We start from the raw sequence: 72089 nt of genomic DNA, 5'->3' as shown, positions 1-72089 counted from the left end.
ATAGTCAAAGTTATTCCTTGTGTGTTAAATTTTAGTTCCCATTGGGAGACGTGCTAATGATTTTTGTCTAAATTGATTCTTGCATTCTCTGTGTTTATTCTCCTTGAAAATAAAGATATTTCTGATTTAAAACTCACCTTGTCTCACCTGATCCATTTGTCTTCCGAGTCACAAGTTGGGCCACACATCAAGGTTGTCTGGCAATAAGCCCAGTGTCTAGAACCGGTGAGGGGGGAGCGCTTCGGAACCGCTCACGAGCAGTGCGAAATCAAAACCGATCTAGCACACCATAAGCTCGTTAAAACGACCCCTTACACTAGTACATATGGCAAATAAAATTGAATTGAATTGAATAGCTGTTTTGCATACTGTAAAGTCCCACAAAATGAGATAAATGACCAGTTAATTTGATTTTGGTGGTGGTTGAGGGAAACATTTTGCTCAGGACACCAGAAGAACACGCTATCCTTTTGATCGTGCCTTGGGATCTTCAATGTGAACTTCAACAGAGAGATAGGACCTATGTTTAACATTTATTCAAAAGAACAACTCATCTGCAGCCTTTCAAAGGTTAATATACAGCATTACTCATAACTTTTATGGATGTAATGTGTTTGTTTACACAACAGGAAATACCAGAGAAGATGGACCCATGTTAACAATCTGTAGTTCAAAGAAAATTATCAGATAATTGACGGTTTTAATCCAGGCAATGATCTTCCTGAGACATGAGAAATACACATTTCATTGAGAAGAAGCATTGTCCCTCAATCAACATTGTTTCACTGAGTTCAGTCAAATTGATGGACTTATTTTACATTAACACTTGCATTTTTATTCTCTCATTTATAATTATATGGCCGGGTTTGCTGAGGAGGCCACAATTGAGCGCAACAGTAGCGTTGTGTGCCAGAAGCGCGGTTATTGGGAAGCACTGCAAGAGTGCAGCAATTTGCTGACCTCCCCATGATTTGCATGAACTGGGTGTTCACTATGTGCCTTTGGCATGCAGCCTGTGGGTACATGTCCAGGAAATGGCAGTTTGTAGTGCAAGCCAGCAAGGCTTGGTTCACCTTACAAGGGCAGTGTTGACTTCACTGCCTGCTTCAGGCCTGCATTCATTACCTGAGTTACGGGCCCAAAATTTGCAGTCAGCAGCAAAGCGACAGCGCTCGCCACTGACCTTGAAGAAAGCTGCCCACAAAGATCTAGCGATCTCTGTGGTGTACATTTCAGCTCTCTCAATGTTAATTTGAATCTGGCGCCAAATCAAGTGAATCGCCAGTGTCCAGCAACAGTGATGTGATCAAGCAGCCAATCACATTGAAGAATTCTCACAGACAGCAAACCAGGAAATAAAATGCACAGATTATAATTTACTTTTTATAAATTTTACAGAGCGCGAAATAAAGATTGGGACATATACATGGGATTAAGGTAGAAGTTGAAATATCCGAAGGTGGATCAGGTGGGAAATTTGAAAAAAGTTGGAGCGGGTCGGGACCACGCCGTCATCCCGCCCCCAAGTGCCTTTCCCTTGCGTGCATTTGCCAGTGCAGCAGCGACCTGACCGGCAGAAACGGGCGACCTAATTGAAATCATTATAAGCTTGTTGTCAGCCTTTTCCTCCTACATTTCAAATTTCCCAGTGTGGCCACGGGATTCACGCAGCTCAGGAACCACATCTGTCAACCTGAGGTGGGAGTTGGGTGACCTTTGCTCCAGCTGATTACTTGACAGTATCAAATGTACTATAAAAGCTCCGACTTCACAGCTGATCACTTTCCTCAGGCAGACGCTGTTGTTGACTACATTGCCAGCACAGATTTAACTTTCTGCAGGCTGCAAGTGATTCCAGCAATGTCTCCATCCACTGTCACCTCATTGGAAGAACCTCTCTCACCATTGACAGATTGCTTCTGTCAACTCTACTTGACCTGCCATCTATTCCATCAGCATGGGTGCCATTTATATTGTCTCATCTTGGTCCTCAGAATTTGACCACGATTCGCCCCAACACCAGCAGCACCAGGCACACCAGCAGCACCAACAATAACACCACCAACCATCTCCGCAATCACCTGATGCTGCACAGGAGGCAGAGTACATTAATGCGAGAAGCACAGTGCATTATACTTGGCTGTAGAGTCAAAAGAAACTCAATGATCTTACATGGGGCGCAAGACAGGCAGACGTAAGGACACTTTTATTTATGATCTACCTGTAGGAACAGAGGTTCCTATCAAAAAGACTGAGTTCGACTCAGGCAATTAAAATAATGAACTTTAATGAAACAAAACGCGTTTAAACTGGAAACTGCTAGAACACATCAATAACAGGTCTACTCTCCTTGAGGGCTCCACGAGGACTGATCCTCTGGTCAGAAGACTGACGTCATGACGTCATCACGTTCTTCCCGCCATTGGGGCATCACGTGACTAACAGCATGACGGCATCACGTTGAAACCGCGCTGTAAAGGTAACTAGACATTGTACAGTCAAACAGTGTAATTAAAGGTACAGGCACAGACAGTAACTACATTGCTGTTAAAGGAATTATGTACAACCGCTCTGAGTCCTTTTGTGGCTCCGCCACATATCTATATTAGCAAAGGCATGTTGTAGCACTTTACCCCCATCATTTTCTTGTGACATTCTCCACCTTCCCATTATAGAACATCGTCTAATATGTGCACCATCCATCATGTCTCCCACCACACACTCCTTTCTTTATCACATGTGGGCAAATGATACCCTGCTTACATCCTTCCTGTCAGTCCTCCCTCATGCTCCAAATGCCTGACCTCGCAACCCTGCTAGTGTTCATCATCGCACACTGCGTAGTCGTATTCCTTGCCCACATGGTAATATGACTGAAAGAAAAGGCAGCGCACAATCAGAGGGAGAGAAATGTAACTGGAGGTGGCCCAGCAGGAATACGTGATCTCACCTCATTTGAAGAGAGAGCCCTGGAGTTTCAAGGACAAGCTGTCCTCCAGCAGGTTGGAGATGGTGAAGCATTCGAACATGTCTCTCTTGTATGAAGCTGATAGTCGTTACTCATCGTTCTGACCAGAGACAGTACCACACAAGCTGAGAACCGTTTGCTGCAGCATACCAGCTGTCTGCCCTGAGCAGATGTTTAAAGTCCAGAAGAATTCTTTCTGTTAACTAATGCTTTTTTATGTATTTGCAGGTTTGGCCCATGAAGAACCAATGGGTCCTTTGCATGAGGGAGAATTGAACAGAGGGACAGAGGGACATGGGGCAGGGCAGGAAGAGGTCATTAGAGTGGGAGGAAGCTTGTGTGGAATATAAATACCGGCATAAACTAATTGGGCCAAATGGTCTGTTTCTTGTGCTGTAGGTTCTAAGTAATAATCTTCTATATATATAAATCGGTACTTCTGTCATTCTGTCTATCTGTCATTCTCTCTGTCATTCTGTCTGTCATCGCCTGTGCGTCTGTCGGGCTATGCGCTCGAAAGTTACAGGGCGTACCTACGCGCGCGTTACCTCCAAAGAAAGCTTACGCTTCCGAGACGGTTTTAAGTGTATTTACTTTTCGGTCGGACGAAAATTGTTCGCGCCTTATGCAAAAAACCTTCAAAATTAAACTCATTATCTGCTAGCATTGATTGACTGACGTCAAGGTTCCACCAATCCTGTTCTGTCACGATTGACCAATCCTACAGTACGGTCCCCTGATGGTTGGCCAATCGGTGTGTGTGTGGGCGGGACTATTCGTTTTCATCTCGGGGATGTGGCAGCCATTGTTTCACTACCAACTCTGTTCAGCTTCCAGCTCAAATGACTTCAGCTTCCAGCTAAAACTACATTGAAAGTTAGTATCTCTTTTAAAAATAACATAAGATTTACCAAAAACGTTTTATAAGTACTTTCACTTTCATTTTTCAAGCTTTTAAAAGGTAGACAGACAGGGACACAGACAGGGCCCTAGACAGGGACACAGACAGGGCCCTAAAGCCTGGCACTCGATTTAAAATGTTGCCCAGCACCAGATTCACAAAGGGACACAGACAGGGCCCCAAAGCCTGGCACTCGATTTAAACCGCCTGCCCCAAAACAGCCCTGGCAACGCCGGGCTCTCCAGCTAGTTCTATATAAAGTTCTTTCTTCTTCTTCTCTAGTCTGTGCGGTTAGTTGATCTGAGCTGAGGAGGCATTAGAGTCACAAATATTGCTCACAGCATTCCTGGGTCAGGGAGGGGGAGATCATCTCAATCGCTATTTAATTAATCATGTAAATATTTACAAAATAAGACCTTTTGGCCCACTGTCATTTCCTTTCAAAATCCTAAAAACCACAATCAAATCAGCCCTTAACTTTCTATATTCCAGGAAGTGCAAGCCTAGTTTATAGAATCCCTCCTCATAATTTAACCCTTGGAGCACTGGTAACATTCTGGTAAACCTACACTGCACTCCTTCCAAGGCCAATATATCCTTTCTAAGATGTGGTGCCCAGAACTGTACACAGTACTCCAGATGTGATCTAACCAGTGTGATGAAATATGTCATTCATCAGACTCTGTATTTAACTACATATATTGTATTGCCTGCTCCTGTGTTTATATTGCCTGCTCCTGTGTTTTACCTTGTATTGTATATAGTGCACCGCCCCCTTTCTCCCCATTGGGTGTGTCAGCTCCGCCCATACCTGGCCCTACTTAAGACAAGCCCAGGCTTGTCTTGCAGCAGAACAGCAGAATGCTAGGTGAAGACACAGGCATCTTTCTTTGCTAATAAAAGCCTTGTTTTATCCAGTTAACTTTGAGCCTTGAAGTTGTTGAGGCGCATCAATTTTATTAGCAAACTTTCAACGATGGATCAACTTTTGAAACTGGAACGCTTGGATTTGGACCCGCATGCTTCGGATGCATCGGCACGGTTTGGACACTGGTTCCAGTGCTTGGAATTTTTATGGCCAACTCCGAAGCCGTCACAGCCTCTAAAGCCACCGGAGATGTGAAACTCGGGATCCTGCAGAATCAGGTAAGCCACCGGGTTTTTCCACTCATCCAAGGCGCTGCCACCTACCTGGATGCCTGCAACATTCTAAAGGCCCACTATCAGCGGCCTACCAATGAGGTGTACGCCAGGCATCTGCTTGCTACCTGCACACAGCGACCCGGAGAGTCGCTAGAGGACTTTCTAGTCACCCTAAAAGTGCTTGGCAAAGACTGCAAATGCAAAGACGTGAAAGCCACGGTATACACAGACGAGCTTATTCAGGATGCCTTTATCGCAGGCCTTAGCTCTAATTACATCCGGCAGAGACTGCTAGAGAAAACGGGCCTAGATCTGACACAGGCTGTGGACACAGCGCGATCGCTGGATGTGGCTCAGAAGAACTCTGACTCCTACTCTTCAGGCCGCGCGGCCCACGCCGCCTCGTACGCACCAAGGGCGCCGCCATATTGGAAGACATCTTCCCCGCCCAGTAGCCCAACACCGTTGGGGCCCTGCTCTCCCCCCAGAAGCCCTACGACCGCCGCGACGCATCGGGGCCCCAAATGCTACTGCTGCGGGCAGCCGAAGCACACCAGGAACCTGTGCCCGGCGAAAGGCACCACCTGCTATAAGTGCGGTAAGAAGGGGCACTTTGGGAAGGTGTGCAGAGGGAACTCCGCAGGCAAACCCGCCACCGCCGCGTGCGCGCCGTGGGAGCAGCCATCTGGGACGCCATCTTGTCTGACCTCGTGGGGTCCGCCATCTCGCGAGCAGACATCGTGGACGCCATCTTACCCGGCCTCGTGTGGCCCACCATCTTGTCCCGATCAGGGCCCTACAGTGGCGTCGATCACAGTGGACCAGTCCAGACCGCACCCACTATCCAAATCGATGGTGGACATCGAGGTAAACGGGTGCAAGGTTAAATGTTTAATTGACAGCGGGAGCACGGAGAGCTTCATTCACCCTGGTCTGGTACAACGACTCTCTCTAACTATAGTCCCTACTCAGGGCACGATCTCTATGGCCGACAAAACCCAGATATCGACTATTGTGGGTTACTGCGCGGTACGATTGTCCGTTAAAGGCACTGTATATAATAATTTTAAACTGTTAATTATGAAGGATTTATGTGTGAGCGTGATCTTGGGCCTGGATTTTCAGTGCCACCACCAAAGCATCACGCGCAATTCCGGTGGGACCCAGCCGCCCCTCACAGTGTGCGGTCTGGCTACCCTGAAGGTAAAGCCGCCTTCACTATTCGCGAACCTTACCCCTAACTGCCGGCCAATAGCGACCAAAAGCAGGAGGTACAGCTGGGAGAACAGGCGGTTTATCGCGACCGAGGTAGACAGGCTCCTGAGGGAGCGCATTATTGAACGCAGCAACAGCCCGTGGCGCGCCCAAGTGGTGGTGGTGAGGGGTAGCGAGAAGAAGCGGATGGTGATTGACTATAGTCAAACAGTCAACATCTATACCCAACTAGACGCCTACCCGCTACCCTGCATATCCGAGATGGTGAACCAAATCGCCCAATACTGGGTGTTCTCCACTATCGACCTCAAGTCAGCGTATCACCAGCTCCCTATCAGACCAGAGGACCGTTTGTACACCGCCTTCGAGGCAAACGGACGCCTCTACCAGTTCCTCAGAGTCCCCTTTGGGGTGACGAATGGGGTCTCGGTCTTTCAGAGGGAGATGGACCGCATGGTCGATGACCACCACTTGCAGGCAACCTTCCCCTATCTCGACAACGTCACCATCTGCGGCCACAACCAACAGGACCACGACTCAAACCTCGCGAGGTTTCCGAAAACCACACAAAAACTCAACCTCACTTACAACGAGGACAAGTGCGTTTTCAACACCACGCGCCTCTGCATACTAGGCAGCGTGGTGGAGAATGGGGAAATCGGACCAGACCCCGACTGATTGCGCCCCCTACGGGAGCTGCCCCTGCCCAACACTCCCAAAGCCCTGAAAAGGTGCCTGGGGTTATTCTCGTATTATGCCCAATGGGTCCCTAACTACTCCGATAAAGCCCGCCCCCTCTTGAAAGCATCCTCTTTCCCGCTCTCTGCTGAGGCCCATGCTGCCTTCAAAAGCATTAAGCAGGATATTGAGCGGGCCACGCTACAGGCAGTGGACGAGAACACTCCATTTCAAGTGGAAAGTGATGCGTCTGACTTTGCCTTGGCGGCCACCCTCAACCAGGCGGGGCGGCCCGTAGCTTTCTTCTCGAGGACCCTCCAGGGGCCCGAGATCAGACACTCCTCCATGGAAAAGGAGGCCCAAGCCATCGTGGAGGCAGTGCGCCACTGGCGGCAATACCTAGCCGGCAAACGCTTCACCCTACTTACCGACCAGCGGTCGGTAGCGTTTATGTTCAATAATAAACAGAGGGGGAAGATTAAAAATGATAAGATTCTTAGGTGGCGGATTGAGCTCTCCACCTTCGAGTACGACATCATATACCGGCCGGGGGCCCTTAACGAATCCCCCGACGCCCTCTCACGAGGGATGTGTGTCAACGCCACCGGGGATCGGCTACAGACCCTCCACAACGACCTCTGCCACCCAGGGGTCACACGGCTGTTCCACTTCATAAAGTCCCGCAACTTACCCTACTCGATTGAGGAAGTCCGGTCTCTGACCAGGAACTGCCGCACTTGCGCTGAGTGCAAGCCTCGGTTCTACCGCCCTGATAGAGCCCACCTAATCAAAGCTACACGGCCCTTTGAGCGGCTTAGCTTAGATTTCAAGGGCCCCCTCCCGTCCGTCGACCGCAATGTTTACTTCCTGAACATTGTGGACGAATACTCCCGTTTCCCATTCGCCTTCCCCTGCCCAGACATGACCAGCGCCACGGTCATTAAATGCCTCAACAGCCTGTTCTGCCTGTTTGGTATGCCAAGCTATATCCAGTGAAGAGCTACGCCAGTACATGCTGTCCAAGGGGATTGCCACAAGCCGTACCACCAGCTACAACCCCCGGGGTAACGGTCAGGTGGAGCGAGAGAACGGGACAGTATGGAGGGCAGTCACTCTAACTCTAAGGACCAAGGGCCTCCCTATCTTCCACTGGCAGGAAGTCCTCCCAGATGTGCTCCACTCAATACGGTCACCATTGTGTACCGCCACTAATGCCACGCCTCATGAGCTAATGTTTGTGTTTCCCCGGAAATCCACCTCAGGCGTATCCGTACCGTCATGGCTCTCCACCCCAGGTCCGGTACTTTTGCGGAAGCATGTGAGGGGCCACAAGACGGACCCTCTCGTGGAGCCAGTGCACCTGCTCCACGCCAACCCACAATATGCGTATGTCCGGCACGCCGACGGACGGGTGGACACTGTGTCCATAAAAGACCTCGCCCCAGCCGGTAACAACAGCAACAACGACAACGACTACAACAACAACAGCAACAACGACAACAACCACAACAACCATTACCCACCCACTCCACCCACTATTCTTTCATCACCCCCGGAAGAACACCAGCCAACGGTACCCCCACCACCTACTCCTTCAACAACCCCGGTGGCGCCCCCGGCAGAGACCCAGGAGGTCACCTGGGACACCCAGCCGGCACCTGCGGCACCGCAACCGTTACGTCGGTCACAGAGGACTATCACACCCCCGGACAGACTAAATCTGTAGAAGGGGTGAATGTGATGAAATATGTCATTCATCAGACTCTGTATTTAACTACATATATTGTATTGCCTGCTCCTGTGTTTGTATTGCCTGCTCCTGTGTTTTACCTTGTATTGTATATAGTGCACCGCCCCCTTTCTCCCCATTGGGTGTGTCAGCTCCGCCCATACCTGGCCCTACTTAAGACAAGCCCAGGCTTGTCTTGCAGCAGAACAGCAGAATGCTAGGTGAAGACACAGGCATCTTTCTTTGCTAATAAAAGCCTTGTTTTATCCAATTAACTTTGAGCCTTGAAGTTATTGAGGCGCATCAACCAGGGCTGTAGTAAAACTTCCTCCTCTTTATATTCTAGCCCACTAGTTCTAAAGGCTAACATTCCATTAGCCTTTTTGATTATTTTTGTTCCTGACTGCTACGTTTTACACAGACCCCTAAATCTCTTTGGACCTCCACTGTTCCTAGCCTTTCACTATTTAAATAATACTCAGATCTATCCCTTTTTGGTCCAAAATGGATGACCTCACACTTAACTCCGTTGAAATCCATCTGCCACTGTTTCGCCCACTTACTTAATCTATTGATGTCTCTTTGTAATTTTATCCTTCCGTCTACTTTATTTACTATACCACCAATCATTGTGTTATCAGCAAACTTGGATATATGGCTCTCTATTGTGTAATCTAAGTCATTAATAAATATAAAGAATAGTTGAGGCCCCTGCACAGATCCTTGTGGGACACCACTAGTCACTTCCTTCCAATTTGAGTATATACCCATTATCGCTACTCTCTGTCTTCTACTGCCTAACCAATCTCCAAACCAGGTCAATAATTTGCCTACAATTCCATGAGTTTTAATTTTAGCTAACAGTCTCTTATGTGGAACCTTATCGAATGCCTTCTGGAAGCCCATATAAACTACATCCATAGACATTCCCCTGTCTACCACTTTAGTTACTTCCTCAAAAAATTCAATTAGGTTCGTTAGACATGACCTACCTTTTACAAATCCATGCTGGCTCTCTCTAATCAGCTCAAGTTTCTCTAAATGCTCAGTCACTCTATCCTTAAATATAAATTCCAATAACTTCCCCACAACAGCTGTTCACAATATATATTAATGATCTGGGCAAGGGAATTGGATGTAAAATCTCCAAATTTGCAGACGACACAAAGCTGGGTGGGAGGGTATGCTGTGAGGAGGATGTCGTGAAACTCCAGTACGATTTGGACAGGTTGGGTGATTGGGCAGAAACATGGCAAATGCACTATAATGTGGATAAATGTGAGGTTATCCACTTTGGTGACAAAAACAGGAATGCAGACTATTATTTGAATGGCAATAGATTGGGAGAAGGGTAAGTGCAAAGAGACCTGGGTGTTCTTGTGCACCAGTCGCTGAAGGTAAGCATGCAGGTGCAGCAGGCGGTTGTGGTAAACCACTGTTACCGTTCACAACCTACAGTTACTATCTTAACTCGTCGCTTTTCATGGACTGAATTGATAGGTATATCAATTTTATTGGCAAAATTTTGAAATGAGTGGATCGGAGCAGCCAAACGACCAGCCAAACGGCCAGCTACAACAGCCACAGCAGCCGGCCTGTCTGCGAGCCCTCCGACCGCCGTACCTGGATCTAAACCCACAGGCAGCGAACTCAGCCCTCGACTTCGAACACTGGCTGAGCTGTTTCGAATCCTACCTGGGAGAATCCGGCGTGCCTCCGGGATTCAAACTAAGAGTTCTGACCGCCCAGGTGAGCCCTAAAGTATTTGCATTCATCCGGGACCGTGCTACATACGAGGACGCCCTCAACCTGCTGAAAGAGCAGTACCGGAGCCCAATAAACTCAATGTACGCCAGGCATCTCCTAAGATCCCACTCGCAACAGCCAGGAGAGTCGGTTGATGATTTCTTACGGGCGCTACAAATACTCGGCAGGGACTGTGACTTTAAAGCCGTAACAGCTGCAGAACATACCGATGGAAATATCCGCGATGCCTTCGTGAAAGGCCTTCGGTCAGACTACTCACGGCAAAGACTGCTGGAATCAAAGGGCCTCGACCTGAAAACAGCTGCTATCCTCGCTTGCTCCTTGGAAGTGGCCCATCGGGACCTCGAGGCGTACTCCAGGTACAGTGCTGCGCGACCCTGGGACTCGGGCCCAACTCCGGCCGCAATACCCCTCGCACCGCCGCCCCTGGGACCTACCACAGCGTCGGTGTCCCGGAATCGATCGGGACCGCCACCCCCGGGACCGGCTGCGGCAGCGGAGCCCCGCGATCGGGCCGCCTGCTGCTTCTTCTGTGGCCAGGCGAAACACCCGAGGGCGCGCTGCCCTGCAAGGAACGCGACCTGCTCCGACTGCCAAAAGAAAGGCCACTTCGCGAAGGCCTGCAGGGGGAAAGCCACTGATGCCAGCAGTGCCTCATGCGAGTTGTGGGGGCGGCCATCTTTAATCAAGGCAACAGATGCCAGCATCGCCTCGTGTGAGTCGTGGGGGCGGCCATCTTTGATCAAGGCCACCGACGCCAGCAGTGCCTCATGTGAGTTGTGGGGGCGGCCATCTTCTCCACCATTTTGTTCAACTTCGTGGGCGCCGCCATTTTGTTCACCGCACTCGACCGCCACCTTGTCTCCAGACCCGACCACCGCCCCGCCTGCAGACTACAGCAGCTCGCTCAGCCATACACTGGCCTCCGTCACGCTTGACCAAGCCCTCCTGCATCATCTGTCCAAGTCTATGATGGACATCGGAGTAAACGGCCATGCCACGACCTGCCTGTTCGACAGCGGAAGCACGGAGAGTTTTATTCACCCAGACACGGTGAGCTACTACTCCCTCACTGTCTGGCCAATGCGCCAGCGGATCTCGATGGCGTCGAAGTCACATTCAACTGACGCCAGCGGCTACTGTGTGGTGACCCTATCGGTTAGGGGCACGGAATATAAAAACTTTAAACTTCTCGTCCTGCCCCAGCTCTGTGCTGCCGTCCTACTAGGGCTGGATTTCCAATGCCACCTCCAAAGTATCACCCTGGCATATGGTGGACCCCTCCCCCCACTCACAGTCTACAACCAGCAGGTTTTAAACCGCCCGCCGCATACCACCTGCGGCCTCTCCACTCTCAAAGTCCCGCCCCCCTCCTTGTTCGCTAACCTCACCCGCGACTGTAAACCCGTCGCTACCAAGAGCAGGCGGTACAGCGCCGGGGACAGAGCTTTTATTAGCTCCGAGGTGCAGCGACTCCTGAAGGAGGGCATCATCGAGAGGAGCAACAGCCCCTGGCGTGCCCAGGTCGTAGTCGTTAAGACCGGCGATAAACACTGCCTAGTCATCGACTACAGCCAAACCATAAACCGGTACACCCAGCTGGACGCATACCCCCTTCCCCGCATATCTGATATGGTCAATCAGATTGCACAGTACCGGGTATTCTCTACCATCGACCTTAAGTCTGCCTATCACCAACTCCCTATCCGCCCTGAGGACCGCCAGTATACCGCCTTCGAGGCGAATGGCCGCCTCTACCACTTCCTTAGGGTTCCCTTCGGCGTCACCAACGGGGTTTCGGTCTTCCAAAGGGAGATGGACCGGATGGTTGACCAGAACGCGCTGCATGCCACGTTCCCTTATCTAGATAACGTCACCATCTGCGGCCGCGACCAGCAGGACCATGATGTTAATCTGGAGAAATTCCTCCGTACGGCCCAACGGCTGAACCTCACCTGCAATAAGGAGAAATGTGTGTTTAACACCCCGCGCCTTGCCATCCTCGGCTGCGTAGCAGAGAACGGAGTCATCGGCCCCGACCCCGAAAGAATGTGCCCCCTCATGGAGCTTCCCCTTCCCCTCTGTCAAAAGGCACTGAAGAGAACCCTGGGGCTCTTCGCTTACTATGCCCAATGGGTGCCCAATTATGCGGACAAAGCCAGACCCCTCATGAAGTCCACCTCCTTCCCCCTGACAGCAGAAGCATGCGCAGCCTTCTCCCTCATAAAAGGAGACATTGCTAAGGCCACAATGCACGCGGTGGATGAGTCTATCCCTTTCCAAGTGGAGAGCAATGCATCCGACTTCGCCCTAGCTGCAACCCTTAACCAGGCGGGGAGACCTGTGGCCTTCTTTTCAAGGACCCTCGAGGGCCCTGAGATCCGACACTCTTCTGTCGAGAAGGAGGCCCAGGTGATCGTGGAGGCAGTACGACGCTGGAGGCATTACCTGGCAGGCAAACGATTTACCCTCCTCACCGACCAGCGTTCGGTCGCTTTTATGTTTAATAACAAGCTGAGGGGCAAAATCAAGAACGACAAGATCTTGAGGTGGAGAATTGAGCTCTCCACCTACGATTACGATATCTTGTACCGGCCTGGTAAACTGAACGAACCCCCAGATGCTCTATCATGAAGTACATGCGCCAACGCGCAAGTTGATAGACTGCAGACCCTCTACAACGACCTCTGCCACCCCGGGGTCACCAGACTTTACCACTTCATTAAGGCCCGCAACCTGCCCTACTCCATCGAGGAGGTCAGGAGCATGACCAGGAACTGCCAAACCTGTGCCGAATGCAAACCACATTTCTATAGGCCGGACAGAGCAAGCCTGATCAAGGTCACCCGCCCCTTCGAGCGCTTGAGCATCGATTTTAAGGGGCCCCTCCCGTCCTCTGACCGTAATGTGTACTTCCTCAACATTATTGACGAGTACTCCCATTTCCCCTTTGCCTTCCCCTGCCCAGACATGACCAGTACCATGGTCATCAAATGCCTGAACGACCTCTTCGCCTTGTTCGGGTTCCCAAACTATATACATAGCGACCGGGGCTCATCCTTCATGAGCGAGGAACTTCGCCAGTTCCTGCTCGCGAGAGGTATTGCTGCGAGCAGGACCACCAGCTACAACCCCCGAGGGAACGGCCAGGTGGAAAGAGAAAACGCGACAGTTTGGAAGGCCGTCCTCTTAGCCCTAAAGTCTAAGGGCCTCCCAACCTCTTGCTGGCAGGAAGTCCTCCCGGCAGCACTCCATTCCATCCGGTCACTGCTTTGCACTGCCATTAACGCCACCCCCCATGAACGAATGTTTGTTTTCCCCAGGAAGTCGACTACGGGAACCTCGCTACCAACATGGCTGACTTCTCCGGGGCCCGTCTTGCTGCGGAAGCACGTGAGGGCCCATAAAACAGACCCCCTGGTCGAGAGGGTGGACCTCCTGCACGCCAACCCCCAGTACGCCTATGTGGCATACCCAGACGGGCGGGAGGACACTGTCTCCTTGCGAGACCTCGCACCCTCGGGCACCCCCGAGATACCACCATTACCCCCCACCACTCCCCCAAATCCAGCTCCTGTAGACGACATGCCGGAAACCCAGGAGCCTTCGTCGACCATGCAGACACCAGCATTACCATCGGATACTGCACCACCGCCACCGCTGCTGCGCCGATCAGAAAGGCTTACGAGGCCTCCTGAGAGACTGACATACACGAACTGGTAGTACACTTCACCCCGCCGGACTCAATTTTAAACAAGGGGTGAATGTGGTAAACCACTGTTACCGTTCACAACCTATAGTTACTATCTTAACTCGTCGCTTTTCATGGACTGAATTGATAGGTATATCAGCGGTTAAGAAGGCAAATGGTATGTTGGCCTTCGTAGCAAGAGGGTTCGAGTACAGGAACAAGGATGTCTTGCTGCAGTTGTACAGGGCCTTGGTGAGACCGCACCTTGAGTATTGTGTGCAGTTTTGGTCACCTTATCTGAGGAAGGACGTTCTTGCCATGGAGGGAGTGCAGCGAAGGTTCACCAGGCTGATACCTGGGATGGCAGGAATAACGTATGAGGAGAGATTGTGTCGATTGGGCTTATACTCACTGGAGTTTAGAAGATTGAGAGGGGATCTCATCGAAACCTATAAAATTCTGTCAGGCCTGGACAGACTAGATGCAGGAAGGATGTTTCCGATGGTCAGGGAGTCCAGAACCAGGGGTCATAGTCTAAGGATAAGGGGTAAGTCATTTAGGACTGAAATGAGGAGGAATTTCTTCACCCAGAGAGTGGTGAACCTTTGGAATTCTCTGCCACAGAGGGCGGTGGAGGCCAGTTCATTAAATATATTCAAGAAGGAGTTGGATATATTTCGTAAGGCTAAAGGGATCAAGGGATATGAGGAGAAGGCAGGGACAGGGTACTGAATTTGGATGATCAGCCATGATCTCATTGAATGGCGGAGCAGGCTCGAGGGGCCGAATGGCCTACTCCTGCTCCTATCTTCTATGTTTCTATGTTTCGGAGAATTACATAAAATGTACAACACAGAAACAGACCATTCAGCCAACTAGTCTGTGCTGGTCTAGCAACTTAGACTAACAGGCCTATAAATTCCTGGTGTCTCTCTCTCACCTTTCTTAAATAATGGAGTTACATTTGCAATTTTCCAATCTAAAGGGACAATTCCTGAATCGAGAGAACTTTGGAAGATTATGGCTAAAGCATCTGCAATTTCCTCACGTAAGAACATAAGAAATAGGAGCAGGAGTCGGCCATTTGGCCCTCCGAGCCTGCTCCGTCATTCAATAAGATCATGGCTGATCTTCTACCTCATCTCCACTTTCCTGCACTATCCCCATATCCTTTGATTCCCTCAATATCCAAAAATCTATCGATCTCAGCCTTGAATGTACTCAACGACTGAACCTCCAGAGCCCTCTGGGGTAGAGAATTCCAAAGATTCACCACCCTCTGGGTGAAGAAATTTCACCCCATCTCAGTCCTAAATGGTTACTTCCTTTAAAACTCTGGGGTGGAAACCATCAGGTCCTGGGGATTTGTCAGTTTTCAGTGCCATTATTTTTTCTAATGCTGTTTTCTTGCTTACATTAACTTTAGTGAGTTCCACTCCTTGATTCATTATTAATTTCCCTGGAGTGTCAAGTATATTATCCTCTTCCTGTACTGTGAAGACTGACACAAAATAATTATTCAACAATTCTGCCATTTCCTTATTTTCATTTGCAATATTACCCTCATCTGTTTTTAAAGGGCCCACATTGCCCTTGACTACCCTTTCTCTTCTAATATAATTGTAAAAACTTTTTGTAGTTATGATGATGTAGTTAGGACCCCGATTGAAATTTTAAGGATCACGTGGCCAGAGCTTGCAACGCGAATCCTCTGCCCATGTGTACTGGTGTTCCAATCAGGAAACGATCAGAAAACATTTTCACATTTTTTGGTGGATTCAAAAGGAGCAGGAATGCTCCTCCTGGCTCCAAAAAATACTGTGGACCTGTTCTTAGTCCACCTTGGTATCGTGCCCCCCACTCCGAGCACCTACCTGCGGGCCTCTGCCGGCCTTCCAGCAGGCCAACATTCCTGAGATCGAATGGCAAACTGCATCAGGACGTGTGTTTGGTGTCTGTAGCGCATCTGCCAAATTCAAATGAGGCTGGGGCCACAAAATCACCTTCAGAATCTTTCCATCGAGTATGTTCTCCCATTCCTAGTTTTTCTTCTCGTAATGTATTACCTCACACTTCTCTGCATCTGTCAACTGTCTATGTCTTCTTGAAATCTCTTGCAGTTCTCCTTTCAGTTGGACAAGCCCCTACTTTTGTGTTGTAAAGTGAGTATGTGTGGACATTGGGTGAGGACTGGTTCAGGCTCTGCTGTGATGTCCTCACAGTTGAATAACCTGCCAACACTCACTATCTAGACTCACATTTCAAGATTGTCTAGTCACACGAGGTGCAAGAGGGCAGCCAGTACTGTAATGATCAATAACATGTCATTCTATAGTGGACACTAGGTGGAGCCGTAGAGCTGTATATAGCTGTATGTATATAAGACTACACTACCCAGCTGTATGTATATTAAGACTACATTACCCATGAGGCACTAGGCTACCCACAAGGCAGCAGTCAAGATGGATGCCTCTACAGATACTGTACCTAGTCCACATGTGCTCAATAAAAGTGTCTAGCAAAAGCTAGCTGTGTTCATAATAAGAATGTCTATTTATTAATGAACATAAGAAGCACCATGGTGCTTTACTGTTACATAAGTCACCACCTTCAGTAGAGGCAAGAACAAAGTAACTGGTGCATATCTCATGTTTATTTGCTAGAGTTAGAAACTGCATAATATTTAATAACCAATGTGCACCTATTGTTGGAAAATGAAGAGTGAAAGAGAATGAAGAATCTAATAATCAAGAAAATAAATGCAGGGGGTTGCAGATGAGTAAAGTCAACAGACTTTCCCCATTTCATTGGGTAAGTTGCTGTGCATTAGATTTATTTACACAGCAATGGTCTGCTAAAACCAGGGCAAGGTTCAGTGCTGAACTGAACAAATGTATTCAAGATAAATCAAAGGAGATAAATTTAATAAAATCCCAATATTTTCCACCCTAATTTGGACTGAGTAGAAGTTTCAGTTTGTGACATGTTCAGAAGTATGATTTTTTTGTTTTTTTTGACTCAGTGTAGCATTGCATTACCAGAAGAGGACAAGTAATTAAAGGGCACACACACACACACACACCAGGAAAGGCCCAGATTCATGGCAGCCATGCTTCCTGCTCCTGATTGCTAGCTAATGATCCTCCTCCTCTGCCTTGCTGGAAAGTGGAGGCCAGGCAATGATCGGATGGGACGCCGAGTTCCATGATGAGTGTGATGATACATTTCCAAATGGAGCAGGGGCCTTACCCATTCCTTTCCTGCCGTGATCAGGCTGACTGTAATTTTAAATTGCAGGCGGCAAGGGCACCCGCTTCAAGCCAGTGGGATCCTCTTTAAATATGCCGATAATGTCATTGGGGCCCAATCTGCAATTTTAACCTAAGGCCTGAGCAGGGAGAGCAGTGATGGCTTCCTCGCCAGGCAAAATCTGTTGGGAACAGCTCGCAGGACAAAGTTTAAAAAATAAAGATTTACAATTTTATTTGGTTCCTTGCGAGCCAGAAGGAGCTTTGCTATGTTCCTGCCTGGGAGTTAAAATCAAACCCACAGGATCAGAACCTTAGCACGGTGTCAAATAGAACACCGAGGTTGCGAACTGTCTGAGACAGTGGCCAGGGAGGGGGATTGAATTGGTGGCGAGGGAATAGAGTTTGTGACAGAGGCGGAAGACCAAAGGCATCAGTCTTCCCAATGTTTAACTGGAAGAAATTGCAGCTCATCCAGGACCGGATGTCAGACAAGCAGTCTGAAAACGCAGAGGCAGTGGAATGGTCATGTGAGATGGTGGCGAGGTAGAGCTGGGTGTTGTCAGCGTACATGTGAAACCTGCTGCCCTGTCTTCCATTGATGTCACCAAGAGGCAACATATAGAGGGGGAAGAGGAAGGGGCCAAGGATAAATTGTTAGGGAAATCAAAAGGTAATGGTGTGAAGAGTCAGAGAGAAGCCAATGCTAGAGGTGCTCTAGCTATGATTGGATAGGTAAGACTGGAATCAAGCAAGGGGAATCCCATTAAGCTGGACAACGAGAAGATGCATTGAAGGATGTTGACCGTGTAAAAGACTGCATAGAGTTTGAGGAGGACGAGGAAGAAAATGCACCATGGTCATAATCACAGAGAATGTCATTTGTAACTTTGAATAGGGCTGATTCAATGCTATGGCAGGGGCAGAAAGCTGATTGGAGAGATTAAAACATGCAGTTTCTGATAAGATGGGCACAGATTTGAGAGGTGACAACACTCTCAAGGATTTTGGAGAAAAAAGGATGTAGAGATGGGATGGTAACTTGCAAGGACAGAGAGGTCGAGGATGGTGATGAAGGCCGTTTTGATAAAGGAGGTGTATCTGAGGAGAGGGAACAATTTACAATGTCAGCTAGGATGTGTGGTTAGCAGATTAGTGTGAGAATGGGATCAAGGGAACTGACGGTGGGTCTCATGGACCAGATGAGCTCAGAGATGGCATTAGGAGAGATAGGATAGAAATCAGAGAAATATGTAGGATCAGGGCTGGGGAAGAGGGGAGCCTTAGCATTGCTTGATGAGCATATGGTATTAATCTTAGTGACGAAGAAGTCCATGAACTCCTCGCACTTGTTGCTGAAGGTGAGGTGGAATGGGGCAAAGGTGAGTTGAGATGGCGATTGAAATCACCGAGGATATGAAGTTGCTCAGTGCAGAGGCCAAAAGACGAAAGAAGAGAAGATATCTCAGTCAGAAATTCAGGGTGGGGCTTGGAGGGCGGTACAGAAAAAGGATTGTAAGGGAGAGGTGAGAAGGTGTAACAATGTGAGATGCTCAAAGAAGGAAAAAGTACCAGAGGAGAAGGGGGAGAGACCAAGGTGTGATTTGTTGACACCGCCACTGCAGCAGTTTGGGTGGGACAGATGTGGAAAGTATAGCCATGCATGAAGGCTTCAGTAAGGGGCAAGGTGTCATTGCAGTCAGATACGGGGGAATATATAATGGGAAATAAGGAAATGGCAGATCAACTAAATGCATACTTTGGGTCAGTCTTTACGAAGGAAGACACAAAAAACCTCCCTGGGATATCGGGAAAAATAGGGACATTGGCAAAGGAGGAACTGACGCAAATCAATATCTCTAAGGATATGGTGTTAAGGAAGCTAAAGGGATTGAAGGTGGACAAATCCCCAGGGCCTGATAACATGCATCCTAGGGTACTGAAGGAGGTGGCCCTAGAGATAGCGGATGCACTAAGGATGATTTTTCAGAATTCATTAGACTCGGGAACAGTGCCGATGGATTGGAGGGTAGCTAACGTTACCCCACTATTCAAAAAGGGGGGTAGGGAAAAAGCAGGTAATTACAGACCTGTAAGCCTTACATCAGTTGTGGGCAAAATGCTGGAGTCCATCATTAAGGATGAAATAGCGGAGCACTTAGCAAATGGGGACAGGATAGGACAGAGTCAACATGGATTTACAAAGGGTAAATCGTGCTTGACTAATCTATTGGAATTTTTTGAGGGAGTAACTGGTAGAATAGATGGGGGAGAGCCAGTAGATGTGGTGTACCTGGACTTCCAAAAGGCCTTCGATAAGGTCCCACATAAAAGATTAGCATGGAAAATTGAGGCTCATGGGATAAAGGGGAAAGTTTTGGCGTGGATAGGGAACTGGCTGTCAGATAGAAAACAGAGAGTTGGAATAAACGGCTCATTTTCTGAATGGCAGGCAGTAACAAGTGGGGTACCACAGGGATCTGTCCTGGGCCCCCAGCTGTTCACAATTTACATTAATGACCTGGATCAGGGAGTCGGATGCAGCATTTCCAAATTTGCAGACGACACTAAACTAGGAGGGGGGGTGGGCTCAGAGGAAGAGACCAGGAAGCTCCAGAGCGATTTGGACAGACTGGGCGATTGGGCGGATAAATGGCAGATGCACTATAATGTGGACAAGTGCGAAGTTATCCACCTTGGGTGCAGGAACGGGAGGGCAAATTATTATTTAAATGGCAATAGATTGGGAGAGGGGGAAGTACAGAGAGACCTGGGTGTTCTTGTACACCAGTCACTGAAGGCGAGCATGCAGGTGCAACAGGCGGTCAAGAAGGCAAACGGTATGCTGGCCTTCATAGCAAAAGGGTTAGAATACAGGAACAGGGATACCTTGCTGCAGCTGTACAGGGCACTGGTGAGACCACACCTCGAGTACTGTGTACAGTTTTGGTCGCCTCATCTGAGGAAGGATGTTCTTGCCATGGAGGGGGTGCAGCGGCGATTCACCAGGCTGATACCAGGAATGGCGGGAATGACCTATGAGGAGAGACTATGTAGTTTAGGGATGTACACACTGGAGTTTAGAAGATTGAGAGGGGACCTCATAGAAGTGTATAAAATTCTGACAGGTCTAGACAGACTGGATGCAGAAGGAATGTTTCCCTTGGCGGGTGAGAACAGAACTAGAGGACATAATTTAAGGATAAGGGCTAAACCATTTAGGACAGAGATGAGGGGGAATTTCTTCACTCAGAGAGTGGTGAACCTGTGGAACTCATTGCCACAGAGGGCAGTGTACGCCAGCTCATTAAATATATTTAAGAGGGAATTAGATATATTTCTACGGGCAAAAGGGGTTAAGGGTTACGGAGAGAAGGCGGGGACGGGATACTGAATTAAAGGATCAGCCATGATCTCATCGAATGGCGGAGCAGGCACGAAGGGCCGAATGGCCTACTCCTGCTCCTATCTTCTATGTATCTATGTATCTATGTATGAGCCAAGTTTCCGTAAAAGCCATAACGCCAAAGCAATCATCCACAATAATAAAAACAGAAATTGCTGGAAATACTCAGCTGGTCAGGCAGCATCTGTGGATAGAGAAACAGAGTTAACGTTTCAGGTCGATGACCTTTCATCATCCACAATATGGTTGTGGATGGCAAGTCCTTGTTTGCAAGTGAACAAACATTCCAGAGGGAAATGCGGAGAAGTGCGGCAATGGTTGTAGAGTCCAAGGGGGCAGTGGTGGGTTAGGTGAGTGGGATGGGATAGTGGTTGAGGGGGTTAACTTACAGCAGGCATGCTGGGTGGGAAGGTCAGCTAGAGAGGAAGATGGGACATTTGGGGTTGCTACTTGGAAGGATGCAGCGACAGGTGCCATGATAAGTCATTTGGAGAATGCTGAGAGAGGCACAGAGGGTAGCCATGGGTTTATCCAAATGGGATCCAAGCCTGGGACGACAGCAGGAGAGACAGAGAAGTAGTAATGGCTTGGGGTAGAGATTGGAGGGGACAAAGTACCCAGGTGGGAAGAAATGAGAGGTGGCATAACTGGTTGATAGGATGAGGAAGAGATAGGAGAAATGGGTCTAAGAGTGGTCAAGAAAAGAGAAAAAAAAAAGGGGAGATGGAAGATTAGGAGAGACAAGTCCTCAGAGAAATTGCTCACTGGCTAGACACTCAAAAGAAATTCTGCAATAATGATTTCATGATATATTATGGTATGCAGAGATTTGCACTTGTCTCTCAAACCACTGAGCAGAAGATCTCTGCAAACAGGAACTTAATTAATAAAACAGGATGATGCTAATTTGCAAAACAGGCAAAAGTTCCATGACTCAAGTTGACGTAGAGGATAGTATTGTTCCATTGTGAAGAAAGAAGTATGGATTATTGGCTGTGTTTAACTCTGCAAGGAATAGATGGCAGGCAGCCAGATATTTCAAAACCTTGCAAGCTGCGTTCTTGTTCAAATAATTCTGTTGTTCACTGTTCTCTTTGTTGAACTGATCTCATCATTTTAACGCCCACTTCTACGGGTAATCTTCACTGATCCTCAGCTGTAACAAAAAATACAGTGAAATAAAATGCTTTGTTACAAGAATTAAATCATTGAATACCATCTTCCAAAACTAAAACGGCATCGTATATGTTATTACAAAAGCAAAATACTGCGGATGCTGGAAATCTGAAATAAAAACATAAAGTGCTGGAAATACTCAGCAGGTCAGGCAGCATCTGTGGAGAGAGAAACAGAGTTAACGTTTCAGGTCGATGACCCTTCGTCAGAACTGGAGATGTAACAGATTTTAAGCAAGTGTAGTGGCAGGGAAAGGGGGGAGGGGAGGAAAGAACAAAAGGGAAGGTCTGTGATAGGATGGAAGGCAGGAGAGATTAAGAGACATTGGGGTCGATTTTCATTAAGCTGTCAGGAAGGAGGCGGGACTACAACTTTCGGGGTTTAGTCCCGCCTACATTGACGTTCAGCCAATCCACGCGATTTTCCCTTGATTGACCTTGTTGAGCCTGCCCAGCGGGCTCACAGGCCAATTAAGGGCCACCCGGCAACAGGTGACGTCACAGACTGAAATTTCATCTGTCAAGACGTGCTGACAGATGAAACATCAGTGTTTCACAGCTGTTTGAAGCTGTCAAACACTGACAGTCTGACTTCTAACCTGAGTCCTTCTACACAGACTCAGTTAGAACTCACACCGGCAATGAAAGCTGAAGGCTGTCACTTTTGACAGCTCGCAGCCATTTTGCTTTCAGTGTCGGCTGAGTGATGGACTCCCGAAACCTAGAGGAAGAAAGGCTGTTAAGGTAAGTACAGGTAATTTAAACATCTTTACACACTTTAGACACACCAAACACACTTACCTTTGCACTCATGCACCCATCACTCACCTGAACACCGACATCGCGACCCCTCTAAGTCCTTCAACCCGACGGCCCGCCTGCTCTAACCTGGCGTGGTTTGGAGCCGTCGGGAATCCCACACGACACCCCTCAAAATAGGGATTAGGCTAAAAACTGCCTGTTAACTACCTGTTAGCAGGCAGTTAATTGGCACTAATCCCTTCCCGCCTCGGGTTGGTGGGTCCCAGTGCAGGGCGGGTACCTGCCTCCTCTGAAACTTACGTGGAGGCGGGTTTTGGGCGGGATGGTGTCGGGACCCCCCATTCGGGATTCCCCCGCCCCCCCGCGACACGCCTGAAACCCTGCCTGACGGCTCCAGGAAAATCGACCACATTAAGAGAGATTAAGAGATGGTGCAAGGCAAAAGGAGATGGTAATAGGACAAGTTAAGAAACAAAAGATGGCTCTAGATGAAATGTAAATGGCAATGGCAGAATGAAAGACAGCTGCCATGTGGGAGAGAGAATTTTAAAAAAAATAAAATAAATGGAAAAAAAAGGATAGGGGCAGAGGTTATGGTCTGAAATTGTTGAACTCAATGTTGAGACCAGAAGGCTGTAAAGTGCCTAATTGAAAGATGAGGTGCTGTTCCTCAAGCTTACGTGAGCTTCATTGGAACAGTGTAAGAGGTCGAGGATGGTGAGGTCTGAGTGGGAGTGGAGCGGAGAATTAAAGTGACAGGAGGCCGGAAGCTCAGGGTCACCCTTACGGACTGAACAGAGGTGTTCCGCAAAGCGGTCACCCAATCTGCGTTTGGTCTCCCCAATGTAGAGGAGACCATATGGTGAGCAGCGAATACAGTATACTAAATTGTAAGAAGTACAAGTAAATCGCTGTTTCACCTGGAAGGAGTTTTTGGGGCCCTGGACATTGGGAAGGGGGGAGGTATAAGGGCATGTGTTACATCTCCTGCGCTTGCACAGGAAGGTGCCAGGCAAAGGGGAAGGGGTGTTGGGGGTGATAGAGGAGTGGACCAGGGTGTCGCGGAGGGAGCAGTCCCTTTGGAATGCTGAAAGGGGAGGTGAGGGGAAGATGTGTTTGGTGGTGGGTGCTCACGATGCAGTCTCCCCTACATTGGGGAGACCAAACGCAGATTGGGTGACCGCTTTGCGGAACACCTCCGTTCAGTCTGTAAGGGTGACCCCGAGCTTCCGGTCAGCTGTCACTTTAATTCACCGCTTCACTCCCACTCAGACCTCACCATCCTCAGCCTCTTACACTGTTCCAATGAAGCTCAACGTAAGCTCGAAATGGGCCAGAACTTCGGGTCCCCACGGGTGAGTACACGCTGGGTACTCACACGTAGGCCCAAGGAATGTGCCGGTTTTGTGCATGCACTGCGCATGCGCGGGAAACCGGAACTTCCGTTCCCTTAAAGGAAGGGGTTCACAGGTCGAACACGTGCACCGGAGAGGCAGCGCGTATGCCTGGAACTTCCGTTTTTTTTGCAGGTTTCTCCGGGAGGGTAAGTCTCCAGGAGCTACGCTTTCAAAAAGCAGTCGCAGGCCTGCTTTTAACAAGGTAAGTGGTGAATTTAGTAAAATTAAAACATTTTTCCACAGGTTTATTATTTTTAAATACTTTAAAGAAAGGTAAGTTTATTTTTATCCCCGTTAGAAACTGTAATTAATTTTCTCAAAAATTTAAATTATTGTTTTAAAATAGTTATTTTATGTAATTTATAGTTATTTTAAAAATGTGATTTAAAAAAATTTTTATTTGAAGTTTTAGTTATGTTTTGGGGCTGAATTGTGTTCATAGATTTGACAGGTTCCTGTCAAATTTATGAATACAGATTCCCTGCTATGATTGGCTCTCCATGGCCCACATGATCCCAGGGGACGCTTTGAACTAACTGCACCCCTGGGATACGCAAGCACTGCACGCCGGCAGTTGGAGCAGGCCCAGGATCGGAATCCCACGCGGATCCACAGCACAACGGCCAGCGCGCTAGGTAAGTGCAGGTCGGAGGCTTGCACCCACGGGAAGCCTCCGACCCAAATTTCTGGGCCGTTACATCTCCAGCCTTTTCCAGTTCTGACGAAGGGTCATCGACCTGAATCGTTAACTCTGTTTCTTTCTCCACAGATGCTGCCTGACCTGCTGAGTATTTCCAGCATTTTCTGTTTTTATATCATATATGTTATGTTCTGGGGCCTTTATACTAGATATTTTACTTGAATTCAGCAGGACAGACCACTCCCATAATTAAGCCTTGGATTCTTATGACCCCGAATGTGCTTTACCTGCCCAATATCAAGGTAAATGCAGTGAGCCCAGGGATGAAAAGAGAATCCTTATCACTGTATACTGTCTTACAGCTATATCATGTGTCACACTAATACTATGTGTCACAATGTGGTTTCCTCAACTTGAAAAAGGCTACAAAACAAACAATCACACTATGGCTTAGACTATAAACTACAAGACAGATATATTGAAGCAAACGAATGAATGATTCCAAGAACAAACAACAGATTTACAGCAATTATATACTTCCTCGCGACATTAAAAATAATTAGCATTTATGTAACATCGTATCACGTTTTCAGGAGATCCCAAAGCACGTCAAAATGTAATTCCTTGGATATGAAGTGCAGTCATAGAAAAATGCAGCAGCCAATTTGTGTATAAATATCAAATGGATGAATGACCAGTTGAACTGTTTTTGGTGGTGTTGGCTGAGGGAGGAATGTTATCCAGGACATTGGCAGAACTCACTGTTCTTTAAATAGTACCATGGGATCCTTTACATTCACCTGAACAGGCAGGAGGGCAATCTGTTTATTGTCTCATCTGAAAAACAGCACCTCAGACAATGCAGCACTCTCTCATGGCTGCATTAAAGTATCACCTTAAATTGTGTGTTCAAGTGAGGAGAACAATGGCAGGTGAAATTGAATACAAACAAATGTAAAGTACTACACATATGAAGAAAAATGAGCATAACATATACAACAACAACAACAACACAAACTTGCATTTCTAAAGCACCTGGAATATAGAAAAATGACCCAAAGCAGAGGCGTAATCATAAAAAATGGGCTCCAAGCCAAAGAAGGAAATATTAGGAGGGCTGACCATACGCTTGGTGAAAGAAGTAAGTTTTAAGGAAGGTCTTAAAGGAGGAGAGGGAAATGGAGAGGCAAAGGGGTTTAGAGGGAATTCCAGAGCCCCAAGAGGCCAGAGTCGAAGGAGGAGAGAGTTCGGTGTGGGGGGCACGGGGTTGTAGAACTGGTAAAGGTTACAGAGAGAGGGAGGGGTGAAGCCATGACGGGATTTAAATATGGGGATGGTAACCAGGAGCCAATGTATCAAAGATGAGGTAGCAGTTGAGCATATTATTAGCTGCAGAGTTATCATGGAAAATGGAGGGCAAAAGGCCAGACAGTTGGGAGGTGCAGTTGTAAGTGACTTGGGGAGAGGTTTTTTTTTTCCAGGGCTGGGCACAGAAGGAAGTGGGGTTGGAAGGTATAGAGGATGTTGGTGGTGAGGGAAACAAGGAAGTGGTCGGAGATGGCTTTGTCTGTGATTGAGATAATTGGCATATAGGGGCCACATGAGATGACAAGGTCAAGGGGGTGGCTGAGAATATGGGTAGAAAATAAGATGATTTGAGATGGAAATTGAAATCCCCAAGGATGAGGAGTCCCTCAGTGTAGATGCTGAGGGAGGAAAGGAGTGAGGATATTTCAGTGAGAAATTCGAGGTAGGGCTCGGGGCTGATAGAGAACAAAGATTTTAAATGAGAGGCGAGACAGGTGGAACAAGATGAGGTTCTTGAAAGAGGAGGGTTGTGAGAAGGAGTAGGGAGAGCGACAAATGTGCACCAGTTTTTTGCTGATTTACTCAATCTTCACTGTTACTTAGGAATAAGTCAAACTGCTTTTGATTTGGTCATATTTAGTCAATTGGATATTTGACTAGTAATTTAACAGTTAAGTCCTCATTTCTGATCTAGACGAGGGAACTAGATGTAATATCTCCAAGTTTGCAGACGACACAAAGCTGGGTGGGCGAGTGTGCTGTGAGGAGGATGCTGAGAAATTCCAGTATGATTTGAACAGGTTGGATGATTGGGCAGATGCATGGCAGATGCAGTATAATGTGGATAAATGCGAGGTTATCCACTTTGGTGGCAAAAACAGGAAGGCAGATTATTATCTGAACGGCAATAGATTGGGAGAAGGGGAAGTGCAACGAGACCTGGGTGTCCTTGTGCACCAGTCGCTGAAGGTAAGCATGCAGGTGCAGCAGGCGGTTAAGAAGGCAAATGGTATGTTGGCCTTCATAGCGAGAGGATTCTAGTACAGGAGCAAGGATGTCTTGCTGCAGTTGTACAGGGCCTTGGTGAGACCACACCTTGAGTATTGTGTGCAGTTTTGGTCACCTTATCTGAGGAAGGATGTTCTTGCCATGGAGGGAGTGCAGCGAAGATTCACCAGACTGATACCTGGGATGGCAGGAATGACATATGAGGAGAGATTGGGTCGATTGGGCTTATATTCGCTGGGGTTTAGAAGAATGAGAGGGGATCTCATCGTAACTTATAAAATTCTAACAGGACTAGACAGACTAGATGCGGGAAGGATGTTCCCGATGGCAGGGGAGTCCAGAACCAGGGGTCACAGTCTAAGGATAAGGGGTAAGCCATTTAGAACAGAGATGAGGAGGAATTTCTTCATCCAGAGAGTGGTGAACCTGTGGAATTCTCTACCACAAAAGGCAGTTGAGGCCAATTCATTAAATATATTCAAGAAGGAGTTAGATATATTTCTTAAGGCTAAAGGGATCAAGGGATATGGGGAGAAAACAGGGACAGGGTACTGAATTTGGATGATCAGCCATGATCTCATTAAATGGCGGAGCAGGCTCGAGGGGCCGAATGGCCTACTCCTGCTCCTATCTTCTATGTTTCTATTTCAGAAAATCCCTTATTTCTGCCCTACAGATGTATGATACTTTAAAGATATGACACCCTGATATTTGAAGCTTTTGAGGTATGATGACTCTGAGATCACACTTTCACATGCAATGCGTTTAATGGATGCCTTTGGTGGATGTGCCCCAGATGCAAAAGCCTCCTCCATATGAAAGAATCATATTAATGAATGAAAACTACATTGATATTTATGTTGCTGGGTTATTCTGGTGATGTCACTATAAAATAAGTTTTTATTATACAATATGATTTCTTGCCAATTACCATGTCAGTTCCATGTGAAACAACATCAGCGTGCAGCATAAATTATGTTCATATACAGATCAACATCCTAGGACTTAGCCAGCAACAGATCAACTTCTATACGACTATATATTTCATGATACAGTCAAGAACAACAACAAGTGTTTATATAGCACCTTTAACATAGTAAAACAGCCCAAAGCACTTCACAGGAGCGTTATCAAACAAAATTTGACACCGTGCCCCATAAGGAATTATTAGGATAGGTGACCAATAGCTTAGTCAAAGAAGTAGGCTTTAAGGAGTGTCTTAAATGAGGAGAGAGGGGTGGAGAGGCGAAGAGGTTTAGGGAGGGAATTCCAGAGCTTAGCGCCTTGGCAGCTGAAGGCACGGCCGCCAATGGTGGAGCGAGTAACATCGGGGATGCACAAGAGACCATAATTGGAGGAGTGCAGATATCTCAGAGGGTTGTAGGGTTGGAGGAAGTTACAGAGATAGGAAAGGGTGAGGCCATGGAGAAATTTGAAAACAAGGATGCGAATTTTAAAATCAAGGCTTTGCCTGACCGGGAGCCAATGTAGGTCAACGAGTACAGGGGTGATGGATGAACAGGACTTGGTCCAAGTTAGGATACTGGCAGCAGAGTTTTGGATGACCTCAAGTTTACAGAGGGTGGAAGATGGGAGGCCGGCCAGGAGTACGTTGGGATAGTCAAGTCTAGAGGTAACAAGGGCATGGATGAGGGCTTCCGCAGCAAATGAGCTAAGGCAAGGGCGGAGACTAGCAATGTTACAGAGCTGGAAATAGGCGGTCTTGATGGCGCTAATATATGGTTGGAAGCTCAACTCGGGAGGTCAATAATGAGGTTCTGATATTTCTAATTTTGTCCCATTTTTCATTTTATTTTTACTCTTTTTCTGCCCTTTCCCCCCTCAAAGGCAGATGACCCATTCCCAGGTTGGTTTTAAAATTCAGTTATAAACTCACCTTCTTTACCTTGCAGTTGTTGTTAATGATTTTTCTGACAAAAGCAATAAACCAGCCCCACAATAATAATTAGTGCAATCACTCCCATCACAATAACGATAACCTGGACATAATGGTGAGCTTCAGTTGAGCCTATATCAAAAGAGGAAATAAAGAGACATCAGGAGAATGTGAAAAATGACTTCAAACCCACACAGTGCAAAAGCATAAATGACCCAACATTTAAACATTGATGAAACCCTGCCTGCCTTTGCCAGGTGTTCCCGACGGTGTTGGAAACCCAGCAGTTAAAATGGCAGTGAGCCCAAATTTGTCGGAAATGCAGCATAAAGTGCCCAACCACCATTTTCACCCCCCACCTGCCCTGTTCCTGCTGGGTGGACAGGTTTAAAATCGGGCCGAACATTTTTTTAAAAGGTGCAACAGCGGTGTAACTCATTTTAAGGAAATTCTAGGCCACATCCTAGATGTCCTGGCTCACATCAAAGCCAGTGTTCCCGCCTCTCTTGACCAACACCAGTTTGCCTATTGTGCAAACAGATCAACGGAGGATGCAATCACAACTGCTCTACACTTGGCACTGAATCACTTAGATGGTAAGGAGACCTACATCAGAATGCTGTTCATAGACTACAGCTCAGCATTCAACACTATCGTCCCCAACAAGCTGGCCACCAAACTCCAAACTCTTGGCCTGAACACTTCCCTCTGCAACTGGACCCTGGACTTCCTAACAAACAGACCCCAGTCTGTCAAATTAGGTAACCACACCTCCCCCCCCTGACCCTGAACACGGGGGCCCCACAAGGATGTGTGCTGAGCCCCCTCCTCTACTCCCTCTTCACCCACGACTGTGTGGCTGTTCATGGTTCCAACACCGTCATCAAGTTTGCAGATGATACCACGGTAGTAGGCCAGATCACCAACAACGATGAGTCAGCCTACAGGGAGGAGGTCCAGCATCTCGTGAAGTGGTGCGCCGATAACAACCTGGCCCTTAACATCAAGAAAACCAAAGAAATCATTGTGGACTTCAGGAAGTCTAAAGGCGGAAGTCACACCCCCATCCACATCAATGGGGCTGTGGTGGAAAGGGTGGACAGCTTTAAGTTCCTCGGAGTCCACATCACGGAAGACCTCTCCTGGTCCCTCAATACCTCCTCTCTGGTGAAGAAGGCCCAGCAGCGCCTATATTTCCTAAGGAGGCTGAAGGGATGTAGCCTGTCACCCCTGATCCTCTCTAACTTTTACCGCTGCACAATGGAGAGCATCCTGACAAACTGTATCACAGTATGGTATGGCAGCTGTAGCTACTATGACCGGAAAGCCCTGCAGCGGGTAGTCAAAACTGCCCAACGCAATACCGGCACCCGGCTACCGACCATAGAGCACATATACCAGAAACGCTGTTTACGGAGGTCACGGTCCATCATCAAAGACCCTACCCACCCCAGCCACAGTCTGTTCGCCCTCCTGCCATCTGGGAGACGCTACAGATGCATTCGCACCCGTACGACCAGATTTAGGAACAGCTTCTTTCCCAGGGCTGTCATCCTACTGAACTCCACAAATAAACTCTAAAGCCTGCACATCTGCCAATGCACTTTATTATGGTTATGTTTATGTTAATGTATTACAAGCCAAATGTATGTTGAATGTTTAACTGTCTTAATCTAAATGTACACTCTCGGGAGCCGCAAGCCTACATTTCGTTGTACTGCACTTGTGCACTAACAATGACAATAAAAGTTGATTTGATTTGATTTGATTACATTTGAAAAGAAACATTGTTCTTTACTGATTTGTTCATTTATTGTTCAACAAATCCATTTGGCAGTTGAAGCCTAAAAGGGGTCTGGTGTTGTGCGAATCTGCCACTGCTAAAAGACATGGGGGGGAAAATTCAGTATCGCCCCGTTTGGGGCGCCATTATCGGCCGTGCGCAAAGTTTAGCGCCTGGCGCTAATTATCGCCTCCGACAGCAAACTTGGCTTTTATGGCCCCTGGAGGTGATTGGAGCGCTAAATCAGGCGCTTCACACCTGTCTTAAGGCGCAAAGGCCGAGGAGCGAGGCGCTACCTCAGAGCGCTGGCGAAGCAAGGAAGGGCAAATCAAAATGAACCTGCAAAGTGCTGCTCAGTACTCAAAACTCCTTCACACAGCATTAAATCTCTCCAGAAGTGTCTCTCTCTCTCTCTCTCACAGAATATGTGGTGCAAAAATGTCACCGGCAAAAAAAGGCAGGAAGCAGTCGCCTTTAAATAGTGCTCCCCCAGTCCCTTTCTGACAGCAAAACGCTCCCCTCAACCTGTCGTTGCTAGCGGCAGGCAGTAAGGCAGGGGGCGCCACTCAATATCCGGTCCGGGGCACAAACGGGGCGTTGCGCACTCGACTGACGTCACGATCTGCCAGCGCAGGAGGTCGTGGCGGTAGTGTTTAGCGCCGCCGCAAAATGTCTAGTTAATTTCACGAGCGGCGCAAACATCGCTGCACCCGGGCGCTACTTGCTTTGCGCCCCAATTGGCGCCCTCTTAAGGCGCTAATGGGAGGTGCAAACAATTGAATTTTTCCCCCATGTAGTGGCTTGGAACATCCACTAGTTAAAGAAAGACTTGCATTTATATAGCGCCTTTCATGACCACCAGATGTCTCAAAGCGCTTTACAGCCAATGAAGTACTTTTGAAGTGGAGTCACTGTTGTAATGTGGGAAACGCGGCAGCCAATTTGCCCACAGCAAGGTCCCACAAACAGCAATGGGATAATGACCAGATAATCTGTTTTTTGTTATGTTGGTTGAGGGATAAGTATTGGCCAGGACACCAGGGATAACTCCCCTGCTCTTCTTCGAAATAGTGCCATGGAATCTTTTACATCCACCTGAGAGAGCAGATGAGGCCTCGGTTTAATGTCTCATTCGAAAGATGGCACCTCCGACAGTGCAGCACACCCTCAGCACTGCATTGTAGTGTCAGCCTAGCTTTATGTGCTGAAGTCCCTGGAGTGGGACCTGAACCCACAACCTTCTGACTCAGAGGCAAGCGTGTTACCAACTGAGCCACAGCTGACCCATAAAGGAATTCAAGAAAGGTTTTCTGTTTGTTAGCTTGAGTACATTATGAAAACCTACCTAGATATCAGGATCAGTTGAGATACCCGTGAGGCCATAGAGAACTAAGGCTCACCTATGAGAGAAATCTAAAATATGGAAGCCAAATGGGAGGAAAAGAACCAACAATGTAACAGAGATCATCGCAGAGGTATGTGAATCGACTGTTCCAGTCATGTTTCAGTCAATCTCACGACTCATCAATGCCAAAAAGGTTAAAGCTGACTTGAATTTTTTTTGCCATAAAGTCTTTCTAAGATCACAGTAGAGATTATACGGGCATTGCCACAGCACAATGTCCCATCGCATTTGGAAAGTGATTCAGACTTTGGTGCTCTTTTTTTCGCACTTCACTCATTTCACCAAAAAACAACTGTGAAGACAGTAAACCCCCAACTGAGATATGCGGATCTTCTGAAAATCTCCGGTATACATCAACGACAGGGTGTTCCAATGTCTTGACACGCAGGTAGTCAGTGATACACAGAATGTCATTTTATTGATTACCACCGAATTTCCCAGAACAATTCATGATTCCTTTACTTTACATAGATTAGGGGTACAAACATTTTTTGAGAAGGATAACCGTGTACAAGGGGAACTCTTGTCATGAATCAGAGAAAAGCTACAATCAGATCCAAAAGGCCTCCAGATCAACTATAGAATGTGCCTAGGGAATGCTTTGGAAGTCATTAAAGTGTCTGGGTAGATCTGCTGGTGCTTTATATACCACTCACTAAAGATATACAAAATCTTTCTTGTGTGCCCCCTGTAAGCTGCTAAAAAATGAAGAACAAATAAGAGTTTATGAGGAATTAAATAAAATGTGGCTGGTCACATTTGGGATGAAAATGCAACGGATAAGTATCAGGTTTCTTCCTTTGATTTCTAAATTGTTGAGCTAAATTTAAAGGATTGATTGTGGTCTTCAGTCTTGAATAGGTTTGATCTCATTCAAATATATAGTTTACTCTCGTTAATTCTCAGTGTGTCATGTTCTTTGAGCCATCACACCTCATATCTCTCGATGACCACAATTTAACCGAACATTCTGGGTTTTGTTCTTGTGAGGAATACATGGAGTAGACTGCAGTTTGATTTTTCCAAAACTCTCCTTACCAAGCGCCATAAACTACAACTTATCCAGAATACTGTGGCCTGTTTTATCAGCTGCACTAAGGCCACACTGAAAGCATAATTGATGAAGACGTTGAATAGGATAGTTAACTGTAGACAGCCTTGTGGACACCAAGATCTTCATTTATTGACCAAGTCAGTCTCTCCTGGGAATATTAGAGGAGGCCTGTCTTTGGCATCTCCACTTCACAAAGGAAGGTGCCGCATAGCTATGGAATCTCCTGCAAGCTGATCTGCAGACAGCATGTACCACTACTGCATTAAGGTTTTATAGCAACCAATTATTCAAGCCACTATCAGTAACATATACCAAATCAATCAGTCAGCTGTCCATTGATGCATCAAGCAAGTGACAGGAGCTTTGTTTTCAAGGGTCAACACATGGAGGGCTGCAATTTGGAAAAATCTCCGCCTGGACCGGAGGGCTCCTGGGAGGCACAGAGTTCCGTTGCTGTGCCTCTTCAAACTGCCGGTGTGCGGGGCACGCGTATCCCAGGGGTGCATGTAGTTCGCAGAGTCCCTGGGATCACGTGGGCCATGGGGAGCCAATCAGAACAGGGAATCTCCATTCATAGATTTGACAGGAAGACCTGTCAAATCTACGAATAGGGGTCATCCCCAGAACATAGTAAAACATTTAATAATTTTTCTTTTAAAAATCACATTTTTAAAATGACTTTAAAGTACTTAATTTACGTAATTTAAACAAAAATTTTAACGGGGCTATAAATAAACTTACCTTTCTTTAAAGTATTTTTAAATGATAAATCAGTGGAAATTTTTTTTAAAACTTTGTTCAACTCTTATCCTGGTAAAAGCAGGCCTTGCTTTTACCAGGCGCAAGAATTCTAAGTGTTTTCTGCGGGCGGAGGGTCTCCAAAAAATGGAACTCTCGGACCGCAGAGGCCCTTCTCCAGGGCAGGCGGAGGATCTGTCAAGAGCTTTCTTGACAGATCGGAAATGCCGGTTTCCAGCGCATGCACAGTGCATGCCTAATACGGGCATTTCCGTTGGCCCTACGGGTGAGTACACAGCACGTACACACCTGTAGGGAACGGAATTTCTGCCCCATAGTATTTTCCCTGTGAAAAGGATGTATTAGCTCAACAGGAAATAGAACTTTTCCCAAATGACAAGAATCCCAAATGTGCAGAAAATTGAAGATGGCATTGATATACTGGGAACCAATTCCTGACAAGCATCGTACACTGCTATCATCTGGACGGGTGCCACCAAGTGCCAGAAAGAACAACCCTGCTAACATTCACCTCATGCAGCACTGCCTCCACTTTGTTAGCCATCAAATAGGGAGAGAGGGGTCTTGTGATGCATGTCACTTACCCATAGACTCCATTTCATGCCTCTACATCGAGTTTCTTTTCACTTCATTTATTCCCTGACCGCTCTTCTCTCTGTGCTACCCCTTCTCATTCCCCAGGCTGACAAATACTTGAAATAATTTTGAAGTTTTATAAAGGCTGAAGCAATATTGCCCCTATATGCAGTCACTACCTGGGCACAACCTTTTAAATGTGAGCTGCTAGCTAGATTTTCCAAGCCCCCAATTAGGCGAGCTGCAAGCTCATGACCAAAACTGTGCTGGGAGCTCAGGCAAGTTATTCAAATGAGCTGACTCCATAAAATTGCACACAGTCGACTCCATACACGTTTGGCTATTTTTGTGTTGGTAACTAGACATTCCCAACAAAATCGAGGCTCTTGTTCTTACGAGATAACAGTCAAGGTTGTTCTTGTGAATTAAGTGAAAGGAGAATAGCTCTTAATGTTATTGTCCTTACATAAGAACATAAGAAATAGAAACAGGAATAGGCCACTTGGCCCCTCGAGCCTGCTCTGCCATTCATTAAGATCATGACTGATCTTGGGCTCAAAGCCACTTCTCTGCCCGCTCCCCATAACCCTTCACTCCCTTATCTTGCAAAAATCTGTCTATCTCCACCTTAAATGTATTTAATGACCCAGCCTCCACGGCTCTCTGGGGCAGAGAATTCCACAGATTTATGACCCTCTGAGAGAAGAAATTCCTCCTCATCTCAGTTCTAAAAGGGCGACCCTTTATTCTGAAACTATGCCCCCGAGTTCTAGATTTTCCCACGAGGAGAAACATCCTCTCTGCATCTACCTTGTCGAGCCCCCTCAGTATCTTATATGTTTCAATAAGATCACCTCTCATTCTTCTAAATTCCAATGAGTATAGGCCCAACCTGCTCAACCTTTCTTCATAAGTCAACCCCCTCATCTCAGGAATCAACCATGTGAATCGTCTCTGAACTGCCCCCAATGCAAGTATATCCTTCCTTGAAAAAGGAGACCAAAAACTGTACACAGTACTCAAGGTGTGGTCTCACCAATACCCTGTACAGTTGTAGCAGGACTTCCCTGCTTTTATACTCCAACCCCCTTGCAATAAAGGCCAACATTCCATTTACCTTTTTGATTACTTGCTGTACCCACATGCTAACTTTTTGTGTTTCATGCACAAGGACCCACAGGTCCCTCTGAACTTCTGAACATAACTTCTAATACTTCTGTTCTACAGATGTGTTTCTTGCAAGCGGGCAATATTCTTAGTTTCTTTTCTCATGTGCTGCTTGGAGATCATTGATCGCCTTCATATTCTAGGAGGCCATTTATCACATTTATTCATATTTGTAAAGGTGATCTTAAGTTGCTGTTATCCCATCAAATTTAATTTCAAAATTGACTTAAAATTTTTGATTTTCTTAAATTTGCCACAAGTATACTCTTTGATAAATGTAGTCACGAAACATTGCTTTGCACTTGCCTGCACAGGCGGGTTCTCTTGGAGCAGTCTGGCTTTTACTGATTTTGTTTTCAACTTTACAGAAGAACGTTTCATTGCCAGAAAATGAGGTAGAGTTCTTCAGTGTAGCTTTTCTACCATCATATGAAAACACAGCATTGTCCTCAGTCAGTTGTTGATCATTCAAGTAGAAGGTAACTGGAGTCGCTCCACGAACCTCACATGACAAGAACACATCTTGCTCAGAAACACAAGTAATGTTCATTACCGGTGTTGAGACTTTCTCTGAAAGAGAAAAAAAGTGTAAATATTAAGCAAACTGGTTTTGTGCCATTCTAAAATAAGACTTGCTCTTAGACTTTTATAATTGTTTATATTCTAGTACAGGAAACTTTGTGTTATCCGGAGGCTAAATGTCCGGCAAGCTCGAGCCACCGGCAAAAATCAGGAGCCGTTTCGTTAGGTTTTTTTCTTCTCGTGCTTTTTTTTCAACAGTCAGGCTCTGCAAAGTCTCTCTGAAGCTGTTGCTAAGCGACAGAGACGCTTCCAAGGTACGGCCTGTAGTGTATGTAACTGTTCTACCTTTAAGAGAACTATTGTATGTAACCGTCCACCTTTAAGAGAACTATTTTAGGTGTGGCACTACTTTATCCTGGCTGCTGTATACTGTAATACCGACGGTGACCACACCGGTATATAAGTGCTGTGGCAGAATTTATTGGGCAGATTCGCCCTGACCTTCGAATAGTAAAGTCCTGTTTAAGTTACTCTTGTAGTCTGTGTATTACTTCGCTATACAACCCACAGACTTTACAGTGGCGACGAGTTCGATCTTACCCTGCGGCAACAATACTTCTGAAGAAGTAAACGAGCGTCGAGAAGAGGCACCCGCCCTCGTCGTTTTGCTGAGAGAAAACTCGAGTCTGCAGACCAAGAAAGGAGGAAGATTTCAAACACAAAGTCTTCCATCAGCAACAGGCAAGGATTGTCCCTTCTGCCACGGTGGTGAGTGAGCCGATCAACACGAGAAGCAAGTCGGCCATGGTGACTGTGAGTAAAGGGAAAATAGAAACAAATAAACGGAGGATAAGGGCGGTGCACTCAACCACGGTCGAGGGGGAAAGGAGCCGGACAGAAGTCGGGCCCAGTGGCGCTGAGACTGGGGCAGCGTGGAGCAGAAGCCGCAGTACAAGCGGGCTGGGGAGCGTCGTGAGACGACTAGACCGTGACGGCGAAAAAGGCCGGACAAATACCGCGACCACGAGGCGCTGCGACCGGGATCGTAAGGCGCGGGAAGATATAAACATAAATAAGCCACGGAGAACTCAGCCACAGCCGGGGAGGAAAGCACCGGACTGCGAGAAGCTGGGAGGCGCGATTGGGGTGAAAAAGGCCAGACAGTGACTGAGGCCACGAAGCGCTGCGACCGGATCGTAAGGCGCGGGAAGAGATAAAAATAAATAAACCGCAGAGAACGCAGCCGCAGCCGGGGAGGAAGCACCGGACTGCGAGAGGCTGGGAGGAGCGATTGGGTGAAAAAGGTCGGACAGTGACCGAGGCCACGAAGCGCTGCGACCGGGATCGTAAGGCGCGGGAAGAGATAAAATAAATAAATCGCGGAGAACTCAGCCGCAGCCGGGGAGGGAAGCACCGGACTACGAGAGGGCTGGGAGGCGCGATTGAGAGCCGCGCGAGCGGGAGAGACAGAGCCCGAGCGAGAGCCGTGCGAACGGGAGAGACAGAGCCCGAGAGAGAGCGAGCGAGAGCCGCGCGAGCGGGAGAGACAGAGCCCGAGGAAGACCGAGCGAGATCCAGCCCAGCGGCTGAAACTGTTCGCCGTCAACGGGTTGTACCCAGAGCCGGTTGCCCGGCCGAGAGAAGGGAACGCGCTGAAGCCGAAGCGCAGGCTGCGAACCCCGAAAGCCAGCGGCCGTCGCCCGAGGGAAAAGCTTACCCCTCCCGCCAGGGGAAGAAAAGCGGGAACCGCCATCTTGAAAGTGGGCGGGGAAAGAAGATAAGCGCGGGAAACCGCGGGAAGCCGCCAGTAGGCAGAGAAAAAGACAGAAGCGGGAACCGCCATTTTGAAAGTGGCGGGGAAAGAAGATAAGCGCGGGGAAACCGCCATCTTGGAAAAAAATTAATAAATTTTAAAAAAGAGTTAAAGAAATATTTCGTTGTTGTTTATCAGGGAGGTGAAGATGCCTAAGCGTGGTAACATCAACGATTTCGATTCCGAGGTAGAAGATTGGGCCACGTATGTAGAACGCATTGAGATATATTGTGAGGCCAATAAAATAGAGGATGATGATAAAGCTATAACCTTGCTAAACTCGATGGGGGCGAAGACATACGGGCTATTGAAGCATCTTCTAGCAGCAGTTAAACCAGCGGATCAAACCTTCGATATAATTGTTGCTGTTCTGAAAGATCACTTGAACCCCACACCGCTGATGTTGGCGGAACGATTCAAATTTTATGCGAGAACGCAACGGAAAGAGGAAAGCAACGCGGAATACTTGGTCGAACTGCGTAGGCTAACGAAATACTGCCAGTTTGGAGGAAATCTGACAGAGGCATTGCGAGACAAGTTCGTGTGCGGGTTGTCGAAGGAAGGAACGCAAAAGCGACTGCTCGAAGAGAACGACCTTACACTGGATAGGGCTGTCCTTATTGCAGCATCACACGAAGCCGCAGCGAAAGGAACTGCGGAAATGCAGCTGAAGGCAGCGGTCCTCAGTGTGGATCAAATTACTTCGGGTGCAACGAAATGTTATCGTTGTGGGAAGACAACACACGACCAGAACCAATGCTGGTTTAAAAACCAGGACTGTAGGAAATGTGGCAAACTGGGTCACATAGCCAAAGTATGCCGGTCAGGGAAGAAGACCAACAACCAAAAAAAAAAGCCATCACAGGAAAAGTACAATAAAGTACACAAGGTGGTTGAGAAGAGTTCAGATGAACAGAATTCGGATTCAGACCCAAGCGGCCAGGAACTGGGTAGTCTGAGAATTCATAATGTGAGTAAGGAAGCTGACCTACAAACTATCTGGGTCATGCTAAAAATAGCCGGAGTCCAAGTGAGAATGGAATTGGACACTGGATCAGCCTTATCAGTCATAAATCGAACGGATTACAACCGGCTATTCTCACATATACCCTTGAGAGATACCAAGTTCGTATTGCAGACATACACGGGGCATAAAGTATACCCCATGGGAAAGATAAGAGTCAAGGTGAGAGACAGGGGCAAAGAACACCCCGGAATGGACTTATACGTACTACCTGAGGGAGGACTACCACTTCTAGGACGGGAGTGGATCAAGAAAATAGACATGGAATGGCACTACCTCAAAGCAATAACGAGTGAGGACTCAGGGCAGACAATCAGCTCAGACTCTGAAACGGATGACGATAAGACCAGCCCAAGCATGAAAGACAAGTCTAAAATGAACTTGCTGACTAAGGTTGGTAGAACGAATGTGGGCATAAAGGCTTATGCTCCAGAGGAGAACAAAGTTTCAGAACAGAATTCCTCTGAACAACAACAACATAGCTTGATAGAGAATTCTGAGTCTGTTCAAGTTACAGACATATATATTACTGAGGAACATCGAGCTCGAACGCAAACTTATTTCAGATTACGACAGCAATTAGAACAATTGAATTGCCGTCTCGAGCAAGAGATGAAAGCAATGAAAAAGTTCTATGATACCGAATGGGAGAATCTGGAAAGACAACAGAAGCAGCTGGGGAAGAAAAGGGAGCAGGAGCACACAAACCGTCTGCACGAGGAGGCCAAATGAATCAAAGCTGATTCGGCTTCTGAAGGGGCGTGCTCCAATCCGGTGGAACAAGATGTGCCGCAACTGAAGGCGCTGGTTAGCAGGTTGCAGGCAGAAAAAAGCTAAGTTGGTCAACATGACTTCCGAGCTCCTACTGAAGTTGGGTGCAGCATCACCGGACAATTCATTTGTGGAAATTCGAATGATGGGGGCTGCGGATGATGGCGAAGTAGAAGCAGCAAAGGAGCCCCAGGACAAGGTTCTAAACAGCCCTGCAGCTAATGGAAAAGGGATGAGGACAGAAGAGTTAACAGTCAGCCAACTCCTCCAGGGCAAGTTTATAAACAGCCCTGTAGTTAATGGAAAAGGGATGATGGCAGAAGAGTTAACAGTCAGCCAACTCATTCATATGCTGAGGGATAAAACTCTAAAATGGGAAAAACTTAAATACGAGCCTCAATCTTCAAAGGGAAGGGAGCTCTCAAAAGTCATTGGAAGAGCTGAGGTGGCAACCCAGACTGAGAAGTCTGCAGCAGAACAGCCCTTGGATGCCAAAAGTACGCTGACGCACGGCAATGTAGAACAACAGAATACTGAAACAGCTACTTCAGTAGAGGGATTGAATAGTCCGATCAATCAATCTCCGAATGAAGTTGAAGTATTGAAATCACAAATGAGGTCATTAGTAAAAGACTTGCAGGAAGCCCAGAAAAAGCGGGATGAATCTGAACGCATGATGAAGTCTCTTCAGGACAGATGTCAGGATTTGGAACAAAAGTCGGCTAACGTCCAGCTGGGTAAGGAGGAAATAGAAGACCCTCTCGCTGGCCTAGCTCAGGACGACACCGAATATTACCATGATCTGTTGAGTGACACTGAATATTACGAGGGCCTGGTCTGCCCAGCTTGTGCTGAGAACTCCCAAAGTGCCGAAATCAGGATGAATCACTTAAAGTCTAAGGAACATAGGGAGATGGTGGCGTTACAGCTGGCAGCTGACAATGGAGCCCCGAGAGTCTCCAAGAAGCAAAAAAGGAAAAGACGAAGCAGAAGATGATAACCATCTGAACCATTATTACCTCTACCCGATCACACACGTAGCCCCCCGAACGGAGCCAAATCAGTTGGAAAGTAGGAAAATTTCCCAAGGCAATCCAACTGTTTTTTGTTTGTTTTAAAAAGTCAGCAATGCTGGTTCAGAAGTGATGGAAGTAAAGCTGTTAAGTCTAGGGAAGGACTATGGGATGAGTCCCTCTAGCAAGGTGACCCGACTACACCACGGAGGCGTGGTCCGGACCGAGTCAAGAAGATCAGAGACTGAACCTGTGAACTGTTTCCCGCAGAGACTGAATCTGTGAACTGTTTCCGCAGAGACTACCTCTGTGAACTGTTGTAACATGAAGTTGGATATGTTATGATGTTATGTTAATGGGGAATAAGTATGTTGTAAGCTAAAAAGGGAGGATTGTAGTGTATGTAACTGTTCTACCTTTAAGAGAACTATTGTATGTAACCGTCCACCTTTAAGAGAACTATTTTAGGTGTGGCACTACTTTATCCTGGCTGCTGTATACTGTAATACCGACGGTGACCACACCGGTATATAAGTGCTGTGGCAGAATTTATTGGGCAGATTCGCCCTGACCTTCGAATAGTAAAGTCCTGTTTAAGTTACTCTTGTAGTCTGTGTATTACTTCGCTATACAACCCACAGACTTTACACGGCCGACTGTTTAGAAGCTGTTGCTAAGCAACAGTGTTTGTTGCCAGATACGGAGCTGAAAAGCTCCGTATGCTTCAACATTAACGCTGGTTTGTCCGGCAGTTTTGAAGGAACGGCAACAGCTCGGTCCCGTCGGTGCCAGATAGCACAAAGTTTCCTGTACTGAGCTTGTGACATCAGAATGGGCAATTTCCTGTCGAGATAGTAATCTATCAAACCTGTATGTTTTAAAATTTTACACCTACTTGCATTTCCTGTCTACAAAACCCACTTACCTGTAGTCACATTTTTGTCACACTTTGGACTGGATTTTTATTGAGGAGTCGGGTAGGAGGCAGGACTACAACTTTTGGGGTTGTAGTCCCGCCTCCATCGAGTTGTGGCCAACCCATGCGATTTTGACTTGATTGACCATGTTGAGCCCACCCAGTGGGCTCAGCAGGCCAATTAAGGGCCACCCGGCAACAGGTGATGTCATAGATTGATATTTCATCTGTCAAGACCTTTTGACAGATGAAATATCAGTGTTTCATAGCTGTTTGAAGTTGTCAAACACTGACAATCTGTACTCCAAGTTAATTCCTTCCTGTCAGGATGATTTAGAGATCTCTCCGGAACAGAAAGCTGAATGCTGGAACTTTTGACCGATCGCGGCCATTCTGCTTTCTGTGCCGGTGAGATGAGGGACTCCCGAGATCTGAGGGAAGAAAGGCTGTAAAGGTATGTAAAGGTGAGTAAAACTTCTTTAAACACACCAAACACACTTACCTCTGCACTCATGCACCCATCACTCACTTGAACACCGGACATCTCGACCCCTCCAAGCCCTTCATTCCGATGGCCCGCCTCGCTAACTTGGCGTGGTTTGGAGCCATCAGGAATCCCACATTTCAACAATGAAAATAGTAATTAGGCTAAAAACTGCCTGTTAACTACCTGTTAACAGGCAGTTAATTGGCACTAATCCCCTTCCTGCCTCGGGGAGGCGGGTCCCAGTGCAGGTCAGGTACCCGCCTCCTTTGAAACTGGCATAGAGGCGGGTTGGGGGCGGGATGGGTTCATGCCCCCCCCCCGATTTCAGGATTTTAACCCCCCACACGCCTTCAATCCCGCCTCCATGGTCCAATTAAAATCCTGCCCTTTGTGTCTTTTACTGTTAAAAACCCCTCCGTCCACACTTATAATGGGCATTCCTATGTTAACTTATCACCATGGAATTGCACAATCTGGTCACTGGATGGCCTTTTTCAACAAAGCATTCAAAATATTTGCTGAAAATTTTTCAACTGAACATATTTGCTTTTCCATTTTTTCTCAGTAACTGAAATTTCTAATGTCCATTATAAGTGTTTAAACAACATTTAAAATATACATATATATATATTTCACAATAACATAATTAAATTTATCAGTTTAATTGACTTTTGTGTTTTTAATGCCTTCATTGAAGTTTTTATTTGAAGGCAGTCTTCCAAAACCTTGAGCTTGGACTTGATTTTTTAAATCTCTTCATGGCCTTTGCCCCTCCCTATCATTGTAACCTTTTCCAGTCCTACAATTTCTCCTCTTCTCCCCATAACTCTCCATTCCTCTGATTTTTAAAAAATTCATTCATGGGATGTGGGCGTCACTGGCAAGGCCAGCATTTATTGCCCATCCCTAATTGCCCTTGAGAAGGTGGTGGTGATCTGCCTTCTTGGACCGCTGCAGTCCGTGTGGTGAAGGTACTCCCACAATGCTGTTAGGTAGGGAGCTCAAGGATGAGTGCAGCTCCAACAACATTCAAGAAGCTCAAAACCATGCAGGACAAAGCAGCCCGCTTGATTGGCACCCCATCCACCACCTTAAACATTCACTCCCTCCACCACCGGCGCACCATGGCTGCAGTGTGTACCATTTAAAAGATGCACTGCAGCAACTCGCCAAGGTCTTCGACAACACCTCCCAAACCTGCGACCTCTACCACCTAGAACGACAAGGGCAGCAGGCACATGGGAACACCACTACCCCCAAGTTCCCCTCCAAGTCACACACCATCCTGACTTGGAAATATATCGCTGTTCACTCATCATCGCTGGGTAAAAATCCTGGAACCCCCTACCTAACAGCACTGTGGGAGTACCATCACCACACAGACTGCAGCGGTTCAAGAAGGTGGCTCACCACCACCTTCTCAAGGGCAATTAAGGATGGGAATAAATGCTGGCCTTGCCAGCGACGCCCACAACCCATAAACAATTTTTTTTTAAATGAGCTGGCCAGTTTCAACATTGTTTCTGTAGGTCTACAGTCTTAAACTGTCCCTAATTCAGCACTAGTTGGCAATTTCACTCAGAGCATGACTGTGTGGAAAGTGGAAAATTGTCACATTGGTGCAGTAGGAGGTGCTCTTTGAAGGTTGGGGCTGAGGCATGTTATTGGGGAACAGGAGAGGGAACTTTAGTGTGCATCTGTTTGTGCTATTATTGACTTGGGAGTGCTTGATGCTGATACTGGGTGCCCGAAATGGGAAGAGTTCGAGTCCCCAACACTTAATCCCTCACCTTGATAAACACTCATTTTTTTTTACTTTCTGTATAATTTGCTCTGTTCTTTTATTTCTGTCATGCTTTTCCATCACACTAACATATTTCTATTGATTTTTCTTACTCTCAAGTCCTCCAAGCTTTGTCTTATAGGTTGGTGACATAGTTGCCTATTTACTTCTGAGACCTTTGTGTACATCTCCAACCTAGGTGGCCCTGTGGGCACCCACCTGAGCTCTTGACAACTCTGAACTGTTACATGCTTGCTATTAGTGTGTTGCACCAAAATTGTGCATGAAAAGTGTGTGGAGAAATGGCAAAAAAGGTTATCTCCATACTTCGCATGTTATGTCTCTGAGGGTTTAGCTGCCCAACATGTGCATTTATGCCATAATGTTCCTGTCCCAATAGTAATCATGTATGCACTGATGGATGTATGTAACTTGGCACGTCTAATCTCAGAGGGCAGGAAAGTGCTGTCAGCCACTGCAATGTCAAATGTGGCTACAGACAGCTGTAGCAGGGCCACCTGTAGCAGGATAAGCATAGCAGTAGTATTCTGGACTAGTGTTGATTATTAACTACACCCTACCAGATACTCAGAGGTCCAGGTGCAGGTCCATTGGAAAGCCAAATATCCTGATTTAGGTTCCAACTCTTGAGGCATTTCCTAAATTTATGATATCTACTCCGACACAGGAGCACTGAATTGTAAAAACATGATGAGCCAGTCATTTACTGTACAGAACGGAAGGTACTTACAAGCAATCCTTTTACCCAGTGGAGTTGTTTTGAAGATTTGTGCTGGTTTCAATTAGGGAAAGTTTTAAAGAAATAAACTCACCAAGTAAATGCAATTTAAAATGTCGAGTAAATTGAAGTTTTCCGTCTTCGTTATATATTTCAAAATGGTATTTTCCTTCATCGGCTATTGTTGTGATGTTAAATCGCAAAGTGCCATTTGGAAAAACTTCTACTCTCCGTATAAATTCACCGTACAGCTTAGACTTATTTCTGTACCGTGCAACACTTGAGTTTCCTTTAAACCACTTTACTTCATGGTAAGTATTGGAGCTTTGATCCCGAACATGCAAAAGTACTGAATTCCCAAGTTCACTGTAAACATTCTCTGCATCGTCACTACTTTCTGTAAGAAACAGTCCTGCAAACAAACAGAAAGTAAATGCTAAAAATGTGAATACAAATAAGATGCCTATTTGAAAACAATTTTTTTTTTAACTTATAAACAACTTTTCAGGTGAGTTTATCTTACCAGAGACAGCTATCAACAGAAAGAAGCTGTATCGTGAACAGATGCCATAGGAAACCATCCTGACTGATTTTAACTGCCTGGTCGTAACTCAGATTTAGTTAACAATGTTCTTAAGGGGGAAACGAATAAAAAGACGAGAAGTGTGTTGGAAAGTTTCCGCAGTACTTTGACAGGAAGGAAGGGAGGGAATAAACAAATTAGAGCCTAATTGAATTCCGACCCTAAAATGACACAAATTGGAGTTTAGTTCAAAGAATATTCTGAAGGGAAAGCATTGTTAATCTAAAGATCACCACATAAACACTGTGTAAAAAAAAATGTTTCGGCCCGATAGAAGAAAGGTATTTTCCACTGTGAAAACATCCACTGCAGCTCCATCAAGTCCCTCAACTGTAAAAGACCCATCAGGTGATGTTTGTAACATTTCGTCAGTTGATGGTCATTCTTTCCAGAGAAGACAAGTGCCCAGATTATCTGAAAGTGCAGGTGTTCCTGCTGGAAACACGTTGTGAGCACCACTGGCATGAGCATCACGATCACTGACGGTTTTGCAGGGTCACCCTCACTATAAGAATGGAGTCAGGCTTCCAACACTATTAGTGTTGTCTATTGGGAGCTCGCCTCTGGGGAGTGGAATCCAGTGCTGCTGTGGTATTTAAATAGCTGCAGCAGTTTACATCTGGGAGCAAACAAAACTGAATTGTACCACACAGAAGCATGAATGAGTGTGGAGTGCGAGGGCCTGCAACCCCAGGTTTTCTGCCTCTTCCACTGAGGTTTCATTGACCCAAATATGGGAAAGCATAGAGCAGTTTGAGTTTAATTAATAGTCTTTCATGGTGTAAGATTTTTTACTGATTGCTGCCACTGGGAATCTGGGAGAGTAGGGTGAGTGTCTCCCGAACCACCGGGGCACACGCGGGCGTGACTGAGTTCAGTTTATGATAGTCAATAGTCATCCGGTTTTCTAACCGGCCAAACTGGGGAGCTGGTTGTGAACGTGCCTTTGCGAACAGCCCCCTGCTTTAACTCCAAGGGAAGGGATCCTTGTATAGTTGTCTGGATTGAATTGTTAAAGCCCAATAAAACCTGGGGCACGCCCTTTGTAGGATCGGGGTGGGGATCGTGGATGATGGTGGTGGAGGAGCCGGAGTCGACTAACATTAATTGTTGATGGCCTCTGTAATGATATCAGCAAATAGTGATGGTATTTGCTTGTTTGATTATGATGCCTTACCAGCATATTTGCAGGTATTGATTATTTATGCCTGACCAGCAGAGGGCATGTGAGAGACAAGCAGTTTAGTTTGGTTTTGGTTTCACTTTAGAGGGATCTCTAAGATGGTGTCTCCTGTAAATGCTGTTAACTGAGTTGAACAAACTTTAGATAAAAAGTCATTCTCTTTCATGAATGTGTCGTCATTGAACCCACATACAAATCAATACATGGTGTCAGAAGTGATTGAAAGAGATGAAGAGGAAAAATCTGAAGTTAAATCAGCTCTCCACATATTAGCAAGCCAAAAGAGAACATCGTTACTTACCATTGGAGAATAGCTAACGAAGTGAAAAATGGAAGGTTTACTCCCACCGGCGAAGCTTCAGTTGACAGGTAATATGGCTGAAAATTGGAGAAGGTTCAAACAACGTTTGGAGTTGTATTTATCAGCAATCGGAGCTGACGAGAAAAGTGATAAAATGAAAGCGTCAGTGTTCTTACATGTCGTGGGTGATGAAGCGCTGGAGGTGTATAATAACTTCACATTCGCTGCTGATGGAGACAAAATGAAGCTAGATAAAATAATGGAACAGTTTGAGGCCTACTGCATACCTAAACGTAACGTGACATTTGAGAGGCATAGATTTTTCACATGTGTACAGAAAATGGGAGAGACTATTGATCAGTATGTGACTGAACTGAGAAACCAAAGCAAAACATGTGAATTTGGGGGACTGACAGACTCGCTGATAAAAGACAGACTGGTGTGTGGTATTCCAGATAATGGTCTAAGGGAAAGACTGCTAAGAGAGCAAGATCTAGACCTGGGAAAAGCCATAGCACTGTGTAGGGCTACAGAGACTGAAGTCGCAGGCAAAGGAGCTGTTCAGTGACAGTAGCTGCAACGTGGATGCAGTGAGAATGAACGGACACAAACCGTTTAACAAAAAGAGCGCCAATGTGAAAAAAGAGGCATGGCCAGCGAACAAAAATGAAAGGGGCAATCGAAAGTCATGTAGTCGATGCGGTACACAGCATACACCAAAAAAGTGTCCAGCATATGGTAAAACATGCAATAGTTGCAACAAAAACAACCATTATGCCCGTTGCTGTAAGAACCAAGCACAACAAAGCAAGGTCCATGCAGTAGATGAAAGCGAGATAGAGGAGTTCTATGTAGATGTTGTGTCTGAAAACAAAAAAGAAAAAAGAGACTGGATGTTGACACTAAAAGTGAATGACATACATATTCCATTTAAATTGGATACTGGAGCACAAGTTAATGTGATATCAGAGACTGATTTTAAGAAAATTAGACCCAGACCAAAGATACATGGAATAAAAGTGAAAGTGACAGGATACTCAGGTACTGATATACCAGTGAAAGGAAGATGCATTGTCAAAGTGACACACAAGGACAGAGAGCACACGCTAGCATTAATCGTGGTGCCAAAGGATGTGCAAGCCATACTAGGTTTAATAGCCTGTGAGAGACTGAACCTGGTAAAGAGAGTCCTCGTTGTGGAAAGCGAAGGAGAGACAGTCTATGATGAACTCATGAAAGAGTACAATGACCTATTTAAGGGTCTAGGCTGCCTTCCAGGAGAACACACGATCAGAGTAGATAAAAGTATGCCAACGGTCATACATCCATGCCGAAAAGTTCCGTTTGCTCTTCAAAAGCAACTGAAGGCAGAGTTGGACAGGATGGAAAGCCTGAACGTGATTCAGAAGATAGATGAGCCAACTGAGTGGGTGAGTTCCCTCGTTGTAGTGGACAAAAAGAATGGAAAGCTCAGAATTTGCCTGGATCCAAGAGATCTAAACAGAGCAATAAAGAGAGAGCACTTCAAGCTTCCTACACGTGAGGAAATCATGTCACAGTTTGCAAATGCAAAGTATTTCAGCAAGTTAGATGCATCATCAGGATTTTGGCAGATGAAATTGGACGAGGCAAGTTCAAGACTGTGCACGTTCAACAGTCCATTTGGCAGATACAGATTCCTAAGGTTACCATTTGGCATTGCCTCAGCTCCTGAAGTGTATCACAAAACTATCCATATGATCTATGAGCACCTGGAGGGAGTTGATACATCGATGGATGACATCATAGTATGGGGAACCACGAGAACTGAGCATGACGAGAGACTGAAAAAAGTGCTGGAAGCAACAAGGAAAACAAACCTGAAGCTGAATAGAGAAAAATGCCAGCTCGGGGTGACAGAACTGACATTCGTGGGAGATATCCTTAGCAGTGAGGGCATCAGACCAGATCCCAGGAAGGTGTCCGCCATTGAGAATATGCCAAAGCCACAATGCAAAAAGGATGTGTAGAGGTTTAATGGAATGATCAACTATATGGGTAAATTCATATCCAACCTCTCAGAAAAGATGGCGCCACTGAGAAGACTAACTTAAAAGAACATAGAATGGGAATGGAATCATGAGCATGAGAAGTCATGGAGCGATCTGAAGAAACTGCTCACAAAGGAACCAGTTCTGAGGTTTTATGACCCAGCGAGACCCATCAAGATATCATCAGATGCATCACAGAGTGGGCTCGGTGCCGTTCTTCTGCAAAAATATGACTACTGGCAACCTATTGCATATGCATCACGCTCAATGACAGACGCGGAGACGCGATATGCTCAAATAGAAAAGGAGCTGCTCAGCATCACATACGCCTGTGAAAGATTTCACCAGTTTGTGGCAGGACAAGCAATCAGTGTAGAGACTGACCATAAGCCCTTGATTGCATTGTTCCAAAAACCACTAAATAGCTGTCCACTTAGAATACAAAGAATGATGATCAGGCTGCAACGCTATACACTGAATGTTGCGTACACACCGGGTAAGCTGATGTATACAGCAGACACGTTGTCCAGAGCTGTTGACCCAAGTGAGCCCGCAAACACCAAAATGGATGAAAAAGTGAACGCCTACGTGGACATGATCACAAGTGCACTGCCCATAGCAGATGCAAAAATGGAGCTCATAAAGACTGAGACAAACAAAGATGAAACAATGAGACGACTGAGAAAAAGCATCTTGGATGGATGGCCCAACATGAAGCAAGACTGCTCACCTGACATGGCAGAGTACTGGAACTGCAGGGCGGAACTATCAGTGGTCGAAGACATCATCTACAAAGGAAGTAAAATAGTTATCCCAAAGAGTCTGAGAAAAGAGATGCTAAAAAGGATCCATGGAGGACATCTGGGAATCGAAAAGTGTAAGAAAAGAGCACGAGAGGTGATGTACTGGCCACGAATCAACCAAGATGTGACATATGAGGTGTCAAACTGCACAATATGCCTGAAATATCGAGCAAGCAATCCGGCAGAACCACTAAAGCCACACCCAGCGCCAGACAGACCTTACCAGAAGGTAGGCGCTCACCTATTCGTATGTCAAGGGAAGGACTATCTTGTAGTCACAGACTATTACTCCCTGTATCCAGAGGTTTGTAGACTGTACACCACCACTGCAGATGCTGTGATAACATGTATGAAAGCCTTATTCTCCAGACATGGCGTGGCAAGCGAGGTCTTCACAGACAACGGACCCCAGTTTTACAATGCAAGTTTCCAACACCTTGCCAAAGAGTGGGACTTTGTCCAGACAACGTCAAGTCCTCACTTTCCACAGTCCAATGGACTAGTGGAAAAATCGGTCCAGACAGTGAAAAGACTGATGTACAAGGCAAAGGACAGTGGACCTGACTTCTACCAAAGCATGCTTGTATACCGCACAACGCCGCTCGAGTGTGGTATGTCACCAGCCCAACTCCTTATGGGACGTCGGCTAAGGTCAAACCTACCCATCCCGGAGAACCTCCTGAAAACAAAAGAGGGGGAGAAAGTGAGGAAGTTCAAAGAACAACAGAAAGAAAAGCAAAAGTACTACTATGATAGAGGAACACAAAACCTACCTGAACTCCACACTGGTGACCAAGTAAGGTTCAAAGACAAAACAAACATATGGACTCAGAAGGGAACTGTCCTGAGTGAAATTCAACCAAGATCATACACCATTCAGACAGATGAAGGTGCTGTTCTGCAAAGAAATCGTAGGGATCTTCTCATGGGACCAGCCACAGCAAGTCAAAAGACTGATACTGTTGAACAACCTGATCACACAGCAGGTCAAAAGACTGATACTGTTGGACAACCTGATAACACAGCTGAGAACACATCATCTGAGGCAACAACTCAGATTCAAGGACAATCAATCAGAAAATCCTCAAGACGTGTGAAGCCTCCTGAGAGACTCATTGAGCAAATTTAAGGACTATTGTTATAGAAGGAAGTAATGTTATCTTATTCTTTCTTCAAGTTCTAGTGTATTTACATATTTCATGTGAACACACAAAACAAGGTTAAAAAACCTTGATCGTGATAATGATAATGTAAGTTCATTAAGTGTTACAGTTAAAATGCAGATTAGTACAAAGAAAACATGTTGTTAGATAAAAGTAAAATACTTTTGTTTTAAGAAAGGGAGATGTAATGATATCAGCAAATAGTGATGGTATTTGCCTGTTTGATTATGATGCCTTACCAGCATATTTGCAGGTATTGATTATTTATGCCTGACCAGCAGAGGGCATGTGAGAGACAAGCAATTTAGTTTGGTTTTGGTTTCGCTTTAGAGGGATCTCTAAGATGGTGTCTCCTGTAAATGCTGTTAACTGAGTTGAACAAACTTTAGATAAAAAGTCATTCTCTTTCATGAATGTGTCGTCATTGAACCCACATACAAATCAATACAGCCTCCAGAATCAACAGTGCGGACTACTGGTCTCCCACTACCATCGTATCGGAGAGGGGAAGTCATCGCTCCCTGAGAGGCCTGCAGGAGTCATAGGAGAGGTAGAAGGTCTGCCGTTTGCTTGGGTTGTTGGTGCACCGCGGCAATCGGTTGGGCTCCCAGTCTGATGGTCAAAGCCACGATGGCTGCCTCCATTCTTTCTAGTCGCTGTTTGACCGGGTCGGGGCCTGACGGTCTTGGGGGGTTGTTGCTGCATTGACGGGCATAGTGGCCTAGATGGTGGAAGATGTAGCAACGCACCGAGGCACCTTTTCCTGGCGCGGAAGTTTTGGACGGCCCTGACTTTGGGTTAGGCAGCGAGCCTTCGACGGCCGCTTTAGCAGGTGTCCCAGGGATATTGTCACGGGTCAGATCCCAAGCAGTTCTGGCATGGGTACATGCTTATTCCCACAGGGTGTCTTTGGAGATGTAAACGCCCAGCGCGTTACGGACCAATGGTTGGAGGCCGTTCAAAAAAAGGGTTTTGAAGCCCGGGGAGTTAAAGTCCCCTCTACCACCCCTGGTGTGCTGGAAAATATCATGGAGTTTATGCACAAAGGCATTTGGGCTTTTGGTAGGGCCCTGTTTGGTGTTATTAGGACCTGGTGGAAGTCGATACCCTCTTCCCCTAGTGCTTGGCATAGTTCTACCTCAATATCCTCTATCTCGCCTTTCGCCAGAATGTCCTGATCCATCTCTTGTTTTAATTCTGAGGAACACGCAGCCAGGAGGACCTGTTTAAGGTCGTTCCCTTCTACTTCTGGATGGGTAATCTTAAAAATCCTCCACCGCTGCCTGAGGTCGAGGAGGCTGGTGTTCATGTCCACCGTCCCTAGGTCATCCTTTAGTACCCTGATCTCAACAGCGGTAAGGGGCCTATGTGTGGTTGTGGTGACCGTTACCCCCCACAGAGGCCAGTGTCGGGAGCAAGAGAGAGCGGTGGTACAGTGAGTACTTAAACTCACTTTTGCGGGCTTTTTTACAGAGGCTTACCAATCTCACAGACCGGCGGCGGTGTTCCGGAGCCACGTCACGATTCAAAAAGTGATGTGGGCAAGAGGAAGCAGCTGATTGGGTGAGTACGGCCAGGTGAGTATTTATACTACTCTATAGTTTGATAGTTAAGATTAATAGTTTATAAAATTTAGAAGGTCTTAATTTTTGTGGTTATACTTTCTAAGGTCTCTGTTGTGTATCAGGGAGTGCTAGTAACCAAGGGCCCTTGAGTATATCATTTAATTGTAGTGTAATTAGTGGTATTGATTTTATTTAAATTAATTAAAGGCTAAGTCATGGCAGGGCAGCTCGGCCCCGTGGCATGCTCCTCCTGTGCTATGTGGGAAATCAGGGGCACTTCCTGTGTCCCTGACAACCATGTGTGCGGGAAGTGTATCCAGCTGCAGCTACTGACAGACCGCAATACGGTGCTGGAGCTGTGAATGGATACATACTGGAGCATTCGCAATGCTGAGGACATCGTGGATAGCACATTTAGGGAGTTGGTCACACCGCAGGTAAAGGCTGCACAGGCAGGACGGGAATGGGTGACCACCAGGCAGAGTAGTAGGCGCAGGCAGGTAGTGCAGATATAACAGATATACAACTTTGGATATTGCTGAGGGAGATGGCTTATCGGGGGAAGGCAGCAGCAGCCAATTTCCTGGCACCATGGGTGGTCCTGCTGCACAGGACGGGAGGAAAAAGAGCGGGAGAGCTTTAGTGATAGGGGATGCTATTGTAAGGGGAATAGATAGGCATTTCTGTGGCCGCAAACGAGACACCAGGATGGTATGTTGCCTTCCTGGTGCAAGGGTCAAGGATGTCTCGGAGCGGCTGCAGGACATTCTGGAGGAGGAGGGTGAACAGCCAGTTGTCGTGGTGCATATAGGTACCAACGATATAGGTAAAAAGTGGGATGAGGTCCTAAAAGCTGAATATAGGGAGTTAGGAGGTAAATTAAAAAATAGGACCTCAAAGGCAGTAATCTCAGGATTGCTACCAGTGCCACGTGCTAGTCAGAGTAGAAATAAAAGGATATTTCAGATGAATACGTGGCTAGAGGAATGGTGCAAGGGGGAGGGATTCTAATTCCTGGGACATTGGAAGCGGTTCTGGGGGAGGTGGGACCAGTACAAACTGGACGGTTTGCACCTGGGCGGGACCGGGACCAATGTCCTAGAGGGAGTGTTTGCTAGTGCTGTTGGGGAGGGTTTAAACTAAAATGGCAGGGGGTTGGGAACCAGTGCAAGGAGACAGAGGAAAGGGAAGCAAGGATAGAAACAAAAGACAGGAAGGAGAAAAGCAAAATTGGAAGACAGAGAAATCAAGGGTGTAAATCAAACAGGGCCACAGTAAATAAGAATTCTAAAAGGACTAAGAGTGTTAAAAAATCAAGCCTGAAGGCTTTCTGTCTTAATGCGAGGAGCATTCATAATAAGGTGGATGAATTAGCTGTAAACGGATATGATATAATTGGGATTACGGAGACATGGCTCCAGGGTGACCAAGACTGGGAATTCAACATCCAGGGGTATTCAATATTCAGGAAGGACAGGAAAAAAGGAACAGGAGGTGTGATAGCATTGCTGGTTAAAGAGGAGATTAACACAATAGTAAGGAAGGATATTAGCTCTGATGATGTGGATACTGTATGGGCAGAGATGAGAAATACCAAGGGGCAGAAAATGTTAGTGGGAGTTGTATACAGACCCCCAAACATTAATGCTGAGGTTGGGGGTGGCATTAAATGGGAAATTAGAGATGCGTGCAATAAGGGCACAGCAGTTATCATGGATGACTTTAATCTACATATAGATTGGGCTAAACAAATTAGTAACAATACTGTGGAGGAGGAATTCCTAGAGTGTATACGGGATGGTTTCCTGGACCAATATGTTGAGGAACCAATTATAGATCAGGCCATCTTAGACTGGGTATTATCTAATGAGAAAGGATGAATTAGCAATCTTGTGTGAGGCCCCTTGGGAAGGAGCGATCATAATATTCTTCATTAAAATGGAGAGTGAAGTAGTTGACTCAGAGACTCGGGTCCTGAATTTAAATAAAGGAAACTATGATGGTATGAGATCGAGTTGGCTAGGATGGATTGCGGAACATTACTTAAAGGGTTGACGGTGGATAGGCAATGGCAAACATTTAAAGATCGCATGGATGAACTACAGAATTTGTTCATCCCTGTTTGGCATAAAAATAAAACAAGAAATGTGACTCAACCATGGCTAACAAGGGAAATTAGGGATAGCATAAGATCCAAGGAGAGGACATATAATTTGGCCAGAGAAAGCAGTGAACCTGAGGATTGGGAGCAGTTTAGGATTCAACAAAGGAGGACAAAGGGATTATTTAAGAGGGGGAGAATAGATTGAGAGTAACCTTGCAGGGAACATAAAAACTGACTGTAAAAGCTTCTATAGATATGTGAAGAGAAAAAGATTGGTGAAGTCAAGTGTAGGTCCCTTGCAGTCAGAATCAGGGGAATTTATAATGGGGAACAAAGAAATGGCTGACCAATTAAATACATACTTTGATTCTGTCTTCACAAAGGAGGACACAAATAACCTCCCAGAGATGTTGAGGAACATAGGGTCTAATGAGAGGGAGGAACTGAATGAAATCAGTATTTGTAAGGAAATGGTGTTAAGGAAATTGACGGGATTAAAGGCCGATAAATCCCCAGTGCCTGTTAATCTGCATCCTAGGGTACTTAAGGAAGTGGCCCTAGAAATAATAGATGCATTGCTGGTCATCTTCCAAAATTCTATATACTCTGGAACAGTTCCCATGGATTGGAGGATAGCTAATGTAACCCCACTATTTAAGAAGGGTGGTAGAGATAAAACGGGGAACTATAGACCAGTAAGCCTGACATCGGTAGTGGGGAAAATGCTAGAGTCCATTATAAAAGATGGAACAGCAGCGCACTTGGAAAACAGTGACAGGATCGGACAAAGTCAACACGGATTTACGAAAGGTAAATCATGCTTGACTAATCTACTGGAATTTTTTGAGGATGTAACTGGTAGAATAGATAAGGGAGAACCAGCGGATGTGGTGTATTTGGACCTTCAGAAGGCTTTTGATAAGGTCCTGCATAAGAGATTAGCGTGTAAAGTTAAAGCACATGGGATTGGGGGTAAGGTACTGTCTTGGATAGAGAACTGGTTGGCAGACAGGAAGCAAAGTGTTGGAATTAACGGGTCTTTTTCCGAGTGGCGGGCAGTGACTAGTGGGGTGCCGCAGGGATCGGTGCTAGGACCCCAGATATTCACAATATATATAAATGATCTAGATGAGGGAACTAGATGTAGTATCTCCAAGTTTGCAGACGACACAAAGCTGGGTGGGCGTGTGTGCTGTGAGGAGGCTGCAGAGAAACTCCAGTATGATTTGGACAGGTTGGGTGATTGGGCAGATGCATGGCAAATGCAGTATAATGTGGATAATTGCGAGGTTATCCACTTCGGTGGCAAAAACAGGAAGACAGATTATTATCTGAATGGCAATAGATTGGGAAAAGGGGAAGTGCAACGAGACCTGGGTGTCCTTGTGCACCAGTCGCTGAAGGTAAGCATGCAGGTGCAGCAGGCGGTTAAGAAGGCAAATGCTATGTTGGCCTTCATAGCGAGAGGATTTGAGTACAGGAGCAAGGAAGTCTTCCTGCAGTTGTACATGGTCTTGGTGAGACCATACCTTGAGTATTGTGTGCAGTTTTGGTCGCCTAAGGATAAGGGGTAAACCATTTAGGACTGAGATGAGGAGGAATTTCTTCACCCAGAGAGTAGTGAACCTGTGGAATTCTCTGCCACACATGGCAGTTGAGGCCAATTCATTAAATATATTCAAGAAGGAGTTGGATATATTTCTTGAGGCTAAAGGGATCAAGGGATATGGGGAGAAAGCAGGGACAGGGTACTGAATTTGGATGATCAGCCATGATCTCATTAAATGGCAGAGCGGGCTCGAGGGGCAGAATGGCCTACTCCTGCTCCTATCTTCTATGTTTCTATGTTTCTATGTATCATTAGTGGTCGAGGAGGAGGATTGGATGCCTTCCACCTCCTCTTCAGTCTGGTGCTGAGGCTGACAGGCAGCATTAGCCTGAGTGACCACACACACTGTTTGCTTTGTTTGCTTCGCCATCCTTGTACGGTGGAGGCAGAACAGAGGGGGTCGGGTTCTCAACTGGGTTGTCCCAACAAGGGCTGGGAGCTCTCAGTTTGATTGTGGAGACAGCAGCCACCACTGCCTGCTCAAGGCTGATTTGTGCCTGAAGCTGTTGGATTTTTGCTGAGCATGGGGTATGGTCTGCTTTGGGGGAGGTGGTGGTTTGGTGCTGGTTTAATTCCCTTACAGAGTTACTTGCGTCTTCTAACTCCTCACACAATCTGATATTTTCTTCCTGTAGTTCAATATTTTGTTCTAGCATTTGGTTTAGTTTTCTTTGTGTACAGTGAGCTCTGTCATGACCCTTTTTTCCCCAGGGTAACTGGTTGCAAAGGTCAGAAGTGCTTTCCTGCCATCTGTTGTTTTCTTTCTGTAACTCTTCGGGGGCGGTTTTCCCAGCCCTGAAGAGGCGGGTTTGGAGGCGGGACAGTTCGTAAAATAGCAAAAAAGTGAGTGCAGGTTCAGAAACCGCGTCCAACCCACCTCCGCACAACTTTGCCGAAGGCGGGCTTCAGGAGTGCGATTCGGTCCCGCCTCCAAGAGATGGGATCGGCAGTTAAGACCCTTAACAAACGCTTAAGGGCCACTGTAATCCTATTTTGCCAGGCCTTTGTTATTTTCCCACATTTTCAGCATGTTGCACGGCGCTCCGAAACCACGCCAGCTAATCCTGGCAGGTTGACAAGTGGCTGGCCTCCTCACAGCTGCAGCTCCACCATAAAAATGGAGCTTTCAACGGGGATCAGTTGGAGGTGGCAGAACTTTTGTTGCACAGGTCTTTGAGCACTGTTTCCAGGCCTACTGAAGTCAGAGGTGGTGCAGCTGAGATCTATCAACTTTGGGAGCTCCTGGGAAAACCCTCTTCCCACTTGGACTGAACTCTTCCCCAATGGAGGTATCTACCAGCAGCATGGGAACCATTTATTTCCTTTCATAATGGACCTCAGATTCGGACGAGGACCAGCCACGGCAGTAGCAGAACCAGGCAGAACAGCAGCAGGAGCGCCAACCTCCTGCTCACCCAGCTGATGCTGCACAGGGCAGAAGGCGCCAGTGCAGGGCTGCACGTCGCCGCAGGAGATACCCACCTCTCAGGGTTTACAGACAGAGGATGAGCTTCCTCAACATGAGTGAGCAGCAGCGCCAAAGGTCCTAGGCTCAGACTTTCGCGAGAGGTAGTTGCTGACATCTGCGCAATGCTGCACCAACACCTGGAGCCCAGAGGAGCCGGTGGACACCCCTTACCAGTGGCTGTCAAAGTCACCACCACACTCAACTTTTTTGCCTCAGGCTCCTTCCAGGGATCATCAGCAGACATCAGCGGCATCTCCCAGTCAGCCGCTCACAGTTGCATCACGCAGTTTACCGATGCCCTCTTCGCAAAGGCGCACAATTACATCCTGTGATGAAATATTCCATTCATCATTGCCTGTGACTGTGGTCGGTTTCAGTGTCATTTCCCTTCCCCCAGTCCTCATTGTATTGTTTATTGGAATGTGCTGGAATGTGCTGTGTGTGTAGGGCTCCGCCCATACCTGGCCCCTTTTGTAAGCTAGCTCAGTCTGGCCTCAGTCTCCAGAAGGAAGATACCTCTCTCTCTTACGTGTTACTTTCTAAGTTAATAAAAGCCTTGTTTTGTTTCGCTAACATCGAGTCTCGGAATTATTGAGGCACATCACATCCACTTTTCAATTGATGAAGCAAGTATAATTGCACGGCGGTTGGATTCACAAATATGGCAGGCTTGCCAATGGTGCAGGGCGTTGTAGACTGCACACATGTGGCCCTTTTGTCAACCGCAAGGGCTTCCACTCCCTCAACGTACAGCTGATGTGTAACCACAAGAAGGACATTTTGCATGTTTGCGCCAAGTACTGTGGATGTTGCCATGGCACGTTCATCCGTCAGCAATCTAGTGTGCCTCCGCTCTTCAATCTGCCAAACCAACTTAACGGATGGCTTCTTGGAGACAAGGGCTACCCCCTGAAGACGTGGCTAATGACGCCGATCAGGAGACCATCGAACAAAGCTGAGGAGCGCTACAACGCCAGCCACATTTCGACTAGGTCCATCATCAAACAAACCATCAGCTTGCTGAAGATGCGTTTCAGATGCCTTGACAGATCAGATGGAGCCCTGCAATACTCAGCAGCCAGGGTCTCCAGAATGGTCGTGGTCTGCTGTGCGCTGCACAACATCGCACAGCATCATGGCTTGCAGCTTCCTGAGGAGCAAGTGGCTCAGTACATAGCCTCCTCAGATGAAGAGAAAGAGGAGGAGGAGGATGACCGAGCGGAGGCGCATCAACCAGCAGCAGCAGTAGCACGCGAGCACATTGCTGCCCTGAATGCAAGGGATGCACTCATCTTGGCCAGATTTGCTTAGGTTGCCCATTCTAGCACTTACCACAAGATAGACAATGGACATGACTCTCTGGCTTCCTCTCACTCTGACCACCAACCTGACCAAGCAAGTCTCGCTGAGGCCGCAATGTGGAACTTCCAAAACCGAAATCACAGAGGCCATAACGTCAACAGTTTGCCATCACCAGAGTTTAATACATTGACAAAGGAATGGCATTTAATCATTAAACACAAAAAACACCCAAGTGACTGCTCGTGTGACTACTTGTGCTTTATCTTCCTCTTACGCGTGCTCATACATGGTGCTTCCCCTGTGGCTTCAGCAGAAGTGGAGGCCCCTTGCTCACTTTCATGCTGCTCCTGCTTCAACACCTTTGGCGGGCGTCCTCTGGGTTTGGGAGCCTATGAGGGCTCACCAAAAGTCTGCTCCTCCTGCGGCTGTGCAGGGGCTAAGACGCCCATCTCAGTTGGATGAGGACTCTGGTGGGGCTCTGACTGAGGGCAGCGCAGTGGCATGGAAGTGTGAGCCACCAACATCCCTCTCATGGGTCAACCCCACCTCAGCGCTAGCAAGTAGCTTGAGAGCACCTTGCTGCACATCAGGGGGGCCATGAGGTCCCATGTCTGCACTGGCAGTCCTACTGCTGAGGACTTCCATGAAGCTCTGGTGTCTCTGATCAATAGCTGCCCATCGCTCCTCCACAGATATCAGTCTATTCTGAACAGTGACCATGTTTTAAACAATCTGGCAACTTATCTCCTCCATGGCCGTGGCCATCGTCTGCAGAGAGGCAGCCATCAATATCACAGAGGTAGGCATCGCTTCCACGAAGGTAGCCAACTTTCCGAGGAGATGCGCTCTTGCGCCAATGACTCCACAAAGGCTCTGCTCATATTCGACCTGGACTCCTCCATCCTCTCCATACACACACAGTGACCCAGGAGACAAAACCTGCCAGAGAATCCTGCACCTGTTCCTGGAGTTCCAGCACTGCTCTCCTTCTGAATGGACCCGGAGGCACAGGGTCCACATGCAGCTGAGCAGAGCTAGGAGAGTCTTGCAACCTCCGACGAGGACTCTCCACTGCTGTCCCTGTCTCCACCCGCTGATGCTCACTTAGGAGCTGTGATACACCAGGTGACAACACTACTCTATCTCCCGAAAGTCCCACCGAGGTGTGCGTATCTGCGCTGATGCTGGGTGCGCTTACATCTGCTGACATTGCATCCTCAGAAGTTGCAGGTTCCTCTGAGGAGTCTTCTGCCTCAGGCTCTTCTCCTGGACAGTGGGGAGGGTATCTGTCGATGGTCCTGTGGGGGAGTAAAGGAATGAGTTAGAGATGTTATGGTAGTGTGTCATGCACATGCAATAGCGCAGATGATCAATTGCCATTCTATAAATGTACATTCGCAGCCATTTTAGTGACTCTTGCAATGTAAAAGAGAGAGATGCAAGACTATTCTGTCACCAGCTTGCTCTGTTGCGCCGGTCTGTCCGTCCCCCACTTCCACCTCCACCTCCACACCAACGATTTCCTGGGCCGCCTCTTCAGCATTGGTCAAATGGGCAAGGGAAGGTGGCCCTCCTCCAGTCTTCGCCCTTTCCTGTCTATTGTGGGCTATCTTTTCCTGCAATGAGGGAGACAAGTGGAGTTTGACTGAGAATGATGGAGTGAATGTAGAGAGTCCAGAGCATAGATGCTTAGAAGGAGACAAAGATGGAGTGAGGTTCCATTTCCAAGGGCCCTCCCTGTGTGTTGTTAGTCGTTATCATTGCATAACATTGAAAGGGAGTGTGAGGGCAGCATAGTCGAATAGTGGAAGTGATTGTGTTCGTAGAGTGAGAGGGGTGGGTAAGGGTGCAAGGGTTGTAAGGGTAAAGTGGGATGTGTAGGGGAAGGTTGACAATGCAGAGTGCTGGTGATGAGAGGAGGAGGGGAGCAGAATGAGGGTCAAGCTGATGTAAGATCAGCCAGAGTGAGTATACCAAGGTCAGTGAACCTCTTGCGGCACTGCAGCCATGTTCTGCTGCACACAGGCCTGGAGGTGACATCCTGTGCCAGCTGCACCCAGACAGCCTGGTTTGTGTGGGAGGCTTCTTCCTCCCAGATGAGGGGAAGAGCAGCTCCTTGCTAGCTCTTACCCCCTCAACCAAAATACTCAGGCTCATCTGAGCACTTTGGGGAGGCCATGGGCTGGATTTTGCCAGACCCGAGGAGGCGGGAATGGAGGCATGTGCGGTGTTAAAATTGCAAAAAGTGGCGGGCGGGCCCGACCCCGCCTCCATCCCGCCTCCAAGCAATTTTCCCAAATGCGTGGTTTCTGATCCCGTCTCCGCCCCGCCTCCAAGAGGTGGGATAGGCCCTTAAGGCCCTTAACAACCACTAAATTGCCTCTATAATCCCATTTTGAGAGGCCTTTCCAATTTTAACACGTTTCCCACGTGATTCACGTCTCCTCTGAAACACGACGGTGAAACCTGGCGGGAGCACAATTGGATTGCTGACTATCAGCTGCAGCTCCACCATTAAATAGGAGATTTGATCAGTCATCATTTGCAGATTCAGGACTTTGTTGTCTCAGGTCTGGGGGAACTTTTAGCAGGCATAACCACAGCTGTGGAAGTTTGGAGCCTGACACCCATCTCCAGTGTGGCCTCCTGGGAAACCCCTCTCGCCACCTTGACTGAGCGCTTCCTCAACTGAGGCATCCACCAGAAGCATGGGAACCATTTATTTCCTTTCCTCCTGGACATCAGATGAGGACGAAGACCAGCCGCGGCAGCAGCAGAACCATGAACAACAGCAGCACCAACAGTAGCAGCACCAACAGCAGCAGCAACAATAGGAGCGCCAAGCTGCTGCTCACCCACCTGAAGCTGCACAGGCCAGAAGGTGCCAGCCCATGGAAGCCCATCGGCGCAGGAGATACCCCCCAAACAGGGTCTACAGACAGAGGATCAGCTACCTCAACATGAGTGAGCAGCAGTGCCAAAGGTGGCTCCGACTTTCGCGAGAGGTAGTGGATGACATCTGCGCAATGGTGCAGCAAGACCTGGAGCCCAGAGGAGCAGGTGGACACCCCTTGCCAGTTGCCATCAAAGTCACCACCACACTCAACTTTTTTGCTTCAGTCTCATTCCAGGGATCAGCAGCAGGCATCAGCGGCATCTCCCAGGCGGCCGCACACACTTGCATCACGCAGGTAACCGATGCCCTCTTTGACATCGCGCACAATCACAGCCATTTCTCCAAGGATCAAGCAAGTGTCACCGCGTGTGCGGTTGGATTAGTTAATCTGACAGGCTTTCCAAGGGTGCAGGGCGTCGTTGACTGCACACATGTGGCCCTTAAGGCACCCCATCGTAATCCAGGTATTTTTGTCAACCGCAAGGGCTTCCACTCCCTCAACGTGCAGCTGGTGTGTGACCACAAGAAGGAAATTTTGCATGTTTGTGCCAAGTACCCTGGCAGTTGCCATGACTCCTTCATACTGCACCAATCTAGTGTGCCTCTGCTCTTCAGTCCGCCAGACCAACTTAACGGATGGCTACTTGGAGACAAGGGCTATCCCCTGAAGACGTGGCTAGTGATGCCATTGAGGAGCCCATCCAACGAAGCTGAGGAGAGCTACAACTCCAGCCACATGTCCACCAGAGACATAATTGAGCAAACCATCGGCATGCTGAAGATGCGCTTCAGATGCCTGGATAGATCAGGTGGAGTCCTGCAGTACTCAGCAGCCAGGGTCTTCAGAATCGTCGTGGTTTGCTGTGCACTTCACAACATGGCACAGCGTCGTGGCTTGCAGATTCCTGAGGACCAAGTGACTCCTCACATATCCTCCTCAGATGAGGCGGAGGCGGAGGAGGAGGAGGAGGAGGAGGAGGAGGAGAGCGAAAACAAACATCTTGCAGAGGCCCATCAACCAGCGGCAGCAGTATGCGAGAACATTGCTGCCCGGGATGCAAGGAATGCATTCATCTTGGCCAGATTTGCTTAGCCTAGCCAATCAAGCACTTTTGCCTCGCAGCTTCTTACAAGAGCATCGACAATGGCCAAGAACCAGCGGATTCCTAGCACTCTGACCACCATACTGACAATTGCAAGCAATCCTAAGCCCTCAATGTGGAAGTCCATTTGCGAAATGACACACGCCACAACTGCAACAGTTGCCATCAGAATTTTTATTTACAATAACTAACTGATGGGTGAAATGTTGTGTTTATTTTTAAAATGCCAAGTGACTACCCTTGCGACCATTTGTGCAGTATCTTTCTCTTTCTCTTACGCGTGCTCCTACGTGGCGCTTCCTCTGTGGCTTCACCAGGTGTGGAGGCCCCTTGCTCACTTTCTTGCTGCTCCTGTCTCGACACCTTTGGCGGGCGTCCTCTGGGGTGGCAAACCTGTGAGGGCTCGTCAGGTCGTCAGGTCTGCTGCTCCTGCGGCTGTGTAGGGGTTGAGACGCCGATCTCAGTTGGGTGGGGCTCTGACCGAGGACTTGGCAGTGGCATGGAAGTGTGAGCGCTTGGAGAAGAGCCCTCACTTCCTTGTTCTCTGCCACCAACATCCCTCTCATGGGTCAGGTCAATCTCAGCGCTTGCAAGTGGCTTGAGAGCACCTTGCTGCACATCAGGGGGACCATGGGGACCCGTATCTGCACTGGCAGTCCTACTCAGAAGGACTTCCATGAAGGTCTGGTTTCTCTGTTCAATAGCTGACCATCGCTCCTCCAGAGATGTCAGTCTATTCTGAACACTCACCATATTTTCTACACTCTGGCGACTTAGCTCCTCCATGGCTATAGCCAACCTTTCGTCTACTGTAGCCATCCTTTCCACGGAGGTTGCCATCCTTTCTGTGATGCTGCGTTCATGCACCAATAACTCCAAAAAGGCTCTGCTCATGTTTGCGATGGACTCCTCCATTCGCTCCACACTCGCAGCGACCCTGGAGACAAAACCTGCCAGAGACTCCTGCACCTGTTTCTGGAGTTCCAGCACCGCTGTTCTTCTGGATGGACCCAGAGGCAGTGGGTCGACATGCAGCTGAGCCGAGCTGGGAGAGTCCTGCGCCCTCCGACTAGGACTCTCCACTGCTGTCCCTGTCTCTACACTCTGCTGATGCTCACTTGTGAGCTGTGATACACCAGGTGACAACACTACCCTATCTCGTGATGGTCCCACCGAGGTGTGAGTGTCTGCGCTGGTGCTGGGTTGACTGAATTCTGCTGACGCTGCGCCCTCAGAGGTTGCAGCTTCCTCTGAGGAGTCTGGAGGCTCAGGCTGTTCCTCCTGGATAGTGGGGATGGGTGCTTGCGATGGTCCTGTGGGGGAGTAAAGGAAATAGTCAGAGATGTGAGACCAAGGTTACATGCACATTGCATATTGCAGATGATCATAAGTCCATCTGTTAGAGCTTCAGAATCATTATCAGCGACTCATGCAATGTCAATGAGAGAGATGAAAAACTATTCTGTCACCAGCTTTCTCTGATGCACCCATCTGTCCGTCCCCCAATTGCGCATCGTCCTCGAGTCCCACGATCTCCAGGACCGCCTCCTCCCAAGGGGTGAGGTGGGCTACCGAGGGTGGCCCTCCTCCTGTCCTCACTCTTTCCCTCTTATTGTGAGCTCTCTCTTCCTGCAATGAGGGAGACAAATGGAGTTTGAGTGAGAATGAAGGAGTGAGTGTAGAGAATCCATATCATTGATGGTTAGAAGGAGACAAAGATGGAGTGAGTTGGCAAGACCAAGGGCCCTCCCTGTGTTTTGTAAGTTGTTTTCATAGCATCACAGTGATAGGAAGTGTGAGGGCTGCGTAGTCGAATAGTTAGGTGAATGTGACCATAGAGAGAGAGGGAATGGGTAAGGGTGCAGGGATGTCAGTGTCAAGTGGGATGTGGAGGAAGAGGTTGCTAAAGCTGAGTGCTGGTGAGGAGAGGCAATGTGGATCAGATTGAGGGTGATGGGAAAGTCATACTAACTTTTCCAGTACGCAGAAGGTCATGAAACCTCTTCCTGCATTGAAGCCAGGTTCTGCGGATCATCGACAATGAGGTGAGCTCCTGGGCCACCTGGATACACACAGCCTTCGTCTGCTGGGGAGGTTTCTTCCTCCCTGAAGAAGGGAAGAGCACCTCCTTACTAGCTCTTGCTCCCTCCACCAAAGCTTGCAGGGCGACATCATCAAATCTGGGAGCAGACTTAGGTCTCCCGCTGCTCATTCTGCCCCCAGGCCCCTCTCACTGCAAAGGCCAAAAAGCTGGCAGTCTGCAGAAGAAGCAAGGCTTCTTGCAGACCTTAAATGCAGCAGCAACGATGACGTCATCGGAGGCGAGTTTCAGACTGAAAAAACTAATTGGGCCATGGGTTCCCACACGCTGGAACTCAATTGCCCAATTATATGAAAATCGCATCAATCTCCCACATCGATTTGGAATCGGGTGGATAACACGAAAAGCGGATGACATGACCCCAGCCCGCCCCAATGACAAAATCCAGCCCCTTGGATCTGGAGTTGGCCATTTCTTCGAAGTGAAAAAGTTTGCAAGTTGTGCAGCATCCACAAAACAGCAGTGAAATGAGCCAAGGAAGCAGCAGCCCTTCAATGAAGCTGCATAAGTGACGTCAGCAGAGGCGAGTTTCAGTCCCAAAAGAGTATTTGGCCCAGGGGAACCCACACGCCTGGAACTAATTGAGCAATTAGGGGAAAATCCAAACTGTTTCCCACGTGACAGTGGAGGCTGTCTATTAACCATTCCCAGTGGTATGCCAACACCATTGTATTTCTGGTTTTGCCTTTAACACGCACTCTCCCTCTCCCTTCTTTCAGGGTGTTGTGTATGTACCTTTAAGGGAATAACTGGTCTTAGACTGCAGTACCGGCAGTGACCACCCCTGTATAAAAGGCCCTAGCAGGCTTCTGTAGTTTCAGTTTCAAGCTGCCTCTTGTTCAGTAAAGTACCTGTTAAACTGTTCTTCCGAAGTCCGTGTATCATTGAGGCGTGGACTTTACAGTGGCGACGAGTAAGTTCGAACTCACCTGCAGTGTGGCATCATCTCACGGGGATCTCACCTGAAAGGAAGGTCCTGGAAGGTCGTAGTCTGAGCAACAGGTGTCGACCGAGGGCAACCGCCCAAAGAATCCATCGGTGTTTGGAGAATTGCGGGAGAGACTGTGGTTCCAGTGAATCCTGCTGGTAGCAGGTAGCGCGCTGACCCTTCCGGACTGCGGCGGGCTCAAGCTCAATCGAGCGGCTGTACAAATCGGGCTGCGCAGCGTTGCCGGGAAAAGAAAACAAGAGAGAGCGGGTGGAGCGCACAGGGCACGGTCGGTGCTCGAGAACAGGACAGCGGAGAGAAACTAAACGGGGGGGAAGGAAAGCAAGATGCGCCGAAGCTGCGGGTCGCTGCCATTACCTCATAGAACGCTAGGAGCAGCGTGGCAGTAGGGGAAGAAGCAAAAGTGCGGGAGGCGCCATTTTATCCCATTGGGGAAGAAGCAAAAGCGCGGGAGGCGCCATTTTAAATCGCCCAAGATGCCGAAAAGTGGCAGTATCACTGTTTTCGACAACAAGATAGAAGACTGGACCACGTATGTGGAAAGAGTTGAAGTGTACTGCAAGGCAAATGAGGTGGCTGATGGAAAGAGGGCGTCGGTATGATTAAATCTGATGGGTGCGAGTACGTACGGCCTATTGCGGAATTTAATTACCCCAGCTAAACCAATGGAGAAAAGTTTTGAGGAGATTGTTCATATCTTACAGGAACACCTAAGCCCTACACCACTGCTGATAGCAAGATTCAAGTTCCATAAAAGAAACCAGCACAAAGATGAGAGCAATGCTGACTATCTTACGGAACTACGCAAGTTATCGAAGTACTGCCAGTTCGGAGCAGGACTGGCAGACACCTTACGGGATAAGTTTGTCTGCGGGCTCCAGAGTGAAGGAACACAGAAACAACTACTTTCAAAAAAGGACCTGACGCTAGAACAGGCTTTCAGCGTGGCAGTATCCTACGAAGCAGCAGCACGGGGAGCTGCGGAAATACAACAGAAACCACAAGAATACAGCGCTAACGAAATGGCGTATGGAGCCGAAAAGTGCTATCGCTGCGGCAGAACAACCCATGAGCAGAAGGACTGCTGGTTTAAAGACAAAATATGCAGGCAATGCGGGAAAATGGGACATATAGCAAGAGTCTGCAGGTCGGGAAAGAAGACCAACACGACAAGTACTACTAAGGAACAGTACAGGAAAGTAAAGAAACTGACAGATAGTAGTTCAGAAGATCAGGAGAGTGATAAGGACTCCGGGAGCAGGCGACTAAGTTGTTTAAAGTTACACAACGTGATCGCAAAAGAAGATCACCGAACCATTGGGTCACCCTCATGATAGCAGGGTCCCCAGTGAAGATGGAATTGGACACAGGATCAGCCCTAACTGTCATGAATCGACGAGACTATGAGCGGCTATTCCCACACATACCCTTGAAGGACACGTCCATTGTATTGAAGACATACACGGGCAAAAGGTCTACCCCAGAGGAAAAATAAGGGTGCCAGTTGAATATAACGGAAAGGAAACACAGAAACTATACATGTATATACTACGAGATGGAGGACCACCATTATTGGGACGTGAATGGATCCGAAGACTACAATTGGATTGGCATTCCATTCTGGCACTAACTGTGACTGACAAAAAAGATGATGACATCGCACCTGGACGTCTGTCACGAATTCTATCTGACGCGGAAGAGCTGTTCCAACAAGGACTTGGGACTCTAAAAGGAGTAAAGGCAACCATAAAGATTGAGGATAACGCAACCCCAACATTTTTCAAGGCCAGACCGGTGCCATACGCGACACGCCCAGCTGTGGAAGCTGAACTGGAGAGTCTGGAGCGTTCGGGGGTGCTGTCTAAGGTGGACTGGAGCGAGTGGGCCACGCCCATCATTCCTGTAATGAAGAAAGCATTGAGCAGTACGCCTGGGGAGCCAAGGAAGGTTCGCATCTGTGGGGACTTCAAGGTGACTGTGAACCCAGTCCTGCACACAGTACAGTATCCGCTTCCGCGGATAGAAGATATTTTCGCCTCACTATCTGGAGGGAAACGTTTTACAAAGATTGACCTGGCTCAAGCGTATCTACAAATGGAGGTGGAAGAAGCATCTAGGAAATACCTCACGATAAACACTCACAAAGGCCTTTACCAGTACAATCGACTGGTATTTGGGGTAGCATCGGCCCCGGCTATGTGGCAGAGGGCAATGGAACAAGTCCTGCAAGGGATCCCGGGGACCCAGTGTTATTTGGACGACATCCTGGTTACGGGCGAAAATGACAATGAACACCTTGCCAACCTGGAACAGGTGCTCACGAGATTGCAGGAATATGGGCTACGAGCCAACCGTCCCAAATGCGAGTTCTTCAGGAGACAAATCTCGTATTGTGGCCACATGATTGATGAGGAAGAGTTGCATAAGTCGCCGGACAAGATTGAGGCTGTAGTCAAGGCTCCAGCACCAGAAAATGTGTCGCAACTGAGGTCGTTCCTCGGGTTGGTGAACTACTACCATAAGTTCTTGCCGAATTTATCTACAATTCTGCACCCACTGAACGCCCTCCTTCAAACTGGTGTAACATGGAAATGGAGTGATGAGTGTAAGCGTGCCTTTCAGGAATGTAAATGCCAAATCACTTCAAAATAAGTATTGGCCCACTACAACCCAACACTACCGATTCGGTTGGCATGTGATGCGTCACCTTACGGCATTGGAGCAGTGCTGTCACACAAATTCCGTGACGGTTCAGAGAGGCCAATAGCCTTTGCATCGCGCTCGCTACCCTCAGCCGAGCGTAACTATGCCCAGATTGACAGGGAGGCCCTCAGCCTGGTGTGGGGGGTGAAGAAGTTCAATCACTATCTGCACGGGCAGAAATTCACCCTACTGACTGATCATCAACCCCTGGTCTCAATCTTTAACTCAAAGAAGGGCGTTCCGGTGATGACGGCACAACGGCTGCAAAGATGGTCACTTTTTCTAGGGGCACATCAGTATGGCATAGAGTACAAAGGTATGAAACAACATGGAAACGCTGATGGGCTGTCACGCCTACCGTTGCCTACGGCAGAAGAAGCACCTGCAGTGGACCCTGTTGAGATATTCCATGCGACCATAGTCGAATGTCTACCTGTTACAAACGCAAGTATTGAGAAGGAAACCCAAAATGACCCGACACTCTCTCGGGTCTATGATTTGACGGTGAAGGGATGGCCAGCATATGGCGACTCACTGTTGCCAGCATTCTCGCCAAGGAGGGAACAGCTGTCAGTGTGCCGGGGGACCTTGATGTGTGGATCCCGAGTGGTAATTCCACCCAAGTTGAGAGATAGAGTGCTCAATGAGCTTCATGAGGGTCATCTGGGAGGGGTAAAAATGAAGAGCCTAGCCAGGGCGTTTGTGTGGTGGCCAGGAATCGATAAAGAAATCGAGGATATGACCAAGAGATGCACAGGATGCCAGAAGGTCCAAAACGCTCCACCACAGGCCCCGCTACATCCATGGGAGTGGCCCTCATCTCCATGGCAACGGGTACACATTGATTTCGCTGGTCCATTTATGGACTCAATGTTTCTAATCGCTGTGGACGCCCATTCGAAATGGCCAGAGGTCATTAAAATGTCCTCCACCACCACGGAGAAAACTATTGCAGTCGTAAGGACCATTTTCGCCAGGAATGGGTTGCCAGAACAGATCTGTTCCGACAATGGCCCACAGTTTGTGTCTGAGGATTTCCGGAGGTTCCTGAAGAATAATGGGGTGAAACATTACACATCTGCCCCATATCATCCAACCACAAATGGATTGGCTGAGAGGTTTGTTCAGACCTTTAAAAAGGCCATAAAGGAAATGTATAATGACGACATACCACTGCAACACAAGGTGGATAACTTCCTGTTTGCTTACCGGAATACGGCACATGCAGTAACCAACCAAACTCCAGCCGTACTGTTTTTCAACCGGAGACTAAGATGTCGCTTGGATTTGCTCAAACCAAACATAAGACGAGATGTTGAGGATAAGCAGTTCCAGCACATAAATGAGAAGCCAACCAGGAGCTTCAAGATAGGGCAACCAGTCTTGGCCCGCGACTACCGAACAGAAAAATGGCAGCCAGGCACGATATGCACACAGCAGGGACCACTAATGTACACAGTGGACATTGGAGAGAGCATCGTGAGACGCCATGCTGACCAGATTCTAGAGTCACAGGAACAAGCCAAACCTGTACCACAAGCATGTGCACCTGGTAATGAGCCCGAAGTACAGATTGCGTCTACCTCAGAAGCAGGGGTATTGGAAGCTGACGAACCAACCAATGACAATGAGCCAGAATTGACTCCACCGCCAGAACAGGATACTCGAGAAAGGCGTTATCCAGTCCGGATCAGGAAGCCTCCTCAAAGACTGAACTTATATATGACTATTTCAGTTGATGTATATATTACTGAGAAAATTGTAATTGTAATTAGTTATTATTTAGTTGTTAAATGAATGTTATGTACTGTTTATCTAAAAGGGGAGGAATTGTTGTGTATGTACCTTTAAGGGAATAACTGGTCTTAGACTGCAGTACCGGCAGTGACCACCCCTGTATAAAAGGCCCTAGCAGGCTTCTGTAGTTTCAGTTTCAAGCTGCCTCTTGTTCAGTAAAGTACCTGTTAAACTGTTCTCCCGAAGTCCATGTATCATTGAGGCGCGGAATTTACACAGGGAATCCCCTACCCTGTCTAAGCAATGATCACATGCAGTTGACCAAGTCTCTCCGGTTCTTGAACCGGAACCTTACAACTCCCAACACTGTGATCCCACTTCTGACACCACTAAGATTTTGATCACAGGTCACATACACATTACCCAAAGTATCTTCGAAGTTGTATTAAAGAGCTGGGGGAGAAATTCGGTCTCGCCCCGTTTGGGGCGCAATTATCGGCCGAGCGCAAAGTATAGTGCCTGGCGCTAATTATTGCCTGCGACTGCAAACTTGGCTTCTATCACCCCTGGAGGTGATTGGAGCGCTAAATCAGGGGCTACACATCTGTCTTAAGGCGCTAACGCCGAGGAGTGAAGCGCTAACTCAGAACGCTGGCAAAGCTCATGTGATGTCAGTGAGCAATGGAACACAGACACACTGGCACCGGCCAGTTCTTAAAGGGGAGGGTCGATCTTGCTCTCCATCCACACCCTGCTCATTGCAGCCTTGAATCTCGGCCTGGAGAGACCTTTACATCCAATCTGCTGGAAAGAACAATGGCGAGGCCCAGGGAAAGAGCTCAGAGTGCAGCCCATATAGTCTCTTCTAAATCGATGCAAGGACGGGCAAATCAAAATGATTCTGCAAAGTGCTGCTCAGTACCCAAAACTCCTTCACACAGTGTTGAATCTCTCCAGAAGTCTTTCTCTCTCTCTCTCTCTCTCTCTCTCTCTCTCAGAATGCGTGGTGCAAAAATGTCACAGACAAAAAATGGCAGGAAGTGGTCACCTTTAAATAGCGCTCCCCCAGTCCCTTCCCGACTGCAAAACATTCCCCTCAACCTGTCGTTGCTAGCAGCAGGCAGAAAGGCAGGGGGCGCCACTCAGTATCTGGTCCGGGGCGCTACCGGGGCGTTGCACACTCGACTGACGTCACGATCTGCGGGCACAGGAGATCGTGGCAGTAATGTTTAGCGCCGCCGCAAAATGTCTGGTCAATTTCGCGAGCAGCGCAAAAATCGGCACGCTCGGGCGCTAGTTGCTTTGCACCCCATTAGTGCCCTAAGAGGGCGCTAACGGGAGGCGCAAAGCAACCGAATTTTCCCCCCTACAGTTTAAGCATAATCAGATACTACATGCGATTGAAATAGCTATAGTAGACATACAACCCGTGACAGATGAGAGCGATCTACAGCCCTGGAACGGAACAAAATGACCGGACGGACGGACAGATGGCGAGGCCGTATGGTGGTCCCTAATTGGGTGGATTCCCGCAGTCTGCGGCAGCGGTCACTTCCGTTGGGTCATCCCTCGAGCTGTTGGAGGTGTTAGGCCGTCAGCCAGTGTGGATCCACCTCAGAGGCTAAACGTGACCAAAGTGTTAGGCCATAGCCAGCATGTATCCACCTCGGGGAAGCCTTCGCCCCCTAACTGCCTGTTTTCCTTTCTCGGTCACCCGTTTTTATACCTTATTTCGATGGACTGG

The 72089-nt window shown here is 47.5% G+C and overlaps 1 protein-coding gene across 1 annotated transcript; it reads right to left on the bottom strand.

The window, feature by feature from the left end:
• Positions 1–28955: 28955 nt before the first annotated feature.
• Positions 28956–45326, bottom strand: LOC147107596 (T-cell surface antigen CD2-like). Its single transcript, XM_086007419.1, has 4 exons — positions 45269–45326; positions 44840–45157; positions 35984–36247; positions 28956–29065 (listed from the first exon to the last, which is right to left on the bottom strand). Exons 1-4 carry the CDS (start codon positions 45324–45326, stop codon positions 28956–28958), a joined length of 750 nt encoding a protein of 249 aa, XP_085863545.1.
• Positions 45327–72089: the final 26763 nt, after the last annotated feature.

Source organism: Somniosus microcephalus, chromosome 14 (genome assembly GCF_052327205.1).
Source record: "Somniosus microcephalus isolate GS21.2 chromosome 14, FLI_Smic_1.0, whole genome shotgun sequence".
Classification (NCBI taxonomy): domain Eukaryota; kingdom Metazoa; phylum Chordata; class Chondrichthyes; order Squaliformes; family Somniosidae; genus Somniosus; species Somniosus microcephalus.
The sequence above is the reverse complement of the archived record's forward strand: the minus strand, read 5'-3'. Positions and strand labels throughout refer to the sequence as shown.

What these genes read in the sequence shown, in the direction of transcription:
- LOC147107596 (XM_086007419.1), bottom strand. Translation starts at nt 45,326, where the DNA reads ATGGTTTCCTATGGCATCTGTTCACGATACAGCTTCTTTCTGTTGATA. An exon ending in TCTGTTGATAGCTGTCTCTG is followed by an intron (nt 45,158 to 45,268) that starts GTAAGATAAACT and finishes GTTTGTTTGCAG; the next exon opens with GACTGTTTCTTACAGAAAGT. An exon ending in AAGAGAACCCGCCTGTGCAG is followed by an intron (nt 29,066 to 35,983) that starts GCAAGTGCAAAG and finishes CTTTTGATATAG; the next exon opens with GCTCAACTGAAGCTCACCAT.